The sequence below is a fragment of the Convolutriloba macropyga genome, chromosome 3 (genome assembly GCF_964194025.1).
Source record: "Convolutriloba macropyga chromosome 3, txConMacr16.3, whole genome shotgun sequence".
NCBI lineage: Eukaryota > Metazoa > Xenacoelomorpha > Acoela > Convolutidae > Convolutriloba > Convolutriloba macropyga.
The window spans coordinates 58,512,542-58,577,288 of NC_134470.1; the positions used below are offsets into that span (position 1 = coordinate 58,512,542).

The 64,747-nt window shown below is 36.8% G+C and overlaps 2 protein-coding genes across 2 annotated transcripts in view; both read right to left on the minus strand.

The window, feature by feature from the left end:
• The window catches only part of LOC142336317 (uncharacterized), a 22,162-nt gene extending 18,785 nt beyond the window's left edge, over positions 1-3,377 (minus strand). Inside the window, exons 1-2 of the mRNA XM_075385061.1 lie at positions 2,984-3,377; positions 2,539-2,728 (exon numbers count right to left, since the gene is read on the minus strand). Of these exons, the coding sequence (XP_075241176.1) occupies positions 2,539-2,728; positions 2,984-3,344 (551 nt within the window). The 5' untranslated portion in view covers positions 3,345-3,377. The remainder of the gene's footprint in view (positions 1-2,538; positions 2,729-2,983) is intronic.
• A 7,286-nt stretch (positions 3,378-10,663) lies between these two features.
• LOC142337167 (uncharacterized) lies at positions 10,664-50,619 on the minus strand. Its single transcript, XM_075386274.1, has 5 exons — positions 50,369-50,619; positions 45,071-45,295; positions 31,765-31,952; positions 31,144-31,379; positions 10,664-11,311 (listed from the first exon to the last, which is right to left on the minus strand). Exons 1-5 carry the CDS (start codon positions 50,614-50,616, stop codon positions 10,751-10,753), a joined length of 1,458 nt encoding a protein of 485 aa, XP_075242389.1. The 5' UTR covers positions 50,617-50,619; the 3' UTR covers positions 10,664-10,750.
• Between the last annotated feature and the right edge of the window lie 14,128 nt (positions 50,620-64,747).

Consider the following 64,747-nt stretch of genomic DNA (forward strand, 5'->3'; position numbering starts at 1 on the left):
AAACTATTGATAAAGACGTCGCTCCACCAATAATCCTCTATGAGCTGTAAAAAATACGCCTCAATTCAATTCAAATTCATTGAATTATAGAAAAACCAAGAGAAGACCAACAATAGCCCCAATTATCGCATTGCGGCTATTAAATTAATCCATCACAATTTTCGGCACGGTAGCAATTTAGAGCATTCAGTTCCATACCAATTTGTCTCAAATTCTCAAAAAGAAACAAGGAATGTGATATTTATGATCATGATTAATAATAATATTAATAAATTGTTTACTGGTGTCTTTACAGAATAAAAAGAGCACTTACACACTTGATCAAAAAATTTTAAAACATAGCCGGTAGACTACCGGAATAACTGCGAAAGAACAGACCTGCGTGCCATATAATAGAGATAGAAACAGACAAAGATCTAAATTGAAAAAAGATGACGCCGCTCAAAAAACTAGGTAAAAAACATTCAGCGATAAATTAATAAAGCTTGTTAAAATTCATTCCGCAGAAGCCTCTTATTAGGGACCTTTACTGCACAAATGAGTTCCTTTGACCTTAAACAAATTCAAATTAAACTTAAGTTTTAAAGTGCAAAAGTCATTTTATTGAGTGAGGTAAGTCACGTATGATCAAAATCTAATCACGCAAATAACCTAAAAACTTTTGCTAAAGCGAGTGAGAAATGACGTCACGCGCGCAAATGCCGTTAGTGAGAGGAGGAAGTAATTCAGAAAAATTGACTTTTTCAGCTTTGCTGTGTGAACAAATGTAAAACGAAAAAAGAGCGTCAGACGACGAAACAAAAAACATAGCAGGACAAGTCCTGACGCACAATTCAAAGAATTTTCATTGACTAAACAGAAAACTAGACCTAGAACGGACTATGAATGGATTGGGAAAACCATTTAGAAAAAATTCCGATCCAAAAAATCGAAAAAACAGTAAAAATCAAAGTGAAATTGCCGCATGTGAACAAAAAAACCACTAGCGAGAAAGCGAATTTTTGTTCAAACACCGTTTTCTGACTCTACTTTAAAATTAGAGCGAAAAAATTTCACGCCGCAAAACCACTCGCTTTTTCGCTCCACTTCCTGTTTCGGCGTGACCAAAATCACTACCAAAATCACCACCAAAATCATGAAAATGTGTGAACAGATCTTAAAAAAAAAGACAGCGCCCCAATACAATTCAAATTCTTTGAATTGTAAAAAACCAAGAGGACCGCAATATAGCTTTGCTCAGCTTACAGCTTCGCAGCTATAAACAGAGCACCAGAAAGATCGCCATTAGACCATCAGGTCCGTTTTCAGGCGTCTCATAGTCGGAAGAGAAATATCATATTTATTTCAAAAGTTGTTCAGTGGAGATCAAAATTAGAGTGATAGCTAGAAAAAAACAAGGAAGGTTAGTATTAAGAAGAGTTCAAACCTATGGACCGCTCAAATTATTCACTTGTATTGAATCCAAAAATTAAAATCCATTTTGAGAAAAACGATTAAAAGTTATTGCATTTTTTGATCGACTGTTTTTGGGGGAAAAATGAATTAAGGGGGTCAGCTTTAACTCGTTTTTCACAGTTTTGACAGTTCATTTTGTGTCATGAAGTGATTTATGTATGATAAACTTAAATAAAAAAGATTACTCTTAGTATTCTATTAATTTTTGCATCGATTTTCTGCATCGTAGCTTGACTGGCAGTCCCAAAGATTAGAATTCCGTATTGAACCACTGGTTAAACATAAGTGTTGAATATCTTGATAAATTGGCTGTGATTTAAAATTTTTCTCAATGTATAGAAGAATCCTTAAAATTGTACCAATTTCTTTTCTACGCGTTTCGAGTGTTCTCTAAAATCTAATTCTTTGTCAATCGTTACGCCCAATTAACTAAAAAAATTTAGATTTTCAGGGCTTTCCGTTCACCGTAAAGTCATCACTTCTGTCGTGCTTAGTCTTAAAGGTTATGGTCACTTTTATCCGTGTTCAGTGTAAGTTTAAGCCAGTTTTCTGTTTGGGATAAGATCTGTTGATGCTCGTGACGAGCATTTGCTTTATTTGATTTAGTGTAAACTGCAGTGTCATCGGCCTAGAAAATGAAGTTCGAGTACGGACTGTTCGTTTCGATTCTGGATTAGAAACTAGACAGATCAGTCATCTGACTGCTTGAAGCTGTACACAACATTTGATAAATATATTTTCTAAACTGTAGCTAGTACAGATTAAAAGATTAACAGATCACAAGTACTGCATAAGCCACTTGCAACAATTGTTTAGTAAGGATAGACAGTCAATATATACTTGATATATCACTATTTCCAAGCTTATGCGAATTTCAACTGCTTTTATTTCCGAAACATTAACCGATAGAATTATTGGAAAAACAAAATGTAAAATGATTTTAATGGTAAGTTTTGCTCGTATTGATGTATCAACGGTCGAAAAGTCGACTTACATTGACACTCGATACTAACTGAAGCTAAATAAACAAGGAATAATTCGAAAGCTCAACATTGAAAGATATCAAAAGGTGACTAACCTTACCTTCCGACTTGACCGTAAGCAATACAAGCACGCCATCGCATATCTTCCAGGCCAAATGTCACTTCATTGTCTATTTGGTTCCTACGAGAAACTGCCTCTTCGTAGCACTGAATGACTTCTTCCCATTGCCTGGCCTCGAAAGCAGCCTTCACGTAAAATTGAGTCAGAGTCCGTTTTGAAGCCACATCACCTGTAAAAAGGAGCAAAACCATAAAAAAAGCTCAGATTACATGATTAGAATCATTAAATGGTTCAATACATGCTGTATACAGATAGAAACCAAAATTGAACTTCGCTAACAAGCCAAAAGCATTTAAATTTCAGTGTGAGTGCGATAATTCTGAATGATTCGAGTAGTTTTTTTATGAGCATCTAATGTTGCATTAGTCTATTGATACCCCACATTTCTTAAAAAGCGATTGGAAATAGCTTAAAAATAGCTCACCTTTCATTAGCAGAAACTCGCCGAGGCTTTTTATTGTGCGATACCAATCAATCTGGGGGCTAAAATAGCCACTAATAAACGCCTTTTCCTCATTCGTTTGCAAATCTGTATTTTGCTGAAGAACAAAACGCTCCAATGTTTCCTTCGACGCTGTCAATGATCCTTTGGTCGTCCTAGCTTTATGTCTGTCGGCTTTCAGAAGTTGGAGAACTGCGATTACCGGGAATCTCTCGTTGTAACCTGGCTTCGCTTTCTGGGCAATTTCAATCCAGTCATTGTCCGTAAAAACTTTTCCAACATATCGGGTAGCATACATTGACACATATCGCGTCAAAACACAATTGGCGCAGCGCTTAAACATCAAAAATCTGAAACTTTACTAATATCTTATCTTAGACATTATTGCTGAATCTGTTCCTCAATTAATTGACAATGCTGATGGGGACGGGTTACGGGATTAGACACAACAAAATTTTGTAGCCATTGGGCGAAAACTTCAGGTGAACATAAATTAAAACTCTTGAAGGCAGTACTTTAAAAATCATCTGGCACCATAAAGTAGTCAACTGTCCCAAACAATTGTCCTGGCATTCAAATAAGTTAATCACTCGGGTTGGGGCCTAATTGGATTCCACCGATGAACCGTAGAATAAATTTAGAGATTACAAGTTCATTGACGAATTAGCGAACTTTTATTAAAATTTAATCCCATTTATGATCATCCCTGTTTATCTCAGAGGCCAAAAATTGCAGCGATTGAGCAGTTTAATATCATAGAAAGACTTTTTATTGGCTGATAATATATGGCGATTATTATGCTGTTACACACAAATCATTGCAGAGACAGTGGCAGAAAAATCAAAACGGCCATTAAGGGGGCAAAACTAAGATATCGCTATTTTTGAAAGCGAGTGGTGCCAGAGCGGTTAAAAGCAAAATAGATCAACAGATATGAATTGAAACTGTTAACTGATCCAATTGTGCCTCATCTTGGGGCCCACCAGACCTATTATTAACGAGGCTAAGGCAACATTTAAAAAAGGAGTTTTTCTGGAAACAACTGGTATCAAAGCTGTTAGAAGCTCATTGAAAATATTAAATGTTTCCCTCATGCCTCAATTGAAAGTCAATGAGATCAGTTATAAATTAGACAGAGAACAGATTGAACTAGAAAATTGGGCCAAAACTTAAAAACTCACAAAAATTCTACGAAAACAATTAATATCTAAGCACATAAACCATTGCTTTTCCCATCAGGCAACCGATACAATTCCTTTCCCGTTCTTTTAAAAATTACTTTACCTGAAGTTCAAGCCTAAAAAACTTCCCGATTTTCATTCCTTTTTACTAAATCAGGGTGACAAAAATCACACTATTTTGAATTTTTGTTGACAACAAGTCGAGAATAGTGGAAACAGTTCCTAAAAGATCACATCCGCCACAATAATCTTTGAATTTTACAAAACAAGAGAAGGCGTAAAATCTCTATTAAATAAAATGTACATAAAAACTAAATAAAAGATTAAAAAACGAGAAAAAATTGAGAAAATTGGAACGTCAATTTTCCTTCAAGAAGCGAAAAATTCGAAACAGTCTATTCAATTTTTCAAGAGATTTTCAATGACATTCTTTTTCTATCTCTCCGCAAAAGATGTCAGAAGGCCAAAATTCGCTATACAAGAAGGGCTTGTTAATATCCTAGCCCCCATTTCATTGGGAATTGGCTCAATTATTTTAAGAAAGTCGATAAAGATAACTTGAAAGATTCGAGAATGATTGGGGAACGGTTTCAAAACGAAAAGCCCAAATTGCTCAAAATGTCAGGGAAGAGTTTAACATTGAGAACTTTTGAAACCTCTCTTACTGTGACGGCCATTGTTATGAATACAATTATTTTATATTGTAGACTTGATTTTGACGTAACGGCTTGGCGTTGGTCTAATTTCCACAGAAAGTCTAATTTCACAATGGTCACAGAGATGTTTTCCACGCGAAGATACGTATCAGGTTTCAAATATCTCCACCACGCTTCCACCTCTCTTCACACCGACTGCTATAGCTCTACATAACTCCTATATACTACATAATTTAACCCCGCAAGCATCAGTGCTCAAAAATTCTTTACCAAACCCTTTGCATCTCTAATTTTGAACATTTTCTCACCCGAAAAACTACCTTAACTTCCGGGTTATCCGAAAAACTATCGTACCAGCAAAGCTTACCCTACATTGGGCTTGTTTCTTACCCGAACCCTACGTATTCCTAATTTGGAATAATAACTGCACAATAAAAATCACACCATATTGCAACTTTATAAAAGAACAATGAGGCTCGGTGCGAACGCACAATTTTCCAACCCCGCTCATCCTCCTTTTAGATTAAATAGGACCAAATGAAGAAGAGATAAACTTTCAAAAATCCATACACACTTTTATCAAATGCTGAGATTCTATATTTTGATTCCAGGTCTGTCAAATTTATTGTTACTTCTAATAGCTGCTCTCAATTAACCATCAATTAGAGTGACACACTATCACTCGACCTTCTCTCTTTAAATAAAAGGAAGAAAAGTCAATTTCAAAGTGAGGAAGTCATTTTGAGAGTGAGATAAGTCACGTGCAACCAAAAATTTAATCAAGCGATTCCAAACAAAATTACTCGCTACATAAAGAGTCAAAAATGACGTCAAGCACGCAATTCATACAAAATTGCATGAACGAATGAACAAACAGCAGATTTGAAGTGATTGTGACGTCATATGGTCGGAAGAAAAATCTCTATGACGAAATAAAAAACCAAGAGAAAGCTAATTATAGCCCCAGCTATTGCTGTGGGGCTATTAATAAAGTATTCGATATCTTGAATAATAACACTGAGCAATAAAGTCAAATTAGCATCCGATAAAAAATGACTTCTTCACTAGAAAGCAGACGGGAACTGCCCTAAAGGAGACTTGGTAACAACTCGATAAAAAGAGAATTCAGTTTCTCGAAAAACAACAACTCAAATTCAATAAAATCATCAGTTATCACATAGAAACAACAAAAAAGTGGGACTACAAAAACTAAATACAGAAAAAATTGCGAGAAAACAGTTTCGAAGTCATTAAACTATCGTACCAGCAAAGCTTACCCTACATTGGGATTGTTTCTTACCCGAACCCTACGTATTCCTAATTTGGAATAATAACTGCACAATAAAAATCACACCATATTGCAACTTTATAAAAGAACAATGAGGCTCGGTGCGAACGCACAATTTTCCAACCCCGCTCATCCTCCTTTTAGATTAAATAGGACCAAATGAAGAAGAGATAAACTTTCAAAAATCCATACACACTTTTATCAAATGCTGAGATTCTATATTTTGATTCCAGGTCTGTCAAATTTATTGTTACTTCTAATAGCTGCTCTCAATTAACCATCAATTAGAGTGACACACTATCACTCGACCTTCTCTCTTTAAATAAAAGGAAGAAAAGTCAATTTCAAAGTGAGGAAGTCATTTTGAGAGTGAGATAAGTCACGTGCAACCAAAAATTTAATCAAGTGATTCCAAACAAAATTACTCGCTACATAAAGAGTCAAAAATGACGTCAAGCACGCAATTCATACAAAATTGCATGAACGAATGAACAAACAGCAGATTTGAAGTGATTGTGACGTCATATGGTCGGAAGAAAAATCTCTATGACGAAATAAAAAACCAAGAGAAAGCTAATTATAGCCCCAGCTATTGCTGTGGGGCTATTAATAAAGTATTCGATATCTTGAATAATAACACTGAGCAATTAAGTCAAATTAGCATCCGATAAAAAAATGACTTCTTCACTAGAAAGCAGACGGGAACTGCCCTAAAGGAGACTTGGTAACAACTCGATAAAAAGAGAATTCAGTTTCTCGAAAAACAACAACTCAAATTCAATAAAATCATCAGTTATCACATAGAAACAACAAAAAAGTGGGACTACAAAAACTAAATACAGAAAAAATTGCGAGAAAACAGTTTCGAAGTCATTAAAACTATAAAGTGTCTACTAAAAATAAAATAAATATTCAAATATGCCTCCTTTCAACACCATTGGTACCTGTAATTAATCTGATGGTGATACGACAGATATGGTTAAATGTCCATAATCCCAACAATTTCATGCGAATTCATAGTAAAAAAAGAGAAAAACAATAGTTAAAACGCTAATCAGCTAAACAGGTTCATTTTCTTCTCGAAAAAAGAAGGGACCAAGTATTAATGAGAATCAGCTACAAGTTGACAGAAGTAAGATTAAAACTATGACAAAGTTCGAAAATTCACTGTCAACTATAAGAACAAAATATTCAAAGTCATAAGAACCATTAAGTTAAAATTGAAGGCATTTGATAGTTTCACTTGGACCCTTGAGATTAAGTCAAAGGATATCAAAAAAATTAAAAGCAGGCAAAACTCAAGAAGTCAACAAACGTTTATCAAATCACATGGTCAAAAGCACACAAATCATGAGCTATTCTCTGAAAACATTATGCATGTTCATTGTGCCTCAAATGAAAAGAAATGTGATCTCTCATTAATGTAACCCCTCATTTATTGTATATGAAAATTGACTTGCCTGTAATTGACAAAAAACAATAACTTTTTTAAAGACAGCAATCAAAACTATATGAATCTAAAACCCACGATGAGATTGAAACTAGCATTGCTATCACTACTCATCTATTCAAACACATAATTGTTGCAAATACTAGCGAAATAAAAATGAAAAAATCTTTAACTTAATAAAGCTGAGGCTTAAAATGAAAAAAATGACGTCGAATGTTTACAAAAACTTTAAACCTTCGAAAAAAAATAGAACATAGCTGGCAGATTGGCAAAAAATAACTACCGTAGCTTTGTAGATCTGCAGTTTCAAAAAGAGTAAACAACAGACGGAGCAAAAAAGAACTTTCCTTCTCTTTAATAATTGCTGAGTTGTTATACTTTTAACTTATAGCTGCTTCTACTATCTGGTCTCAAATGACCTCCAAAACACCAATTGACCTGATCGCCTTGAATTACAGAAAAATTATTTTGAAAATGAACAAAAATATTTTTGAGAGTGAGGTAAAATCGCATGAGAGCAGAAACTTCTTCACAAGAATGAAAAAAAAACTCGCTTCACTAAGATACAATATTGAAGTTGAGCACTCAATTCAATCAGAACTCCATAAAAGAATGAACAAAAAACTGATTTGAGGTGATCGTGACGTCACATAGCCTTAATAAAAAATCTTGGCGGTAACACTAAACGTCTAGCCAGATGCTTCTGGCTCGAAGCTTCTGAATTTCCCAAAAAACCGTAATGTCAGCCAAAACCATTGTCTGTTATCTGAAAAACTAATCTTTGCCTCACTAGGGTAACCAGATTAATCGGTAAAAACGCGTTATAACAAGAAATATTTTATTCAGCATTATTAAAATTGACTCAAAGCGAACAACAAAACAATTCAAACTAAAAAATCTGTATTGATTTAATACTTAAGACAAGATTTTGACACAAAAACTCTCACAAAATCTGACAATGTTGAACAACCAAAACCTCTAAGACCGAAAAAAAAATTGCCAAAGCTTTAAAAACTGACAGGGTTAGCAGCTGAAACGAAAGAACTGCTCTCAATTTTTCAGATATCTTCAATTATCTCAGCGACCCAAAATACACATTGAAAAATCATTAGGCAGACAAACATAGGCAAAATCTTAAAAACTTAAAACGATTTATTTAAAAAATTCAAAATACTTCTCTTTGTCGGAGATATTATAAGACAGCGTAAAAATGAAAAGCCAATAATCGTTCCTAAGGAAACCTAGACTCGCAAGAATTGACAGAAAACAAATATCAGTAATTGCAGCTATAAAAAATAGACATTTATAAGCAATTTCAGCTAAATTCCGGAGCCACATTATGTTAGATGAAACCAACTTTAAAATGAAAGTGAAAATTTTTTTAAAACAAAAAGGCAAATAGCAATATAGGTTATGGTAAAGCATCAACATTTGCAACAAATAAATAAGTGCAGAACTCTTAGAAATTGGAGGGTAAATCGAACGCATTGCAAAAAGCAGACAAACAGGCATCTGCATAATTTTGAAAGTTGAAAATTAAAATAAAATTTAAGTAGAAAAGCGAGTGTAAAAATCTTTGTTTAGCATTGAATGCTCGGTAGGTACATATAATCAACCTCCTGTCGAAACACCACAGGGAAAACAGAATTCAAAGATTTCAAAAACAATATTTTGCCCAAATTGGCAAAATATTGTTTAAATCGCATATATGAAACAAATTTTCATTTAATTTTGAAAAACGTAGCTCCAAAAAATTGAATGATCAACAACACGCAATAAAAGTCCCTGACCAAGTACAACAAACCATATTTCAAAAAATCAAGCTAAAAAACAATAAAAACTTTGGACAAAATATTGAACTAAAAAAATGAACAAAAAAACAGCTAAGATTGGTATGTGTACATTATAGTAAAACAAAAACACCTCACGTACAAAAACAGAAACATTCAATGCATCATCGAGACGTCGCTTAATTCTTTGATTGCAAAAAAGGCAAAAATTAAGAATCACAGAAATAAGTCGATTTTACACTTGATTACTCTCAAAAAAGTGTAATATCAAATCCAGAGGTTTAGGTATTGATGTAGCGTCTATCGAAAACTATTTCTACGCAAAAAAGCGAACGACATGTAAAAGTTGAGCCAAATTGACGAAAAAGCGGCTAGAAGCGGTTTTCTATTTCACCATTTCTCAAAAACACCAAATGGACCAAAAAGGGACTAGAAACGGTTACGTTTATCCCCATTTTCTCAAAAACACCTTTCAAACTCAAGAAGTCTCAACTCAGCGCATAAACAAAACACTTCTCTCACTCAGAAAAACATAGCCGGCAGATTGCCGGAAAATAGCCGCAATAGACGCTTGTGGCCTTCCACGGAATTGAAACAACTAAAGAAACAAGATAGACAGATTGACCACCAGTCCTTAAATAGACCAATATACTTTTTGGATTAGATTCGGACTGTCATTTCTACGAGACACGTACGCTCGAATAGGAAAAGCTCTAAAGGAAAAAGCCCTGATAGAATTTTTTCAAAATTAAAAATCGAAATAAAAATTAAGGTTCATTAAGTGAGTTCAGAAGTAATTATTCAAGTGAGTTAAGTCACGCAATTGACCTAAAAGCAGAACTAATGACCGATTTAACTGCAGAGCAGTCGAAGTCACTGAAACTGAAAAGTCAAGGGTCGCAAAAATCATCGATGAAGACGACGAATTAAAAAGAAACCACGATGTCCCCAATAATAGACAATATCGCTTCGCGGCTATTAATTATATAGTTCACGGCAATTTCACTCCTGTACGAGTGGTTAAAAACAAAAAGAAGTCCAATAATAGTCCAGCTATCGATTTGCGACTATTAAAAACTTAAATTAAATATTTTACGCTTGACGGGCTCTCTAATGATGCCACACACAACTCTCTCTACGATATGTCAATAGGTCAAAACTGACCGAATAAGCCAAAATTGACCGAATAAAAAACTCCGTTATGCATATATTTCCTTCCCCTCAAAAGTGAGGTCGGAACAATTAACATCGGGCTGAGATATTAGAGGGGGTGATATAATTGCTGTTAAATAGAAGGTAGGAAACAAAAGTTCAATTTTGTCTATTTTAGATTGCAAACAAGTATACTACACCTTTAATAAAACGTAGAATAAAAAATCAAGAGTCAATCAACACCGCTCATCTCAATTTCGGTTTCCTCTGGCAAGTCTTCTAATTCATCAAACTCTCTCGAACGATCATTTTTACCATCAATTGACAATATTGATCCCTCAACCAACCTTGGATGAGATAAAAACTTCGCCGGCAGTGAAAGTGGATTTAAAGCGGAATAACATTGGCGATCTAACTCGTCTCTCTGATCTTCGGTTCTTAGTTCGGATGCAAGATTTTCAGCTCGGGATCTGCCTTTCTTCCGGGGCGATATCAACTGCACACCTGTTAGCTCATTAATGCAGTCTTTCAACTTATTGAATTCTTTGATGTCAATTAAATCTCCGGTTGTAGAAAGGCTATCTTCACTTGTTACACTCATAGAGTCGCTAGCATTGCAGCCTTTTGATTTTGACTTTCTCCTGCCTTTTTTTCTTCCGGATGTTATGGAGATGTCACCCATGTCGTATAGTTTCACAATCATACCTTCGGCTAATGCTGACTGGTATGCTAGCGACTGGTCGACGTTGAGGGTTTCATTTATGTTTGAATAGCAGCCCGCTCTCAGTTTCACCTGACAAGCACAATTTTCAATCCATTAGAATTACAAATCCGCGAATTAGCGAAAGCAGCAAAAAATTTTAAAATAAAACCAAGTCATTCCCCAGGCGAGACCGGATGATAATTCCCCACGCGAGACCTCCAAGCTTCTGGCAGAAAAACGGTTATCATGCAAGATCTCCCAAAAATAGCTTATTTTGTTGCAAGAATTGCAAAAAGAATGGAAACAAGTTCAAAACAGCGATGTACGAAAGAGTTAATCAAAATCAATGAGAGCTGTGTTTTTGAGAGCTATGTGTTCTCAATAGAATCTAGCAATCAATTTCATCAATTTTTGGTCAATAAACGTTGGCAAAAAAACCTGCAGTCAGAAATTGTTTGTCAAACATTTGCTAAGTTTAAACAATTTCTGACCACAGCTTTTTTGCCAAAGTTTGTTTAATGACCAAATATTGATGAATTGATTGTTAGATTACATTGAGAACATTGAAAACAAAAACATGGGTAAAATGCAAGCAGTTATGAAAATAAACATTTATCAGGTAAAAATGTATCAAATCGGCAGAAGTTACATTAAAAATTTTTTAAAGCCTTTTGAGTATCGATTTTTAGTGCGCCAACCGAAGCACTCACATTTTTCTGAGCGCAAACTTTTAAACACTAGCAAACTAGGAAACCGTAGCAATCAAAACTTGCTATATGTACTTAAAAAATTAATTTCAAAAATATAAGCTTTTTTTCAGGTAGAGAAAATCATCATCTATCCGTTACGACATTGAGAAAAATAAGTTTATTGAAATTCAAAATCATCTTATGCTTGATAATACTACTCTTTTAGTAAGCGGTCTTTCTGTATGTGCCACCAAAATTTCCGTCTTTAATTGAATTTTTTTTGTTTCAGGACCTCGACTAATTGAAAAAAATATTTAATTTTCGGAACAGTTTGTTGTAAACATGGTCAACTTTGATTAAAATTAGCAAAAATCAGGATTCAGAATTGCCGATAATTCTTTTCCACGTTGTTTCCAACACACACATGATAAAAAAAAGGAACTTTCAAGTTTAATTAGAGCACAAAAATAACCGACTAAACGTCGGAAAAATTGCTCTCGAACGCCTAGTGGGAACTCTAATAAATTGCAACCTGCTTCAGTCGGGGGGGGGGGGGGGGGGTCTAATAGCCTGTTTCATTGTAAAAGGAATATTATCCTACTTTGAGGACAAATGAGGATTATGAGATGGGAGCGGTCAAGGAAATTCGAAATGCTAGAGCCGACAGTTAAAGTAAAAAACGGAGATCTTTAGTTTCGCTTTACTGAGAGAAAAGAAAAGATTTTGTTGCAGCTTAATTTTATTCCTCTCCAAGCGCTCTCTGAGAGTTTTAATTTTCTCGCTGTTGATTTTATAATCAAATAAACAAGGCATATGTATATTAGCTTTCCAATACTTCTTTAAAACATACACTCCGGGTATAAATTTATAGTAAATACACTCTAGTAGTTAGTACAGGAAATGTGGTTTACTTTAAGCATTGAGGTTTGTTGATTCGAAAAAGTTTACAACAAATAAAGCCGTATATAGAAAGACAAATATATATACCATATAAAGACATTTTTCCAAGGGAAAATACCCGAATTCATTTAGGGTACTACACTACCCAACTTTTAAAAAAAATTTTGTCAAAAAATTTTACAGAGTATGTGTATAAAATGAAAGATAGTTAGCTACTGAAATATTCGCCAAGGTTTTGAGACAAAATGAATGAGTAAAATAGCCCAATAGATGTGTTATATATTATTTATTGTAGAGTAGTTGGCCCTGCGATTCGTCTGCTCTAGCGGTAACGTCATTGTAGGAGGTGCATCTCGTTGGCATCTCTAACTCCTGATTTTGTTGTGCTCGTTGAATGCTTTTGTTAGACATTGTTCGTCGTGTTGCAAGCATTTGTGTGCCGGGTGCTACTGATGCTGTTGCGAGGTTGGTGAGGTCTGTTTTGGATGGGGATCTTGATGTTTGATTAGTTGACTGATTTTTCTTGTCAATGATGCTCTGCAGATGTAAAAACTTGGGTGTAAGTTTGCGGACTATTGCAAACTTATGGTAGAGGAAAGTAGCCAGCGCATGTAGAATTAAATTTCCGATGAAAACTATCATTGTTAACATTAATGGTAGTTTGATAGGCACATAGGTCTCAAGTTTAGAGACTAGGTTGGGTTTGAGCAGTGTCATTTTGTGTGCTATTGGTTTTGCTATCGTTTGGAGTTTGGTTTCATCGAGAACTGTTACTCCGTTTTTGAGTTTCTTTTAGACTTCTCTTATCAGCTGTATGTTGGCCTCTGTTTTTGTTTCAAAATATGGGAGGTCGTTTAATTCGGGTACAGCGCCAATTAGATGCTCCAAAGGGTCAGATAACTTAACTCCAATGCGCTTAGCTGGAATTTTATCACAACTTTAGAGATCGGGTCAAATTTTGATAAATTTTGAGATCAATTGGGCTCCACATTCTAGAGTAATCAAGCATACTGTGCATCCAGGTTACTCTTTGTTATGCGGCACGTTAGCATTATCAACACTACATTCGCGTAGTGTAAACGCCGGTGACGCTGATGTGAGGAGCCATATGCCGTAACCAAGATTTGTTGATTTCTGTGGTGACGGTAGAAGTATTTTTTGTGTGTCGCAGACTGTTAATGCTGTTATAGCGGAATGAAAGAACAAAGTGGCCAGACAAGAAGACTGTTTCCGGAACAGTCTTCTTGTCTGGCCACTTTTGACCTAAACAGTTTCCGGATTGTTCTGTTGTCATGACTGTCGTCTCCATTGAGTCTTCTGATATAGCAAGGTATTTGCCTTCCGTGAGCCATTGGAGTGCTTCTTCTTGACCTTTTTGTGGCATTGGTATCAAATGTGTTTCGTAGACGTTGAAGGCTGTTTAGCTTGACGCTAACGGGATTGCCAAAGTTAGTAAGAGTCCTTGATCAACTGTCGACACTTCTCGAATCAGCTTAGAGTCGTAATAGGAGAGGAGATCTTGCATCGGTATTGCTAAAGTCAGGCGGTTCGATGCCATCTTCTGTGCGTCGTATACAGAGTCAAGAATAGCAAGAAGCGATTCGTGTGGTACTAGCGACATGGGTAGCCTTTGGTTCAACAGAATTGGTATCGAATTTAAGATGTTGATGTTGTACGCATAAAGCGCTGACCGGTAACTTTTTATGTCTGCATAGAGCACAGATAATAAAGAAGCAATGTTATCAAAGTTAAAGTTTAATTGTTGGTTAGAGAAAAACACTTGATTACAATCGCGGAGAACGTAGAAATTATGCTGAAAGACCTCGAATTGTTCTTCCATGATTTCCCAATTTTTATTTTGTGTTTCTTGCATTGTCTTCTGAATTTTAGAGATTTCAGCTAGCTCGTTGGAAATCATAAAGAATTTTTCGTTGGACTCGCTCTCGACTTCCAGAACGTAGTCTGTTAGGAGTGAAGCGTATTCATTTAAGCGGTCAATATTTTCGGCATTTTTCCGACCGTTTTCTTGACAGAGGCCGAATATGCCTGATAAGACGCATCCATAGCTACCCATCGCTACTCCGCTGCCAAATAAGCCTATTCCGTTAAGTGCAGCTGCTGCTACAACCGGTTCTCCACGACGATCTCGGGCTGATTTATCTGGATTTTCTGCCAAATGTTTTGACGTTGTTGCTCGAAGATTTTTGACAGTCTGTTCTGCTTCGTGCGTTTCGCTTTGAATTTTGTCCTTAGGCCAGTTTACTTTGAATTGGTCAGTTGAGGTATTGAATTGTGAGGAGAAATCAAGTGGGCAGAAAACTGATGGTATGTTCCACATATTCGAAAGTTTGTGCAAAGTTTCTTCGATTGCTTCTTTCGCGGTGAAATTGCAGTGAGGGAATGGTATTAGAAACTCGACATTCACGAATTTTTCTGCTAACAGTATTTTTGCGTTTTCGTGGAAGAGTATCCCTTTTGATAAAAATTCGTCAAAATCTGGCTCCAAAAACAAGATGTGTTCGTAATTAATAGGAGGAGTGTCAGGACGGTAAGTTTTTACAATTTCGAATTGGGCATAAAAGAACGTTCAGTAAACTCTCTGGTGAATCAGTTATAGTGCAAGTGATTATCTGATATTTACTGTAAGCTGTGCTTAGCTTGTCGGCCGGATATTTACTATTTAGTTTGCGTTTTGTACTTATTTTGTTATTGGTTTCGCAAATTTAAATTACCATTGAATACCGTTTTTGGAAGTGCTTTATAAGTTTAGTGAATCATGTTAAATAGTTGTCCTTGGTGGTGTTTGAAGAGGAAGAGGGTTAATCTTTATGCAACATAACTGTTTGTGTTTTCAATGTGTTTATTTACTTTCAGAGATGAATTGTGTTGCGAAAACTTTTTTCAAATTTGTGATTTGGTGTTGTGAAAATGGGAGTTATGTGGAGGGGACTGAAGTGCGGGCCGAGAGGGCGCCGATTTGTGATAATGTGGGAGATGATGAAGATGGTGGTTTCATGATTGACAACTTTGTTCACTGGAGCCTTCTAATGATGATCTGTGTTTGTTTACTGCGTGCCTTTGTTAGTTATTACTTGTTTTGTCGTTGGTCAAGGGAAGAGATGAGAGAAGAAGCCGGAGAGGAGAATGAGGGAAGCGTGGTATTGATTGAAATGGATGAATTCTGAGCATTGTTTTTTAAATTTATAGATGTTGTTCTGTAGTTAATCTTAGTTGTTTAAGATGAGTTTAGTTTTATGTACATGTGCCTTGTTTAGATGTTGATTTGTTTATTTAGCATATTAGTTGTTTGAGTTGAAACTTTACTAACCTGCTTGTTTTAATCTATTTTTCTGGGTGTTAGCATGATAATTTTGCATGGTAGATTGTTATTAGAGCATGAGAGATGTTGAAAATTGGGGACGTTAATTGTGTGTTAATTTATTTGTTAATTGTGGATTTGGATGTGTCGGCGGTGTCGGGTATTTACGGGTTGGGGCGGTGGTTTACGGAGGGGCATATTGAAACGGCGGGGGACGAATCGGTGGCACCTTTGGGTTTTGGGAAGAAGGCGTTCATTTATGCAAAATCGGGTAGGGCGGGGCGGTGGTTAATTCTTTCGGTGAAGTCAGCAAGTTCATTTAGGGATATGGTGCGTAGAGGGCCGCCGAAGGGGTTGGAGGAGAGTTTCTTTGGTTGTGTTGTGACTGGGGAGTTTAATAGTACAACCTAGTCTGTGGGCACATTCAGTTCTAACTTTACAAGGGCCGTCAGTGGTGGCGGGTTGGGAAGGTGCGAAAGAAAGGGACGAGAGGGGGGGGTGCGGGGGGTCGATAGGTATTTCTGTTTTGGGATGGGTAGGGAGGTGACGTTGGTTAGGGACTTGTCTCCGCGAAGACAATCGAGGGCTGTGGAGAAGTTGGGTGGCGAGGCCGGCGATATGCTGAGAAGGGAAGCAAGAAGGGCGTGTGAGGGTCAATTCTGCCGGTAGGGGGATGAAGAGAAGGAAGTTTGACAATCTCCCCAACATCAATATGAGCAAAGAGCAAAAATTGGCAGCTAGGAAAGGTGATCAGTAAATTTCAATTAATTCTAGTTAAAAATTAGCTCATGTTTCTATAAATTTTCGCATGTTGAACATAAATGTGGTTGCTTTTAGAGAAAGCAGAACGTGGCCTCGCTAAGAGGTTGGCGGAGGAGGGCTATGAAGAGCCAGGACCCAGTACTTAATGACGAAAGTGAGTAAATTTATCCATTTTTCATATTTTGTATGTGTAAAAAAAATATGCATGTATTTTTGATGTTTGGGTCCGTTATATGGGGTTTGGCATAGCAGTAGTACTATTTAATGCTACCGGTATAATTTTAGATGCATTTCCAGTCGCTTTGCATGCTAAAAGGTGTTATAATAACTAGTTAGGCACGTATTTGTCAACAAAGGTGGTTTTAAACAAATAACACGCTTATTAGGCAATTTTGTGGTGAATTAAAATAGACTTTAAGTTATTCTATGAGCAAAACTGACCAAATCTCAAATGAGTACTTATATAGTGGGGTAGATTGAAAAGCAAAAAGACGGTCCAAATACCGCTAGCGAGTTGTGCTGAGCTCCTAAGACTCAAAATTCATTTTTGGCAATTTTCAATTTTTTTATTCGAATTTTCTTTGCGTTCGCGCTTTTTGTTTAGGGCACTTAGGGTCAAAAAAGTGGTATCAATCGAAAGATATGATCAATTAGGAAGGCCCTACTTCGAGAAACTTTCGATTTTTTTGAATTCGAGATTTTTGACTTTAAAGTTGGGCTACCAAATTTGATTTTTTGGCGTTCAAATTTTTCGGCCAATACTTTGTGTTTTTTACAAACTGGTGTACTCTGAACCGTGCAAAATGGTCGTAACAGTTTGCCTATACAGTTAGCTTGATTTTAGAGAGGTAAATTTAGGGTTTGTTTATAATGAGATTTTGGGTGGGGGGAGCAAGTTGGCCGAAAAATGGGCATTTTTTGGGGTCTAATTTTCAAAACTTCGAATTTCAATTTTTCGAAAACTATTGGGTAATCGCCAGAATCCTTTGGTAGATCACTTGGAAAGTTCATGGCAATGCTCCATGCAAAGTTTGGGGGCGGTAGGTGGTCTGGGTGGGGCAGAAACTTGTCATTTTTGGATGGTAATTTTGCACCTATTGTAGGCCTATTTTTGGCTGTTTTTGAGGTTTTCTCTGATCTTAACGGCTATTATTGTACCAGGGGTGTAAAAACCTTCTACTAAGTAGTTGTAGAAGCTGGGTTAAGTTTCTATCAGTGTTTAAGAGCCAATATCAGTGATTTTAATGAATTTTATAGCCGAAAACGGGTATTTTGCAGCTTTTTTCTCCGAATTTTTCGATAAACTCCGGAATTTGGGTTTCTTTAGGTTTTAAATGATTCCACTCATCAGCAGAGTCGTTGAGCTACACGTAGGGGTTGTCTTCGTAGTATACGTTTATGGGTAGGTCCGAAAAAACGCTTGCAATTAGTCGTGAAACAGAGCAAGGATTTAACTCATATTAGTTTCTTTCTGGTTTCGGGATGATTATGTCTAAAATTTGATACTCCCAGAGCAAATTTTTTAAATTATGTAGTGCCATGGAAAGTGCGTAATAACTGGGATGATCAGTGATGTAGTTTTTAGTGATGAGTGTGAAGAGAAACTTATTATAATGGTCAAAATGAGAAAGAATTGGGGTGCAGTGATTGGGGTCATTTCCTGCCTTTAAAGTGCCACTAGACAGTTTCATTAGCATCGCTGTGGTTCTTAATGAGGTCGCTAGATGAGCAGTAGGCATATGAGTAAGGTGCATGATAAGGGTCGCCAGGAAACTTGAAAAATTGTGCTTGTGATGCTGGCGTAATTAAATTGATTTTTGTCTTTTTATTTCTGTTTGTGCTTTTAGAAGTGCTTGGTTGCTGTGATATGCTACTAGGGTTCGTTGCCTGATACCTTTTGATACTTGCTGGTACTTGATCTTTCTTTGTTTCTACTGAGAGTCCTTGTCTTTCTTTGTTTTCTCTATAAGTTTTTTATGCTTTTTCGTTTTTCTGGTGTTGACAGTATACTCGGCAAATTTTTTGTTAAAGAGGGTGCTAGGCATTTGCTAGGCGACGGTGTGAACTGTACTGCGTGATCGTCGCAGTACGTATAACGTCGTATTTGTTTTGTTTCACTGAAAGATACGTTTTGCCTGGTTTTTGATCTTGTTACTGGTCCAACTGGTGAGTCTGTTTCTTGTGGTCTTTGTCGTATACTTCTAGTATTGGAGTATCGTTTCGATCTTCAAAGTTGTGTGTCGTGTCCTGTGGCTCTTCCTCGGGGATTTCTTTCATTGGCGATGCCCTCTGTCTCGAATTTTGTGGTTGAATCACTCTAGGTGTTACCGGAAGTGGAACTGGTAAAACTCTTGCTATGGGGGGTTGTGGTAATGCTATCGGTGCAGGCCGAGGTAATACCGGTGGCGCGCCTACTGGAGGTGCAAAGGCAAGTGATAGGCTAACTTCGGCTGGTGGTGTTGGTGCAACTCGAGGTTTCTGTTCATTTTACTCGCTTTCCAACAAATTTGGCACATAGTCATCAAATAACTCGTGCTCGCTTTTGCCGTGTTTTCTTGATGGGTCGGGGGCAAAATTTGATGGATCGATAATCTGGAGATCTTCAACAGCTTCTGATTTCTTTACTGGTCGCAGCCTAAACCTGTGGACACATTGTGTGAAGTTTGTTCCAATTTTGCGGACGATGTAATTTGAATTCGCCAGCACCTTTCCTACGCGGTAAAGTGGTATCCATGTTTGTATAGCCTTCTCAATTGTTTCGCTGTGTGTTGTAAGCTTTGGATTCAGTAGCAGGCAGTAGGAGTGTTAGTCTAGTGGATGCGCTAATGCTTTTTCATCATAATAACTTCGGTAACGGTGGTATGAATCCAAAAGGCGGAGTTTATTTTCTCCGAATTTTGTTTGCATTGCATCTTGTAGTTCTGTTACATAATCTGAGTTGATGCCAATTACGTCTCTTTTAGCTCGCGCAAATCGCAAGTCAATTGGTTTAATTGGTTCGCGGCCATGGAACAGGGTTGATGGTCAGCATCCGATAGAGGTATGATAAGATGTATTGTGGATAAATGTGGCTAGTGGCACATATTTATGCCAATTTGTCCATTGTTCGTTTGTATACAGCCGTAGTATACGCTTCAAGGATCCGTGTGATCTCTCGACTGCCGCTATTGTTTGTGGATGCTTCAAGGTAGCATGTTTAAACTTTACTTCAAATAGTTTGGCTCATTCATTCATCAAGTCCGAAACAAAGGTTGATCCAAGATCCGAGACTATTGTTGTTGGCAGATAACTATGATTGAAGAAAATTCTCACTAATTCTCTTGCAATAGTGTCTGCGCTACCGTTAGTCAGGGGTATTGCGAAGAAGTATTTTGTGAACACGGCAATACCGCTAAGAACATATTTATATATAGGCGAGTTAAATGTTCCAACAAGGTCAATTTGTAACATATCTCCTGGAAAAGACTGTAGTGACGACATCTGCTGTAACGGTGGTTTCAGTGAACTAGCTGGCAGTTTCTTTAACTGGAGACAGGTCAAACAATTTTTAATGAAATCGATAAGATGTTCTGTAAAACCAGGGAAATAAAAACGTCTTCGGAATTCTTGTATTGTTTTACTAATTCCAATGTGTCCTGCTGTTTGAGAATTGTAAATTCGATAGAGTGTTTCCTTCCAGAGATGTTTTAGAGATGTTTTGGCAGGTAATATTGTTTAAATTCTATTTTACCGACGTCATTGTAGAACAGTCGATATAGAATTTCATCTCCAATAACTAAGCGGTTCAGGTGTTTGAAATACTTTTTCAGGCATTTTGAAGAATATCTCATGTTCGCTGGTGCTAGACCTTTTTTCCACTGTATTACTTGTCGAATGTCGTCAACTTTGTTTTGCTCCTCTTTGAGATTAATCGGGTGTTGTTTATTGACAATATTTTCGGGATTTGGGAAAGATATTGCGTTTATCGTTGGGATCGTTAGACTGTAAAGTTCATTTATTTTTGTATGTACTCGTCGTACATGCCTATATTTTGTAGCTGTTCGATAATCTCTGGGGTCAATTCAGCATGGGTTGTTGTTATTCCCGGTAGGATTTCGTTTGTTTCCACGACTGGTGTCAATGCTTTTGTGTCGATTTCTATCTCTTTTATTGGTACTTTGTCTTTCATCTTAAGTGTAAGGCACGCATTTTTGTCAGTTTGAATACGAGAGAGGAAATCAGCGGCATAATTTGCTTTCCCTGGTATATGTGCAATCACAAGATTGAAAGATAATACTCGATCCAGATGGTTCCACAATGTTGGCGGAATTACTTTCGATTGGAAAAATTGCACTTAACATTTGTTGTCAGTTAAAATGAGCAATGGGTGATGTGAACACCATAAGAAGTGAGCGAAGTTTTCTAGTGCATAGTAAAGTCCTAAGAACTCTTTGTAATAGGTAGAAAATTTGAGCTGACTTTTGTTGAATAAGTAGGATCCAAAGGAAACTGGAGCGTAAACTTTTCGACTTTTGTCACTTTTATCAAGGTAATCTTCAACCATTAAGACGAATCCTGCGCCGTAAGTACTTGCATCACATAGTAGGACATACTTCAGTCCAGGTTTTGGTAGTCGTAAAGTTGTTTCAGTTGCTGCTAATAGGTCTGCTTTCAGTTTTTCCAGACTATCATAATGTTCTTTTGTCGGTTCAATTTTGGTGTCCTTTTTTAGTAACCTATAGACCGGAAGCAAAATCAAACCAAGATTTGGAATAAAATTTCGGAAAAATTGTAAAAAATCCGAGTAGTCGTCTGATTTGTTTTAGGGTTCGAGGCATTCTAACTTGTTTGAGGAATTTCTGTATTTTTTCTTTCTCAGGTGAGATTCCTTTTGGTGTTATTACTCTCCCAAGAAACTGCATGCGTTGAGTAGCGATCGAGCATTTACCTGGTGAAAGTCGTAGGCCTGATTTCCGAATGGAGGTGAATATTTGTCGCATTGTCGGTATCAGTTCGTCGAATGTTTTGACTGCACAGCCTATATCGTCCATGAACTGCGTACAGAGATTTGCTGCTAGACATGAGTCGAGGTAGTGCCGAATAAAGGAGCTAAAACCTGTCACGGATTTGCTGAGTCCTTGAGCTAGACATTTATAACCATAGGTGCGTGACGCAAAGTTGAATGCAAGTAACTGCGCTGAGTTGTCGTCGGCCATTTGAATGCAGTGGTACGCTTGCGAACAGTCAAGTTTAGCAAACAATGTTTTCCCCGCAAAATGATTTGTAGCATCTGTCATATTTGAGATGGGGAAATTGGAGTTTTTGTAATCGTTCTTTAAAAGATTATTAATCCGTCTAAGGTCTATTAACATTCTGAGTTTGCCCGATTCCTTTCGATGAGCGAATAAAAGACTACTGTAACGTGACTGAGACAATGTTGTAATTATCCCGTAATAGTGCATTAGAGCGAGTTCCACATGTAGTTTATCCGTTAAGTGAATTGGAGTCGGAGGGCCTAGTGCACAAAGGGGCAAATCAAGCTCGAGATTTAATTTGATTTTTAGTTCTGTGTTGTAGCCAACATCGAATCTATGCTTTGCAAAAATTCTCGTTGTTCAGCTTGTAGGACTGAGTCATGCCATTGAAATTTAGACGAAAACGTTTCTTTATCGGTTGGGTTATTGATGGCATCAATTCTGTCCATTTGTTGGAATTTCAAAATTTCGTCATAAATTTGTCTCTGTTGTGGTGTGAATGTTTCCGGTTCTTCACAAGTTTCGGGAGTTGGAAACCAAAGCTTGTGGTATTCTGGGGGTGGTCTACTTGGCTGCGATTTTCCCCTTCTTGTCTCATCTTCAATCAATTGGTTTATTTCCGCAATTGTTGCGTCTGGGTTTTTAAGTCGCGCTAATGCGATAAGTTGCGGATCAATTTGTATTAGCTTTTCTGCTTGTTCTGGCGTTAGCACTGAGAATATTCCAACTTCTGTCCTTAGCTGTATAGTGATATCATGATCGGTTATGTTGAGTGCTGAGATCATTATGACATTTCCTTTCCCAACTGTACTTAATGAAGATGTAAAGGCAATATCTAGTTCTTGTTCTAGCGTTTCGTTAGGCGTAACCACTCCACTGACTGATTCCAAGTCATTAGTATCATTAGCAATGGTACATTGGATCATAATTTGTTCGCCTGCTGCTATTGTTTTTTTGAGGTATAGATGCAAATTTTTTTGAACCTGACTACTCTTCTTGGCTCATTTTGAGGCTTTATTTCATTAATTGTTATTGACAAATCATCAACTTGCAGTATGTTTTTTGCTGGTCGAATACTAATGTCATGCTTTACGAAGAAAAGATTCCCTAGTATTATTGAATTTGCTGTTTTTAGCATTAGGAACTTTTCTGTAAATGTTTTATGTGCCAAATTAAATTATATTTCAACTTCGTGTTTTACTTGCATTAGTTGACCCACTGCAAGTTTGACTTTAGACCATTTCGGTATTGTTTTAGATTGTTGGATACTTACGTTAGCATCTCTTCCAAGCTCAGCGCATTGGCTTTCAGAAATGACGTTTGCACACGCTCCTGTGTCTATAAGGGCTCTAGGAGATATTACCGGCGAAAAATTCAATTTTACATAAAATAATATTAGGGATAATTTTGGGTTTATATTATTAAGTTCAAGTACATTTAGTTGATTATTTTATGAGGTTATATAATTATTTTTTTTTGGGTTTTGGCGGATTAGTGGCTTATTTAGTTTTTTTGTTGATTTAAAGGAAAGGAAGTTCCTCTCTGTGGTGGTGGACCGCGTCGGGTGCACTGGCCTGCTCTGTGGTTTGGGTATCCACATTTATAGCAAAATATACTACTAGTTTGAGTTACTGGAATATATGGCTCATTAGGTGTACGAGCACTAACTTGTCATTACTTTGCGAATGTAGTTTTGTCCGTTCGGGCAATTTATGTTTCGTTGAAACCTCGGGCGGAAATTTGCAGATGAGTTACTAAATCGTCCTCGATTTTGCCATGGCGATCGATTGAATCCTCGGTAGCTCGAGAACTGGGGTCTGTATTGTGTGAACTTTTGCGGTTCGAGAGGTGATCGACTTTGATGGGGTTGAACGGAATGTGTTAACTGACTGCTTGCAGGATTAGTTTGGTGGCTATCCGTTTTGCTAATCAAGTCATGAAGCCTTTTCTCAATTGACTGTTGCGTTTGTGTTATTTTGCTGAGAGCGTAAACCAAATCTTCACTAACTGTTTCATTTACTTCGTTGAAGCCGTCCTCTGGGTAGTCTTCCTTGCGACACATTTTTCGTATAGCCATTTGTTGTCGTGCGAAAGTACATAAATCATGGACTGGAGTGTTTGCTGGTTGCCCCATGATTTTTGATCGTAGCCATCCGGGCATTGCTTTTACAAATATTCTTTTGATTTGCTCGTTCTTGAAATCTTCAGTAGCCTGCAGTCGTGCATCTCTTGTTGCAGTTTCTCTATCAAATCTTGTTTGTTCGGCAGCAGCTGCTGCTGGATCAAGTCCTGCTATATTTAGTGGAGCTACCTCTGGTAAATTTGGCTCAGGGTCTGCTCTTAAGGCTTTCGATTGTAGATTTACAAGAAAGTTTTCGGGCGTGTCTGTCTTTGGGTCAAAGCGTTTGACTTTCGAGCTTTAAAACTCTTACTTCATGCAAATCTCTATTAGCGAATCGGTCTCTTAGTGCAGTAAAACAGCCATCTAAATTGGCTCGAGTGGCGGGTCCTAGTGTTTGAAAGAATCTAAGAGCTGCATCGCGAAGGTGCAGTTGTAGAAAGTTCGGCTGTTGTGCGTTGTTTATTCCTGAAACTGCTACAAATCCTCGAAAAAGGTTTTCAAATTCATTGAAGTCTTCCTCTTCTGTTCCAGAGTATGGCTTTACTGTGATTTGCGCGTGCGCCATTGCTAACGATTACAGGGCGTCCCTAACTATTACTATGCAGCACAAGGATAGCACTAGATGAAATATAGTAAAATAGCACCGATGATTAAACTTACTGGTTTTAACCAGTTTTAGTTCACCTGTTCTGTTTTTGGGCTTCCCATTTCAAAGTATCACTGTTTTCATCTACTGTTGTTACTCTTCTACTGGTCTCCACTGTCATCTGAAAGTCGCTTGCTCATTTTCTGCCTCTGAGGGTTGTTCTATTAGAATTGAAGTCTCACACTTGAAGGAGTTGTAAAATTGAAAAGAATAACTGTGAAGTTGATTAAAATAAATTTAATAAAAGAATTAACTATTGAATAACAAAATGGAATAGTGTTTTTGTCATGTCAAAATGAGCTTCTCTCTTTATCCACTTAATTGCGGATTCAAGGTTTTTCTGGTTATCAAAGGAATTAGTTGCAATTACTTCTCTTTTTGTAATAGTAAGGCCAAGGAAAATAATAACAAGTTGTTGTTCATCTACAAAAACTTAATGAACTTCTGCGGACCTCTCTAATTTATGTTGATTACCCAAAATGATTAGATCTATTGAAAATTTTATTTCTTGAATTTCTGTTGTGAAAAATAACTTTTCAAGAAATTTTTCAAACATAATAGTGATCAAATTTTCTCAAAGCATTTTGTTCGTAATATAACTGTCGCTGCTCCTGTCACCATCTAATAGCCTGTTTCATTGTAAAAGGAATATCCTACTTTCAGGACAAGTGAGTCTTATGAGATGGGAGGGGTCAAGGAAATTCGAAATGCTAGGGCCGATAGTTACAGTACAAAAAGGAGATCTTTAGTTTCGCTTTACTGAGAGAAAAGAAAAGATTTTGTTGCAGCTTAATTTTATTCGTTTTCAAGCGCTCTCTGAGAGTTTTAATTTTCTCGCTGTTGATTTTATAATCAAATAAACAAGGCATATGTATATTAGCTTTACAACACTTCTTTACAACATACACTCCGGGTATAAATTTGTATAGTAAATACACTCTAGTAGTTAGTACAGGAAATGTGATTTACTTTAAGCATTGAGGTTTGTTGATTAGAAAAAGTTTACAACAAATAAAGCCGTATATAGAAAGACAAATATATATACCATATAAAGACATTTTTCCAAGGGATAATACCCGAATTCATTTAGGGTATTACAGGGGGGGGGGCTACATTGGACAAAGAAGTTCAATAGTGGGCTTCAAATAACCAGATTAGAGGTCAAGGTACCACTATTAAGATTAAAAGTGAAAAATGGTACCAGTTTTGGCAAACTTTTCATTTGACTTTTAGTATTAAATTGAGTTCAGCTGCTTGAAATTCTGATTGAGAGAGAATTTTAGATCACGCTAAACGCAAAAAGTCTGGGTTTATATTATTAAGTTCAAGTACATTTAGTTGATTATTTGATGAGGTTATATAATTAATTTTTTTTTGGGTTTTGGCGGATTAGTGGCTTATTTAGTTTTTTTGTTGATTTAAAGGAAAGGAAGTTCCTCTCTGTGGTGGTGGACCGCGTGGGGTGCACTGGCCTGCTCTGTGGTTTGGGTATCCACATTTATAGCAAAATATACTACTAGTTTGAGTTACTGGAATATATGGCTCATTAGGTGTACGAGCACTAACTTGTCATTAGGTTGCGAATGTAGTTTTGTCCGTTCGGGCAATTTATGTTTTGTTGAAACCTCGGGCGGAAATTTGCAGATGATTTACTAAATCCTCCTCGATTTTGCCATGGCGATCGATTGAATCATCGGTAGCTCGGGTACTGGGGTCTGTATTGTGTGAATTTTTGCGGTTCGAGAGGTGATGGACTTTGTTGGGGTTGAACGGAATGTGTTAACTGACTGCTTGCAGGATTAGTTTGGTGGCTATCCGTTTTGCTAGTCAAGTCATGAAGCCTTTTCTCAATTGACTGTTGCGTTTGTGTTATTTTGCTGAGAGCGTTAACCAAATTTTCACTAACTGTTTCAGTTTACTTCGTTGAAGCCGTCCTCTGGGTAGTCTTCCTTGTGACACATTTTTCGTATAGCCATTTGTTGTCGTGCGAAAGTACATATATCATGGATTGGAGTGTTTGCTGGTTGTCCCATGATTTTTGATCGTAGCCATCCGGGCATTGCTTTTATAAATATTCTCTTGATTTGCTCGTTCTTGAAATCTTCAGCAGCCTGCAGTCGTGCATCTCTTGTTGCAGTTTCTTTATCAAGTCTTGTTTGTTCGGCAGCAGCTGGTGCTGGATCAAGTCCTGCTATATTTAGTGGAGCTACCTCTGGTAAATTTGGCTCAGGGTATGCTCTTAAGGCTTTCGATTGTAGATTTACAAGAAAGTTTTCGGGCGTGTCTGTGATTTACAAGAAAGTTTTCGGGCGGGTCAAAGCGTTTGACTTTCGAGCTTTAAAACTCTTACTTCTTGCAAATCTCTATTAGCGAATCAGTCTCTTAGTGCAATAAAACAGCCATCTAAATTGGCTCGAGTGGCGGGTCCTAGTGTTTGAAAGAATCTAAGAGCTGCATCGCGAAGGTGCAGTTGTAGAAAGGTCGGCTGTTGTGCGTTGTTTATTCCTGAAACTGCTACAAATCCTCGAAAAAGGTTTTCAAATTCATTGAAGTCTTCCTCTTCTGTTCCAGAGTATGGCTTTACTGTGATTTGCGCGTGCGCCATTGCTAACGATTACAGGGCGTCCCTAACTATTACTATGCAGCACAAGGATAGCACTAGATGAAATAAAGTAAAATAACACCGATGATTAAACTTACTGGTTTTAATCAGTTTTAGTTCACCTGTTCTGTTTTAAGGCTTCCCATTTCAAAGTATCACTGTTTTCATCTACTGTTGTTACTCTTCTACTGGTCTCCACTGTCATCTGAAAGTCGCTTGCTCATTTTCTGCCTCTGAGGGTTGTTCTATTAGAATTGAAGTCTCACACTTGAAGGAGTTGTAAAATTGAAAAGAATAACTGTTAAGTTGATTAAAATAAATTTAACAAAAGAATTAACTATTGAATAACAAAATGGAATAGTGTTTTTGTCATGTCAAAATGAGCTTCTCTCTTTATCCATTTAATTGCGGATTCAAGGTTTTTCTGGTTATCAAAAGAATTAGTTGCAATTACTTCTCTTTTTGTAATAGTAAGGCAAAGGAAAATAATAACAAGTTGTTGTTCATCTACAAAAACTTAATGAACTTCTGCGGACCTCTCTAATTTATGTTGATTACCCAAAATGATTAGATCTATTGAAAATTTTATTTCTTGAATTTCTGTTGTGAAAAATAACTTTTCAAGAAATTTTTCAAACATAGTGATCAAATTTTCTCAAAGCATTTTGTTCGTAATATAACTGTCGCTGCTCCTGTCACCATCTAATAGCCTGTTTCATTGTAAAAGGAATATCCTACTTTCAGGACAAGTGAGTCTTATGAGATGTGAGGGGTCAAGGAAATTCGAAATGCTAGGGCCGACAGTTACAGTACAAAAAGGAGATCTTTAGTTTCGCTTTACTGAGAGAAAAGAAAAGATTTTGTTGCAGCTTAATTTTATTCGTTTTCAAGCGCTCTCTGAGAGTTTTAATTTTCTCGCTGTTGATTTTATAATCAAATAAACATGGCATATGTATATTAGCTTTACAACACTTCTTTACAACATACACTCCAGGTATAAATTTGTATAGTAAATACACTCTAGTAGTTAGTACAGGAAATGTGATTTACTTTAAGCATTGAGGTTTGTTGATTAGAAAAAGTTTAAAACAAATAAAGCCGTATATAGAAAGACAAATATATATACCATATAGAGACATTTTTCCAAGGGATAATACCCGAATTCATTTAGGGTATTACAGGGGGGGGGGGGCTACATTGGACGAAGAAGTTCAATAGTGGGCTTCAAATAACCAGATTAGAGGTCAAGGTACCACTATTAAGATTAAAAGTGAAAAATGGTACCAGTTTCGGCGCACTTTTCATTTGACTTTTAGTATTAAATTGAGTTCAGCTGCTTGAAATTCTGATTGAGAGAATTTTAGATCACGCTAAACGCAAAAAGTCAAGGGCGTAAAAGTCACCTGAAAAGTCAAAACCTTCAAGTGAAAATTTTGCATAAAAAAGACACACGTTTACAATAATTGCTATGAACTTTGTTCAAGAACAATTTATAGCAAAATTTTGGGTCGTATGGTCATATCTCAGCAATTTGAATTTGCATTAGTTAAAAGAGAAATGAAGCTCAGTAGAATACTTTATTAATCCTGAACAAACATTTTTTTAATGAACAAAGCATTTGAATTGTTCAGAGTGCACATATTTAACCACTAGCAATTATGGCGGTGTCACTTTTATCATTTCCATTAAAAAGTATCTAAACCGAAATGTTTTAGTTTTCAGAATGAAAATTGATTACCGTGCCACTGCATGAACAGAAAATAGTTTAAAACATACCCGTCAGATTGCCGAAAAATAGCCGCCATTGATTCTCATAACTCTATTGGGATTGAAGGAAAAGAAAATCAACAAAAATTGGTTTTTGTACAAAAACATTTTTAAGTGCGATTTATTTGATGTCATTTCGTAATTGAACATACTCCTGTCTCTCAGTGAGAGGCTACAGGGTCCAGTATCAATACAAATAGGCATTATAGATAGTAAATAAAACTTATGAGAACAAAGTTCAAGTACCGGGCACCTAAAAACGGTCTTTATGGGTTTATCCCGTTTCTGAGCAGCTGCTGTTTAAAAGAACTTTGAGCAGAATGACAGAAGAGTGAAACTAGCCTAGAGAAGTCAAACGGATTTCACACAAAATGTCGAAAAAGCGGCAAAAAGGGTCAAGCGAAAAAAAGTTCGACGAAGTAAAAAAAACATAGCCGGAAGAATTCCGAAAACGACCCGAAGGAGAAAATTGCCCATACTTTTGACTACACAACTAGAACAACTATTGTGAACCTCCACAAACGCCATAAAAAATTTAAGGAAGAATAGAAACGGCATTCAAAAACAAATTGAATAAAAAAACTGGAAAAACTTAATGAGTTTTTTTAATAGTACAAGGAAACAAAAAACCGAGTAACATTTCTTTCCAATAAGGTCAATGGAAAGCTCTCAAAAAAATGGGCAAGTCGTAATAGGCTAAGAAACTTGTCTAAGACTAAGAAAAAAGAAAAACTGCAAAAAAAAAAGAAAAATGGTTTAAAGTTTCTCAATTTTTCGGTCAATTTTCCGAAGAAAAGAATGATTTACACCAAAAAAACTTTAGTCGATTGGTAGCAGAATATTCCTTAAGTAACAAGCTTCTATTCAAATCCCACTTAAAGCATTAATACAAAAAAAAACAGGCAAAAAATCAATAAATTTTGTCTAAAAATCAGCCAACTGATCAAAACCCTCCAAATTAGCATTAAACTCAGAATTAACTACTTGAAACCTTCAATTCCTATCAAAACAAGCCTAAAACTAATACAATATAATAATCAAACCTCATAACCATCAAAAGTTGCAAAAAACTGCTTTTAAAAGCCGCACGTGAACAAAAACTTCACTCGTTTAGAGAAAATTTTTTCACACATCAATTTCTCGCTCTCTCAAAAACAGCGGTATGAACAAAAACCACTCTCTTTTCGCTCCGCTCTTAACTTTTGTTCAGCCCCAAAATCACTTCAAATTTTTTCACGCGTTTGATTTCCCGCATCAAGAATCACTCCAATAAAATCGATTAAAAAAAGGACTTCTCCAATACTTCTCTTCGAGTCGTAATAAAAATAGGAGCGCTATAATAGCCGGCTGAGAAGATGAGGGCGGCTATTAAAAATAACATCGAAAAAAGATCATCGAAGCAACCCAATTTAACGCTTTTTGCTGTAATTAGAGCTGTTAGGTTTTGCCAAAAATTAAGCACTTTGTTTCAAAAAAGTACTTAATGGCCAAAACAATTTCTTTTAAAATATCGCCGATTTCGACCAAATGGTCAATCTTTTAGTTATACAGCAGAACTTTTGACTCAGTTTTTATGCAAATTTTGTATTATAATATATAAAAAAAACAGCGTTATTCGTTATCATATGCTCTCAAACAAAGCGCGTGGCATGCATCTAGGTACTGTTGCCGTTTAAGCATTTTCAAGGTATATCTATCTCTATCTCAGCAGTTTCTCTTTCAGACACCTATTTTTGTTTCTGCTACTTGATTTCGCTCATTCTGAAATTGCAGAGTGCATCTCGATGGACAAGAATTTATTAGAAGGACGTTGATTCGTAGAACAAATTAGATGAAGAAATTGAGGAACTTTATAAGGCTTAAAATCACTAAATTATATACCTCTCCAGTAGTGGAGGTGAGAGCTTCGAACTGTCGCCTTAAATGATTCACACACTCAGGGTTTGATTGGACGGCAGAGCTACCATACACTTCTGATATAGTGTCCCATAGAATACACGCTTCTAGAGGCGACAACTCAGGTAGGTCTTTGTCTACTATTAGGTTGGCCAGATAGTTGTACATCAGAGAGAAGTCCAGTCGCATCTCTGCTACTGACTGGGGCTCGAAAGACGCTACTGAAAATCCAATAATGTTTTATGGGATTAAGGATACCTAATAATGCTAAACCCAACTGCTACTCAGTGATCACATGCTGCTAAATATAACTGGAAATAACTGAGTCGATAGAAAAAGATCCGCAATCAATCACAGATCGACACACCTTTTATTTGCACCCCAAAACCAAACAATAAGAGGCTCTTTTCCAACAAGGCCACACCTAAATGGCGTATTTTTAAACTCCGTCTCAAGTGTTCAAGAATAAGTCACACGGGCAAAAACAGCAAGTCGTATCCATTAGATGGCTGGGAAAACATCGAGGAAAAATATGTGGAATACAGCACAATCTGCCAGCCCTGACGATAGAACACTAGACGAACAAGATCGGAGCAATTGACTAACATTTGAATACCTCGTGTAAGGCCTTGGCAAGCATCTCGTTCGAGTTGTGACTGCAAATGTTCATCCATTGTGAGAGAGGGGATGGTGCAGCCGGCTCTTTGATGTTGAACAGGTCCAGATAGTAATCTTTCCGTTTCATCATGTGTTTCTCTCGGCTTTGAATGTACAACCGCACTTCATCGGCATTCCTGCCAATAGATAATTGAACGTATTATTTCTACCAAATCCCATCCCGATGTAAACAAACCAACGCTCTTTTTCGCCCTAACAAAGATTTATGTAGCCTTAGACAGGACTATCCGTTACAATTAAGCATGTTACAATTTATTACTAATTAAAACTCGCTATTGCAATGTTGAGGCGGAAGAAGTTCCAATTTAATTAATTAACTAATGTTTTGCCCTTTGAACCTAGGTTTTAACCAATTTTAACCATTGATATACAAAGACTATGAATAACATTTTGAGTGAAATTATATGAGAATCTAAATTCCTTGGAAATTGGAGGCCTTTTGATGAAAACTAAAGAAAAAAATTTTAAAACAAAGAAATCAACAGCAGACAAATCACAGTTGCGGAGAATCGTAAAAGTTTCAGCGCACCGACGAAATTTTTTAGCGTGTTGCACCTCGTGCAGGGAGGTCTTGATGAAATGAAGCTGATTCAATCAATGTCCATAAAAACGATAATTCCAGAAAGCCAGACGCATCGCTATTGCTATCTGCAGCAACAACCCCAATCAGGGATGGACTGTAGCATAATAACTTAAAAGTATCATCTTTTTTCAACAACGAAAGATCTCCCTAACATAAAGAGACCAACTTCATGAAACGCCTCTTGAATTGCTTCAACAAGACTTTAAGAATAAATTAAACTCAGAAAAAAGCAGTTTACGTTGTCTTCTCATAATCCATAAACAAACGATAGCCTTGTTTCTACTAAATAAATCGTGTATGTAAAGAATGGTGCTTTATTTTACAATGCAAAAAATGTTGAACGCAATTCTAAGCAATCAGTTGATCTTTCTGGTCATCAATGTGTTTTCCGTTTTGCAACCAATTGACAAAAGTTCCTCTATTCCTGCAAAATCAATTAACTCGATGAACAAAACAAAAAATGACATGACCAGGAAGGTTTTTATTAATTTTCTGCCCTATTGAATCATCAGTATTAAACACTTTGTGACAAAAAGCAGTATTTATTAGTTAATTAGGCTTCCTAAATAGTCACCTTTCACAATTCGAGGATCACAAAAACACGCGTAGCCAGGTGCGCATGCACGTAAATAATACTAATTGAATTTATCTTGAGTACGAATACATACACACATTATCAAAAAAAGCCAAGACGACATCAGCAACACAAGAAAGGACAAACAGGACGCTTTCTAAGGTTTGTGTGATGCTACCCAGTAGAGTCAACACTAATTTAACAAAATTAGCAAAGCTGGCAGAGTGCCAGAAAATAGCAACAATAGCTTCGTAGATCTGCAGTCTCAAAAAAAGGTTAGAAGAAGCAGACCAAAAAGACTTCTTTTTATTAAATGCTGAGATGTTATTTTGATTGAGAATATGTTAAACTTGCTGTTTCTCATAGCTTCTCTCAAATAACCTTCAATTAGAGTGGTACACACTCAATTGACCTTATCTCTTTGAAATAAAGTTAAGAAAAGTCAATTTCAAAGCGAGTAAGTCATTTGTGAGACGGAGGTAAGTCACGCGCGACCAAAACCGTAATAACTCCAATGAACAATCAACTCGCTCCACTAAGAGTGAAAATTGACGTCACACAAGCAATTCAGTTTGCATTGCATGATCAAAGATCAGATTTGAAGAAAACGTGACGTCATAAGGTCGTAACAAAAATATTGACGAGGAAATTAAAAAAGGAGACGCCCAATAATAGCCCCATCTACTACTTCGCAGCTAATAAAATACAAAGAGCGCATTAGGCAATTTTATCTATATTATTTCATTTAGCGGGTGCGTTTGGTTCAGGTTACACCGAATGAGACAGAAAAAATTTGGACACAAGATACCCGTCTTGGCTGACGCTGGCGGATGGATCGTACAAGAAGTTCGTTTTTTTTGTACTTTCACTTACACATGTACACTTTCACTGCAGACTCGTTATCAACATAAATTCACATCTGTCACTCCATCGTACTTAGTTTCCAGGGATCGAAAACACATCTACGGTTCAAAAGCATCCATTATAAGCAAAATTTTTCTTTTATCCGGCTGCTGTTACCAATTGTACAATAGTCGAGAAAGAGGTGCAAAAAAGTTTTGGTCAAATCGGTCTGAACAAGATGCAATCTCTATACAAGACACAATCTCTATACGCATACGTACGTTTCAACAATTTAACCTACGGTGCTTACAAGAAAAGTGTTACATGTGGCTACGCAAAGGCGCAGATTCAGAAAACTATTCTCAGAAGCGCAAATTTTTCAACATTGCTGATCGCAAATTTTCAGTAACAGAATTAAAGAGTTCATATTATTATGAATTTCATAGAAATCTACTGAATCACTGACTGATTATTGATCGTTTTCGAAAGAGCCTTCTTGCAGCCTGTAATGCCTAACTGTTGAGCCATAGAATAAGACACCATACTGAATAGCTGGCCGATGTAGTATGAGAAGTTGCTTAAAAAGTCATTATAATCCTGAACCGATAGACCAGAGTACACAACTTGACTAGTTTAGTTCGTATATATTCAACATGAACTTTAAACTTAAACTTAGAACCAATCCATCTACCTATATATTTCCCACATTCTTATGGATCGAGCTTTTCATCAGAGTACGATCAAAGAAATGCCTTTCGATTTCATAGGTTTAACTGTTAAATTTACAGCTTTCACTCAATTAAAGCACTGGCATCTGCGTTTTCTAAGATCGTTTTCTAAGATTTTATGTTGACGAATTTGCTACTAAACCAAAGTCAATTATGTATCCTAGAACAGGACTGAGCTAACTACAGACTTTTGGGATACACCGAACGTCACTGTCTATCAAAGACTTTTAAAACCTCAACAATACGATTCCGACCCCTCGGGAAACTGCTTATTTAAGCCAGACAACGACCCATAACTCCATGTCAACTCAACCGGTATTTCAAAACTTCAAGGTCCACAGTGAATAATGTATTTTAACGTCAAGCAAAACCAGTAACAGGACTCCTAAGCTTTTCGACGCTCCTTTCCGTATAATTTTTGTTAAACAGCCGCATTTATGGTATTGGATTTAGCTTGGAAACCGAATTGATTGTCACTGACCACAACTTGCAACATTCTAAAAAGTATAGCACTCTCGCATATATATAATCTGGCGCAATCACCTGTGAACATCTCTTCAGCATTGTCATGCTTATGTTGTCAGGTCCAAAGGTTTATTTACAGGCAATTGTTCAATTTTAAAAACTTGATCGGAAAATAAATTATTTTTGATATGTTTTGTATTTCCATTATCCAACTGCTTGCACCAGAAAGTTTTTATTGCATCAACAACTTGATCAATAAAAGTTGATGTCAACTGTTTCACGTGCTCATTAGCAGCTCTCAAAATTAACAGTTCACGTGCTCATTGACAGCTCATTAGCAGCAGCAGAGAGAGAGAGAGAGAGAGAGTGAGAGAGAGAGAGATAGTAAATTTATCCTCGCCCAATTAATACGACAAAAATTTATATAAATACATTTTGAACATCAATCAAACATCATTTAAGACAACGTAATTAAACCAAAAAATCAACAATTTAACATCATAAACATCAATTAATTATAGGACAATGATTGAAAATAAGGCCAGGAAAGGACATGCAACGAGGTCGTCAGACCTGCTTTCCAGCGTGTCCTACATTTTTTTAAAACTGATAAACTTATTAGACAAAAACTCAAAAGAGAGCGAATATGTGAAAACATACTTTTGCCATCAAATAATTCTAATAAAAAACTATTATAACATTTAAGCATAGAAACCAACCTTAGCATCCTCCTACTGCTTAGAGCACTAAATAATGTACTTACTCTATTGCTTCATTTGACAGAGAATGTTCATAATGCTATCTGTTCTATAGTGTCAGTTTCGGAAAGAATAATTGTCAAAAACTAAGTTAATACATGAAAAATCTAAACTTTTGAGTGCAAAAATGAACCGTCTTCGAAGAAGGAACCGCTAAAATTTTTGCGTATAATTCAGCAAAAAAAAAATATGAGATTCAGTATTAGCTTTAGTTCACCTGTAATCATCGAAAAAGATTTTTCGAACAAGCTCATCGTTATCAAGCTCAAGTATGTAAGAATCCTTTAATTGATGGTAAATATAGGAAAACTGCCTCAGGCTTTTGTGTTAATCCCACCTTTTGGGAGAAGACTTTGCATTTTCAGCAAATTAAAAAGAAGAGACACGGTGACGAATTGAGTTTCGCTTCATTTTGGTTTTCGAGTATGGGATTTTTAGTAACCTTAGAGAAGCACGTCTAGTGGACACACCTGATCTTTCCGAATGAAACATATCATTCAGATACTTTTCTGTATGAAGCTCTTTTCACGATTTCAGAAGAAATTTCAAAAGCTCAAATTATTTCAAATTTTGTTACCAATGAACAAATCATTACTATGATCGCGGCGTTTCCGAAAAAAAATCATTTTAAGTATTTTTTTCTGTAGCTGATACACTACAAATCAAGAAGAAAAAGTGCAGCATCCATAAACCAGTATGCCGTGCTGCATAATTGGATTTATTACGCTTTTATAGTATTCAAGTAACTGGTAACATGGAACAAAGTGCATTAGCTTCGAGATTATCCCGCATTGCCTACTCAGTCTTGCAACAACCATTTTTATGTGCGACCGGTAGGAGAATTTTGAACTAACTGTTATAAGAAGATATTTACATTAATTTTTCATAACAACAATCAGATTCAATTTTGAACTGATGACTGGAAGAACTTATTTTGTATTCAATTAAAAGGTTTTGGAGATGTTAAGCTTTAGTTTATTTTCTTTTAGCCACTTCCTTTTCCTTAGAAGGTCGGCCTGGATTTCTTCACTCAATCAGTTCAATGCACATATATTAGTGTCGTCGGTAGAGAGATAAACATCAACTGGAGAGCAAACATTTGGTAGATCATTAATACAAATAGGAAATAAGAGTGGCCGAAGGATGGATCCCTGAGGAACGCCACAGTTTATATTTAGCTAATTTGATGACACACCAGCTATTGTAACTTTTTGTGATCTTTCAGATAAATAGCTTTTAAACCACTTTAAGGCATTATGACGAATACCATATAGTTCCATTTTGTTGAGTAAGATTTGGTGATCTAATGTGTCAAAAGCCTTTTTGAGGTCAAGAAAAAAGTTGACGGTTTCTACTTTACTTCACCTTATTTTTTCCAGTTAATTCCGCCAATGCATCAATTGTTGAACGTTTTCTCCGGAATCCAAACTGCTTAGAATATAGTAGATTAAAATTTTCCATGTACTTAATTATTTTCTTACAACCGGGAACCATCTTTGAATAGAGGAATTACCTTAGCCTTTTTGAGTTCATATGGGAAGCAACAATCATTGAAGGATTGATTTATTAGAAGCTAGATAGCGAGTAATCACAGATCCTTCAGCGTTCACAAATATGTTATTAATGTCATCTTCACCCGCTGATGTTTTCTCCAGAAGAGATTCTAGATTCCTTTTATTTCATTTTCGGATACCGAACTCCATCTGATTGACATTTCAATGTCTTTAGGATAAATTATTGATTCAGCCGGGATACATTGCTTAATGTTTTTTCCAACATTTACAAAAAAATCATTAAATCTTTCCGCAACCTCAAAAGCGGATGGAGTAGAATCACAACTCAAAAAACAGGAATCTAATTTAGGAATCGTAGTATTGATTAGATTCTTTCTATTGAGCTTATTTACACGATTGAATGTTTGTCTTGAGTCTCCGATACAATTTTCGAACTTCTTATAATACGCTTTTTTGCTTTCTTGATGCTCTTTTCGAGTCGTATCCGAATGTCTTTAAATTTGTTTCGCAATGTCATTTCTAGTGCTTCAAATTACGTTGAGTATGTATATTTTTAAGATTGTTATCAAACCATTTTAGGTAGAAAACTTCTTCTAGGATGAATATGCTTTAAAGGCGCAAAGCGATCAGAAATCGAAACGAAAACTTTACGAAACTCGTCCAAAGCCCTGCTTCCACAGAAGAAGGTTCAAGTGAGGGCTTTAGTTAGTTGGTGATTCAAAATGATATTGTATTCATCAATCTTATCGCGGTGATGGAGAAAAGATGTATCTCTTATAAGCTTACTGTTGGTTTCAGTTTTTCCTTGAATATTCCATTTGAACAAGACAGGATAGCGATCGGAAAAACTTTGATGCTCAAGTATAATGCAATCACAGATCAAAATTTGATAAATAAAAAGATCAATCCACGACACCGAACGATCGGTGACCCGAGTTGGTTCGTTCGGTAGAAGCTGAAAACAGTTGCAGTTGATTGTACTTACATAATTTTGTTTGAGTAAATTATCCTCTAAAGTATCATCAATGTTGAAATCACCACAAATTACCGTTTGAAAGTTTTTAAAATTGAAATTGCTGAGCATTTCATCCAAAACTTCTACAAACTCCATTTTATTTGCTCTTGGTTTATTGTAAATTACTACTAAACGAAAAAAATATCCGTCTTTCTCAATTTTAACAGCCAATGACTCTTCTGGCAAGTTTTCGTAGGTTGTTTGGAACGCACATTTATCATTAATTGGTACCATTACACCTCCGATTTTTCAATCACGATTCTTCGATAATATACTTTTATCATTTTCCGACAGCCACGTTTCGGTTAAACAAAGGATGTCTGGCGGAGACTCAAGACTACTTACAAGTGCTTCCCGATCTTCTAGGTGTGTTTTTAGTGAGCGAAAATTTAGGCTTAGAACAGAGAGCGAAGAACTACAAGCAATTGATTTAGGTGAATTCAGTACAAGATGAGGAGGGGAAAATATTACTCCCAGAATGATTGAAGCATTTACTGAACTCAAGTCATAATTCAGATTCCTTGCAGCCTCATACAGCTCAATTATCTTGTACACTCTCTTATTTTCTCTCCAAGCATAGAATATTGTGCCTTCTCGTGTCCAAACCGACTCAATTCTTTGATCCTTTTTCATCATAGAGAAGAATTTGGCACGTGCTGGTGATATGTCTTCAAATACCCTGACGTTCGGGGACAATTTCTTCTTGTTCCGCAACATTTCTGTCTTCATGACCCTTCGTGCAAAACGCACAATAATCGGACGCTCTCCTGTTTTGCCACCAGGAAGTCTATGAGCGGTGGAAATATCTCTCTCGTCGAGAGTGACACCCATAGAGGACGCAACATCGATAAACTTCTCTATTGTTTCGGAATCTTTCTCCCCCACAAGAATCCCTTCATCGTTTTGTCTCGCATTTTCTTTCACACCAAGTAGTCTGATGTTAGCCCTTCTATTATAATTCTCCACAGTTTCAGCTTGCGCCATTGCTATGACCCTGCATCCTTCTTCTTGGTAAAAAGATCGTCTTCAATTTTTTGCATGATTTCTGCCTTTAATTCTTCTTTGATTGCCTCGATGGCCTGTTGAATAGCGTTAGGAATGACAGCTTGAATTTCATTTCTTATTATAGTGATAAGATGGTCCGTGCCGTTTGGCCGAGTTTCATGTTGCTCAATGTTTAGCAATAGCTTATCCAAGTTTGCCTTGACAGACCACGCGCTAATACAAGTCAAGTTGATAAGAAAATGACAAAAGTGCCATGCAAACGGCAAAAAAATTAATTAATATCCAGTGATTCTTCAATAACAAAGCCAGCCTTCGAAATATCAACATTAAGCACTGGATCTGCTGGATTGTCGAGAGAATCGCTAAATTTGTACACTAACTCAGGTTTATTTTTTCTTCGGTCGAGAACTCATTGATTCTTGACTCTGATTAAATGGTCTTTTAGAATTTGAAGTAGACTGCTGTGTTAAAATTCTGTTGTCTCCAGTTTCAATTATGAATTTCTGACCCTGCACTGGCGAAAAGGGAAACCTCCTTGACTGGGACGCTTCTGCTCTCTACGCTCTATTTCTTTGTCAGCACCTTGTTGCTGGACAGTAATGACTTCAGCGTTAACTACATTATGCGTTCACAGCTTTCCATTGCCTCTTTTCACGAATGCTTGCGGAACAGTTGTTTGTATCTCTGTTCAGGCCGAGGCCTTTCATGTGATCTAATACTTACGGGTCCGTGAAATAAAAAAATACTTCCGAACCCGCAACCGATCTTTGATAATAAGATACACAAACTTCACGATGAAAGTACAAACTTTACGACGACGACAGGAGGGGAGCTCAGCTTTTTGATAGGTACTAGTGGTTGACACGCCGTCAATTGACTCGTCAATTTTGAAGTTCATCGCTTTCGGAAAGAAACTGAGGATATCCGCCCAGTAATCTTTGCCATGTATCAGGTGTAAGTCATTTATTATAGTGCAGTCTTTGGATGAATATCTTTCCGACTCAGTGACCTTTTTGAGAGAGGAACTTTCTCTTAAATATGCTTGAGTAAATGAGATAGAAACACTCGCATCGAAGGGTCAATTGCTTCTTCGTGCATAACTTCCAATTTTTGGGTAAGTTGAGACATCTTTTGCCAGAACAGTGCAAAGATAGTTACAGAATCAGGGCCAAATCTGAAACTACTTAATGAGTGACATAAGTATGCTCAACAAAATGGGGTTCAGAAGCGCTCTCCTGGTAAACAATACGCTGCTTCCATAAGTTCGGTGAGCAGTGGGTTTTCAGATTCTACAGAAACCCTAATTCACAAAGGGAGCCAATTCATGCTACAGCTCCTTAAAAATTTGAGAGAAATTGAGAGCAAAGCCTTGAGAAAATTCACGAGCAACTTCGCAGAAATTCTTCTGATGCTATATTCCCCAAATCAGGGAAAGACCTTAGGGAAAAACCACGATTACAATAACTCATTTGAACTAACACAGGGGTGCGGTTTAACACCTGGCCTTTAGTACCCTTTGAAGTCCACCATGAGATAAAAAAAAGATACGTTTGGTACGACTACAGACGATGTCTCAAGAAAAAATGCTTTTTTTCACAATTGCCTAACAGTCATTTTTTACGCATCAGATCAAATTGGAGTCCTTAACTACAAAAAATCATCATCAGCAACTACTTCCAAACTGCTGACCATATCAACTATTCGGAACACCATTCAGCCTTTGACTTACTTCTGAGAAAAAAACGCGTGACCAAACAGGTGTAACATCAATATTACAATCATCAACAATTTCAGGGATGCATTAGATTACCCGCTGCTTAAATTGCTCGACCCAAATCATGGCTCGCATTCCTTTTGACCACCACTAATATATCATTAAAAAGCGGCAATAATTTTTCCGACCCCTCTTGAGGGGGGAGGAACTATATACTCAAACGGGTTTTTTTAGTTCAGACAATTTTCGCCGATCGATATATTCATCGTAGAGAGTTGAGACTGGTATCATTAGAAAGCTCATCCAACGTAGAACATGGAAACATACCCGGCAGATTGCCGGAAAATAGCCGCCGTTGATTCCAATAAGCATGATTGGGATTGAAATAACAGAAGATATTGAAAAAGAAAGATTTTTGTACAAAAACATTTTTTTAAGTCCGATTTATTTTGAAGGCATTTCCTAGTTGAACATACTTCTGTTTCTTAGAGAGAGGCTAAAGGGGCTCCTATCAATAACAATAAGCATTAGAGATGGTAAATAAGACTTATAGGAACGACGTTCAAATAGCGGGCATCTAAAATTGGGCTTTATGGGTTTATCCCGTCTCTATTTCTGACATCCATTTTTGTACTAAATCTGTTCATTTTGAATTGCTTTGCTGAGCAACTGATGTTCAAATTCACTTTTAGCAGAATGAGAGAAGAGAGAAACTAGCCTAGAGAAGTCAAAAAGATTTCACGCAAAATGTTGAAAAGGCGGCAAAATGAGGTAAAGCGAAACATTTTTTTATTCGACGAAGTAAAAAAAAAATAGGAGCGCTATAATAGCCGGCTGAGAAGATGAGGGCGGCTATTAATTAAAAAGATTCTTTTTTCAATTTCGTTTTTTACAGGGAGTTATTGAGGTTTGAACTTCTGAGAAAAGTAGAGTGAATTCGTTGTTTTTATTCACATTTTCCGGAATTTTTGCCTAAGTTTTCGTCAATTTTGCTAAAATTTGTTAAAATTTTAAAAAAAATAGTGTTGTTGATTTTATTTTTAAAGATAAAAAGTGTTGTTCATTAGTTTGATTTATTTTTTTTTTGTCAAAAATTCTGGCTAATTATTTCAAAATTCAGACATCAAAAACAGCACGAAATAAGCTCCTTTAGTCCACTTTGATTAAATATGCCAAAGTACATCCCCAAACAAACACTAATACATTCTTCGTAGACTCAAAAGGGGGCTTTTACTACGTCAACTTCAGTTGAGAGTGCTCTGTAATTAAAACTTTGCCGTTTTCTGCTAACTTAAACCGTTGATTATTAAAAACCCAGAATTTATTTTTGATTTTATAGCTAACAAATTATCTATAACTAAAACAATCGAAAAATTAAGTGTTCCTAATGGACGAACAGCATTAGCAGGGCTAGTTTTGGACCAATCTTGGACTGTTACAATCCAAAAAGAATTCGGATTGTAATCATTCGTTCTTTATTTAAAAATATCTTCCTTACATTAATTAAAGAACAGAACATATCAAATCAAAGCTCAGGGTGATAGGTTCAATTGGCTTCCTAAGCAGCTCCAGGCCAATGCATTTAGTTTTTTACTTGAAAGCTTACGGTCGTTTTGAATTTTGAAAATAATTGATACTTAAATAAATAATGGCTTAATGAACTTTTCCTCTATTTTATTCTTAATTTGGTCAACTTGTAGCTTAGTGTCAGCAAAAAAAGACTGCTTCATCTTTCTACTGATTTATAATTTAATCCTTATTGCGGTTTTAACCCTTACGTTATTGTGTTCTGGCTCTGATACTAGTAGATTTCTAGTATTTAGTTAAATTTTTAGAGGTTTTACCATTTTTCACGTTTTCTAGTTTTGTCACATTATCACATTATTGACAGTTCTCATATCACATTATTGGCGTTCAAAATAAGTCACAGTTGAACATATTAGAATCCTGAAAGGTATAGATTATCGTTTTAACGGCTTCGACACTTATTGAATTCATTTGAAATTTTAATTTTGTATTTAACTGTCGTTTCTACTTTGTCGTTTTAATCGTATGAAATTTCCTCTACAAGGACAGGTTTCATTGGTTTTTCACGGACAAATAGAAGAAGCGATATTCTGATAATAGTATATAGCTGATGGCTTTCATGACTTTGAAAACAGTTGTCTTCCGAAATAAAAAAAAACTAACTTCGCAATTTTGCTCTTTTATTGTCTTTTTGTTAAGTATTCTCGCTAATTACAGGTCAAATATGACATTATTGGCGACAAGGGGAGGTTTCAAAAGGGATTGGTGTCACAAATTCTAATATTTTTAAAGAATTCGTTATGACCTTACTGGCTTCGACAATGGTTTTCACACAAAAAAAAATATTTATTTGATTCTTGTTATATTTGACGTTCTTTTTGTAGACGCAAGACATAATCTGGATAATTTCAGGTCTTAAGGGCTTCCTTTGGACGAATGAACGAACCTATTTAATTATGTCTTTTAGTAATTATTGGCTTTCATGACTTTGGAAGTATTTTTATTTCGAAAAAAACTCAAAAGTATTATTCGATTTTTTCTTTTTTGTCTACCTGTTGCCTAGTCTCATTAATTAAAGGCCGCATACTACATTATTAGTGTTTGAAGAGGGCGCAATTGAACATATTTGAGGGCCAAAATATGGCTTTACGGCTTCGACAGCGTTTTCTGGCAAGTTTTAATTGAATTTTTGTTTGTTGTCTTTTTGTTGTTCTTTTTAGCCGCATAAAAAATTGAATAAGGACAGGTCTTAATGCCCTTCTATAGAAGCATTGGTAATCGTAAGGCTTTGGGGGTATTTTACTTGATTCCTATTAGTTTTCTTCACTTTGAGGTTAATTGAAAAAAATAAGCGAAATTTTCAACTTTACTGTTTTTGTTCTTTTTGTCTAATTGTTAGCAAACCTTATTATTGACTGGTCCCACATCTTTCATGGTGATTTATTAGTTATTTTGTTTAGTTTCAGTTTCATCTGACCGTATGTTGATTTAGTTATTAAAATGGACATGGTTTCTTAAATGGACATAAAGATTTGATGTAATTAATCTTTGTTGCTGTTGTTTGATTTTGCTGTTCTTCTTAACTCGCTTTCTTAATATTGACATATCTCATCAATCTAGTGCATCATTTTTTACTCCACTGAGTTATTTGCTTTGGAGACTATCTTTTCGTTTATACACTATTTTTTTTGAAAAATACTTGTTGTTTGGGTTTTTTTTTGGTTTTTTTGAGCCTCATTACCGAGCCTCCTTGTCAGGTTGAGTTCTGAGAAAGACATTTTTGGTCATTTGACAAAACTGTTTTGTTAAATTTTCATTTGATTGCGCCAAGAGGGCGTCCAAAGGGTGAGCAGACCCCAGAGGACTTAAATTTCAAACATTTTAAATTAAATCATGGCAACCAAACTGACACAATAAAAGCTGTTTGTATTCTTAATGATTTAACAAATAACGTTGAAACAGCTTTTACCATGGCCATTGTTGAATCTAAGTAAATCGATCTTAAAAAGCTATTTAGTTTCGAATGAAGCAACAAAACATTAACACCTGAACATTACTGCTTTAGAACTGAAAATCTATTTGATTTATAATTTCTGGAATAGTCCAGACTTATCGCTGAATGTTTTTGAAGCTTCAATTAATGTTGAAACACGCACGTGCAAATACCAGATTCTACAATTCCCCATGTTCCCAAATGCAGTACCAGATTTCAAAAACTAACGTTTGATTTTCAAACAAGGTTATGTGACTCTGCTGCTAAAGTCAACTCCAAAAACTGACTTACCTTATGAATTCTTATACCAGTCTTGCTAATCAATTAAAAACTCGGATAGCTTATTCTATTTGCCCCCTTAAAAATAATATACTGTAACCGCATGCCATTATGTTAAAAAGGGGTATGTTCATTTTGTTCACGTGGAAGGGTACCGTTTGCGTGCACACAGAGCCATACGGCGCATTGATAAAATTTCTCCGACTTTTTTGTGTTCAGAAATTATTACGACCAACCTAGTGACAATATGACTGGCAACACTTTCGTAATCATCCGGATCTGTCACTGTCTGGAGTGCCTTGAGCAGTTTGGCCTTTTCTTTCAGAGTCCAGTCTCGCGTGTGTCTGCTACCAGAAGGTGCCACATTCTTCGCTATTCTCCTGGCCAGATAAGATCCCTTTCTATTCGTAAGGTTTCTCGGAAGTCTGTTGCGAGATCTCACTGGGTACATCCACGACAGTCTGTTCAACATTAGCAGTATCAACGGATTCAAGGCATGCTCTCAGATTTTTATCAAATAAGGAGACAATTTATTCTTCCTACTTTTGATTTTCATCTTTTGATTCGAGTTCCGAGGTTACTGCTCACAATTGCCAATAATACTGGGCATATAATTAGTATCATTTACTTCATTTTGTTTTTTTTCAAATAAGATTAATCCTTTTCCATTTATTCATTTATTTTATTAGTAAACCAAAAATTATCTCTCAAAACAACTACCAAGGAACATTGAACACTAATTTTAGAAACACATCAAAACATTAAAACAAACAAAGTCGCATGTTAGATATTGACGCACGTTAGAAACTCTCTCAAGCGCCCAAAATTTCTTCCGACACAGTCTTGTAGAAACACATCAAAACATTAAAAGTGTAAAACAAAGTCGCATGTTAGAAATTGACGCACGTTAGAAAATCTCTCTCAAGCGCCCAAAATTTCTTCCGACACAGTTTTGGTGAACCGCTCGGTTTAACAATCCTGTAACGGCTGCTCTCCTATCAACGGCAAGGAAAACTTTATAACTCCCAGTTCGTTTCAGCGGTTTCAAATCTGTCCGGATATTGTGCTTTGCAGTTAACTTTTGTGAACTGTATTATCCGCTATACTGTAGATTACCGTTGCATTACTTGTTGCTCAATTATTCCTGACAACTAATTGCTCAGCTTTGCTGAATAACAAGCTTGTTTCTCTCAGAATAACAAAATAATTCAAATTGAAACAATCAATTTTTTGTTGAGTTTTTGTTAATAACTCAAGTTATAAATCGAATTTCGTTTAAACCTGAATCGAGTTTAAACCTGCTACTGTTAGGAGTTGTTAAACAGGCAGTCTTACAGTATGTAACTGTAACGACAATAATAAATTTCTAACTTCAAAATACCAAGTCTCTCTATTGGTTTCAATAACACCAATGTCAAACTAGAGTAGGCTTCGTTAAAGCCAGTAAGAGCAACCGACTATGTGCTTTGCACAGAGTTCCTCTTACTAAGGAACTTTGTTCCTCAGAAAGAAAGTTTTGAGAATATCAAAGTTAATTCTCTTTTCACAAGTCAAAGTTAAGTTGAAACTGTAAAATCACTAATATGATCTACAGAAACAAGACACGATAACAAGTAATTTACCGCTCAAGAAAGTGTGCTTCAATACGCACTGTATGTCAGTTCACTAACCAAAACTGCGAATTTCAACTGATTTTTGGTAGTTTTTCAAGCTCTATTTATACTGCCGTACATGTCAAATTAGCATCTCTGATTGGTTGTAGATCACTATGTCGTAAGATTCCCTGAAAAAAGAGTTCGTGGTTCGGGATACCCTACACGGTGCCCTGCATTCTCTGAAATGGAAAGAAAACAGCAAAATTTATCGAATCTGACATACCAAAATGGGTATCTCTTACTCCGTCGGAGCTCAATTTGTGTGATTGTGAACACGTGAATCTGTGGCAACAATAGGGTAGTTCGAGTTTGAGTTTCAGTTTAACTTCATGTATGACGATTGCGTACTAATAATAGTTGCTAAATATAAAAGTTGAACAAAGTGAACAAATCCATATGGCTTCGATAGAATGCAGCATTAAATTTTGCTTGTCATACTACTCTAACTTTACTGCTTGAAATGGCCTTGAAGCTCTATTCAAATTGTTGTTCAATAATAAAGCTCAGCCACCACATCGCCGGCCCTGTTTTCCATCGCGAAAACATATTTTCCAGGTAGTACTGGGAAGAGCTTCACTACTGCTCTTGTACACTTCGTCGTTCGTTGAAACTATCGCTGATCGAATCACACCGTTAGACCCATCAATGGTCTCCGTAACTCGACCTAGAATGTAATATCCACGCCTATCGCTGTCTTCGACCAACCAAAAGAGATCGCCTTCCTTAAGGTTATCGTTAGTCGTAGATCGCCATTTCTGCCGTTTATTCAGAGTTGGCAGATACTCATTACGAAATCTGTCTCATATGAGATTCGCTTAGGCTTGAGTTTGTCGAAAGAACTTTCGATGATTACCAAATTCTTCTGCGCATGGTAGGTAGGGTAAGCAAACGTTCTTGTTGCCAAGAAAGAAGTGATTGGGGGCCAAGGCTTCTAAGTCGTCAACAGCTGAACTGACTGGAGTCAACGGTCTTGCGTTCATTGTCTGCTCAACAACACACATCATAATTGAAAGGACGTTCTCTGTGACTGATTTGTTCCCCAACACTGCATACATTGCATTCTTGCAACTTCTCACCAACCGTTCCCATACTTCTTCGACGTGAGGTGCTGCGGGTGGGTTGAACTTCCATCTTTTTCCTCGTTTAATTAGATGTTCTTCGATCCTTTCTTTGTTCCATGCCGTAATGTACTCTGCAAACTCACTTTCAGCTCCAACAAAATGTGTCCCGTTGTCACTGATTATTGTACTCGGTTTGCCTCTTCATGCAATAAATCTCATGGTTGCATTGAGACAACTATCTGTGTCCAACTTGTGTACAACTTCTATATGCACCGCTCTCGTAGTTAGACGTGTGAAAAGACAACACCATCGCTTTTCGTTTCTTCGCCCAATCTTCACGGTGAATGGGCCAAAGTAGCCACCTCCAACATTGGTAAAGGCTGCTGAAGCGTCTAACCGCTCTTCGGGAAGATTGGTCATTACTTGTGCTATCGTTTGTGCTCTGCCTTTTCTGCAGGCAACGCATTTGTTCTTATTGATCTTAAGGCGTTTCGTATACCTAGGATCAACATCTTCTGCTGAACAATGTTTCTTACATGCTAAGTGCCCTCGTATTGATTGTTCTTGTGCTCGTTTCGCAAGAATAATTCAACTACATGTTTCGAATGCAGCAATATTGGACGCTTTGCATTGAAGTCCAATTGACTTTTGCCTATTCTGCCTTTGACGCGAAGTCCTTCTCCATCTAGGAAGGGCGAGGGTTGTAGGATTTTGGTTGTTGAATTAGTAAACTCAGCCACCACAAATCCACTTCCTGTTTTGGCGTCATCAATTAATTTAAAGAAAGAGTTATAACTCTGAAATTTGGGGTGGAACAATAATCTAAAGCTGAGGAAAAATACATCCGCTTATCTATCGTTATCCCAGCCATTAATAACCAACCAATAGCGTAAAAATGATCTCAAACGACAGACGAGGGCTCAATTTTATTGAACCCTGCTTCGGCTAGGGATATTGGGGGTTGAGTCTAAAGTATTCAACTAATAATTATGAACTAATTATGAACTACTATGAGCTTATTATGAACTACTACTAACATTTAAATGGGCAAACTGAAATCATTTTCGATTTTTTCATTCCAATATTTAGTTGACTCACAATTGAGTTCAATTCTTGAGAGTAACTAAATCAGGAAAAAGGCAAAACAACTACCGAAAAGTCTTCGCAGACCTGCAGCCTCAAACAGACAAAAGAAACTAGACCGGAAGGAAATTTCAGATTTTTCAAAACTAAACTTGCTGAGATGTCAGATTGTATTACCTACGTGTTATATCTATTTCCTGCCCTCAAATAACCTTCACTTAAGTTGGACATATACACAGTAGAACTAATCTCCTACAATTAACGCAAGAAAGAAATCAATTTGAGAATGAGGGAAGTCATTTTGGAGAGCGAGGTACGCCCCGAGCGAAGAATTTCTTCACGCGAATGAAGAAAACTCGCTTCAATGAAGAAAATTCGCTCGAAACGAAATAAAATTGGGGTTAGGACTCAATTCAACCAAACCTGCATGAATGAGTAAATAGCAATTTGATGAGAACTAACTTAAAAAGGTCGTAACAAAAATTTTGACGCCAAACAGCCGCGAATTATAATTCAAAGAACTGAACAACCAACTGACCTGGATATCAGTCTCCTTAGAAGAACAACTTTTTGAAAGTAATTAAATCTCTTCTTCAAAAGCCTACACACTATGGCAATTTAGGCAGCAAAAGCCACGTTCGTAGAAAGCCACAGAGACAAAGTAAGGGACAACACAAGACATCGTCTTTGAAAGGAAGTGCCGTCAAAATAGAAAACAAGCATTAAAAATGTGAAATCTAAAATACTATCAAATTATCAACCATTAGAAAGCATATATCAATTTTTATTAAAAAAATGATTAATGGACTGTATAATTAAAGTAACAAATGCACGCAACAATAAAACCCAAAAAATATTTGAAACAAATGTTGTCAAAGCTAATAAAACAACTAGCAAAGAACAAGGCACAGGTACATTAGTTTCACTCAGGCCTCACATTAGAGAGCCATTGAGATCTGTTGATAATGAGACTAAAAGACGGAACAAAAATACTAATAAAAAAAGGGGACAAAAACCCAACAATTCACTCAAAATTTTTGAAAACTAGTAGTGTCAAATTCAGTAAAACCCCTTCAATCATTAAATAAACTTAAATATGCTTCATTAGAGAGCCGATGAGACCTATCATTGAGACTAAGAGACAGTACAACAAAAAGCAAAATTAAAGTCGAAATTATTCCAAAACAAATGGCGTCTATGCCTTAAAAATAATTAGTCACCTTTTGAGGGAAATAAACCACTGCAACTATGCATTATTAGAACACATGTAGACCTTTTCAAAACCATTCGTGAGGAAAATCTAGAAAAAACAATGAAAATTGCTGCACGTGAAAAAAAATCTCTCAATTTCTCAATTAGTTCAATCATGTTTTTCTCACTTTTAAAAGTATTTGAAAAACATCACGCCTTGAAACGACTCTTTTTATTAATCCAGGATTGACTTAAATCACAACTCATTGACAACAAAGAATAGATCTTAACAAAAGATCCACTATAATTCTTTGAATTTTAAAAACCACGAGAAGACCAATAAAAGCTCCGCACCGTAATCCCAATCGCAGCTATTAAAAAACCCTAGCAGAAGAGCAATAATAGCGCCGCTCAGCTATCGCAGTTATTAAGGAGACACGACTACAACCACCATTTACTTCAAAATCGGTTGGCGAGAAACTCAACAGAAAACTTTGATTGATTCGTAGGTTCCGGAAAGGAGCCCTGAATGAACATTTCTGACCTGTGGGCTGCCTTGCGAGAAGAACGGCGCAGAGTCGAGGCCCTAGTTCCAGTCCGAAACCTTGTGGAAGAGCTACTTTCACCTTCAGACTCTTCTTGAGCTACAGCCGCAGAAGCTTCCAAATCAACCCGTTCACTCTCAACGTCAGCTTCAGTCACGTTATCACGAGTATTTTCACACGAGTGAACAGGTATATTAGGCTCTGTCTCATCGTCTTCATCATCATCATACAATGTCATCAAACTCATTCTCTATCTGAAAAAAAGCCAGATCAAACTCACCATTGATAATTTTTAAATTATTCAAGGCAATGCAATATACCCCACAAACAGCAGGCAATAATACCATCGTAAGCACCCATCATTTTCAAGAGAGACAAATTGATAAACAAAAATGAATTTTTCCCATTATAGCCCCCATCATGGTATATTTACCATGATGGGGGGGGGTAGGTTATCTGACCATTAAGCTGGGGGGGGGGGCTATAATGGGAAGGACCCGCAAAAAAGCATCTTAAATAAAAAAAAATGCATTAAGAAACATCTATAGATTGCTTTTTTAGTCTATTAATAAAAGCGTTCAATAAATTAAACCACAGCTGTTCATAAGTTACCCGCAATGTCATTAAACCGAAAAGAAACTAATTTGAAAATGCCGCATTTGAACATCAAAAAATGTCTCTATCAGAGAAAAGGGGGATTGGCACATGATAGAATAATAATATGAAGTCCAATAATAATAAGTACAATAATAATATTAAGTCCAATAATATGGCAGTCATTTATGATCAAAACATGAAGCAATTCATCTAAAACTGACTGGGATTAAAGCAAATGAAGTAAAGCGCATAAAAACAGTTAAGTGCGGTATGAATAAAGTTGCATTTCTAAGGTTTACAAGAGAAAAATTTAATAGAAAAATAATCAGATGACAGAACAATTTATATAGCAGTACAGGTCTGTAATTAAAATCCTAAGAATTGCACGAATAACTTAAAAATTTTTGACCCGAGAAGCAGACGACCTCACCATTACGAACCCCAAGGAAAAAAACAATGGAAAGAATTTAAAGAAAAGCATTCAAAAATCATTTAAATTGAAGATTAATATAACTTAACAGCTAACACACATCTATTTGACACAAAAATCAAGCGGAATAAAAAATCCCCCAGTAATTTTAAAAGCATTATTGTGTCGCCGAAAAGTAAGCAATAACCGAACATAATCTGCTACGGTTGGACGACTTGTTTTCACAGGTGGGAGGAGGGGGGGGGGGGGGGGGGGGGGTCAATCAACGTCAGCTTAAGTGTGTACCTAAAGGGTTTCCAAACGGTTCGCCATTTAGGTTCAGCTGCTCTTACTCTGGAGACTAATTCAACAGTTCAAAAGTTAAAGAGTTTAGATAAAAAAGGGAGTACAGAAAACCGTATTTAAAACGGTTATAAAGCAATTAACATCGTTTGAGAACATTAATCAAAGACATTCGTCCCGCGTATTATTCCCGTTGAAAAAACACAAAAATGTTCAAAACATTTAAAAGAATGGAAAAATTCCTAAAACACTCATTCTTACTGAGTTTCTTCAATAATGGCAAATTTTTCTGAAAAATACAAAACAAAAAAATTGGAGGCAAGCAAAAACGTTGAGGGACGAATAGAAGACAAACAGAACACAACATAAAAATAAAAAAACTAGAACAGTCGTCACTATTCTTGAAGTTATTGCATTTAAAGCAATTTCAAACGGTCTGCGAGCTTTACAGGAGCTCCATAATGAAACGAAGTCAAAAAGTAAAAAAATCTGTCTCTAATATGGCATTAAAATACATAAATCTCATAAAAAGGATGTTGAGATTCTTGATTTCTCTGTTATGAAATGTGGCCGACGTCAACTGAAGACTCACTTCTGAAACTCAAAGAGTGTCAAAACATCACAACGGACCACTTAACCTTTTTAGCTTAAAATCAGGTCTTGACAGCTCCTTCAGCAAACAGCTATTAAAACACTACGGACTATTTTCCAACTAAATTCTCCCTGACTATCAAAAAAGAGCAACAGTAAGAAAAAGAGAATAGGGAAAAACTGGATGAGAATGAAATGACAGAGAAAAAGGAAAAATAAGAGAAAACGAGAGGAAGAAATAGGGTGAAAGAAAAGAGAAAAATACCAAAAGAGAAACACATAGAGAGAGAAAAGGAAGCTTACACATACAAACAAACACATAGAGAGAAGAATTTGTGAAAAACTGGGACACAGAGAGCAATAGTAGGAACGAGGAAAGGAGAGAAAAAACTGATAGACAAAAATAAAGAAAGACAGATAGAGAAAGACATGCCAAAACTCAGACACGTAGAGAAAAGAAGAAAAAATTGACGAAGAAAGAAGAACGGAAGTGAAGGAATTGGAGTAAAAGAAATTGAAAAGAGAAAACGTGAAATAAACCAGAAGTGAAGCAGTTAACAGAGAAAGTGATACAGAAATAAAAGAACGAACTAACGAGAGGGAGGATGAAAGAGGAAGTACAAGAACAGACAAGAAACGAGTGCAAGGGAGAGAGAGAGAGAGAAGAAAGAGGGTAAAAGATTAGGAGAGTGAAAGTGATAGTCAATAAGAGGTGGAAGAGCTGCGAGAAAAAACAGACCTGCACACCTACACAAACATATATATATACACAGAGTGGGAGTGAACGACAGGAAGGGAACGAAAAAAAGGAAAAAACCTAAGGACAGTAAAAGAGAACTAAAGAGAAGAAAATTATAACGAAAACGAGAAACAGCAAAAGGAGGATAGATAGGAGGGAATCAGAGTCGGAAAGATAAGATATCCATCACAATGCCGAAGAACTGCAAAACAGAATTTCTCCCTAAGATTCAAATCTAACGACAAAAATGAAGCTAGATCAGAGTTGCTAATACAATCCAGAGAGTTAAAAAAATCATTCAAAAAAGAATTTCTCATTACATCCCGCTCTGGAAGCGGTATGTAACAAGAAACAGCAGTACCTTATGAGACAACATTAAAAATTTCTCTTTTTGTGACCTGTATGACGATTGGATTAAACTAAAGAGAACTTGAAAAAATTTTGAGGCATTTAGGACATAACGCAATTCAGCTAAAACTCAACGCCGAATGGAGTAGCAAATGACCTTACATATATAAAAACAGCTCATGGGAGTAATTGAAGCGTAAACAAAACCACTCCTTGGAATCAAACGAGCGTCAAACTAGCGGGGGCTAAACTCAAGATTAAAAATCGCCTTTCACGCCTTCAATTTATGTCTCCTCGACAAATTCAACTGATGAAGTATCAAGGGTTAAGTCTACGGGAGCTACTCAGGCAGCTACTATTTTTTGAGCACAGAAAGTAAAAAACGTCAGCCAAATTATCAGTCAAGCAAAAATTATAAAAAGACCAGAGAACTAATATAATTGATATAAACATTGCTTGAGACCCATTGAATACATCTTTTACCCCGGATTACGTCCATACCCGACTAGTGCATCGAAAAGCTAGTCTGCACGTAAATCAATTGAAGCATCTTTGCAGCTGATCAGCCACTTGATGCCCTCCAGACTTCAACTGTTTATCCCGTTGTTGATAATGAAGGTGAAAAGCGTGAGACAAAATATCGGTCAAACAAAAATCGTATAAAAAAGAGCAGCAGGACTTATATAATTACCACAAACTCTATGTGATATCAGTTAACCAGCTCTTAAGTTTTAATCGACTAATACGAATTCCAATTGATCTACTCCTTTAGTTTAAAATTTTATAGTTAAAATACTTAATAATTCACCTTATTAGCAGGACGAAGAAATTTTAAATTTACTGTATGACCCAACCCACGTTTTTGAGCTATTAAAAATCAAGAATTCCGCAATAGCCGTTCTCCGCTTACAGAATCAAAAAGAAGAAAGCAGAGCCAAAATGAAACAGTGAATGAAAGAAATCTGAAAAAGCGAACTAACGAGAATAAATTTAAGAAATATGAGCAGAGTAAACAAGAAAACATGAAGGAGAGAGAGAAAATAACGAAAAGATGAAAGAAGGTAAAATGAGGCTGGGAAGACAAAAAGAGTGAAGAGAAGGAAAAAATAGAAGGACGCAGACAGCGCAACATGGAAAATAGATAAAGTAAGAAAACGAAGGAAAGAGACAAAAAGAGAAAAAGGAGAGTGTGACAGTGAGAGATGAGAAGACAGAGAAACAGAAAAAGTTGTAGCATGTCCTGGCTTCACCATTTCTTCTACTTCATTTGGTTTTCCGATCATTTCTCTCCAACTTTTACGCACATGAACCGCATTTGTTCTCAAAAAGTTTTTTTTAAATGGAAGTAATTGTGTTATGTTCTCCGCTATTTAAAACTATTTTTCTAGACAGGTCTGAGTTCGAAAATAAAACCATGCAGTTCCGGGGTACGTCTCTTTAAACAAAACTACAATAGAAAAATGAGATCTGCTCTACATATTTATTACGCTTTTTGCCTCTCAACCCACAGTCACAGGTTCAAACCTGAATTGAAGAAACGAATCCGATAAAAAAAATAGGAAATCAAATGGCCCAATCAATTTTCGTGAAAACTTATACATAAAATCTATTAAAGCTCTAAGAGCACTGATCCGACAATAAATGACTTTGCGTTTTAAAGTTTTGAGGACAAAAATTCGAAACATCTAACGAAAAACTGATCAAGCGAAAAGTTGGATAAAAAACTATCAGGACCAAATAGTTGATACTAACTTTATTTTATAGCAAGTAAAAACTTGATGAAAACACCAAAGGGAATTGTCTTTTGCAGTTGACGTAAGTGGATGTCCATTCTCGTTATGAAAATCTTTGATTTCGCATCGCCATTCTAGCTGTCATATTTCCTCCTTTTTTAACATTGGAGTTTTATTTCGAAGAGCTTCGAAATTTTCCCTTGCGTTACATTTTTAATCGACAAACTACATAAAATTCCCGTAATTTTGCTATCCTGCAAATAAAGATACTTTTATTGGCAGCACGTTTTAATATAACAAAATTTGGCCACTAAGTAGCAAAACTTGGCAAATTTAAACTCGCCTTCTGATGTGAGCTATTTTTTACTTAACCTTTTGTAAACCACTTACACCTTTCGCACATTGGTTGAAAAACAGAAAACAAATAATTTGAATATCTAAATGATACTTGCACAAGAAAGAAAATGCCAACGAAAGCTACGTCACGTAAATACTCATATTGACTACAAATTTTCAAATTAGACGCTCAAAAATGAAAAACAGAAAGATAAAACTACTAGGCATTTTATTACACATAAACAACTATTCTCAAAATCAGTAAAACAAGAAGAACACGCTTTTAAAACATTTGAATTTCAATCAAAGCTCAATTTAAACTTCACGAAGAACTAAGTTGGACATTTCTGGCACAATGTTTTCATCTGGAGGACACTTTGAGAAAGACAACATCGATGGCTACGGTGAAGATCAAGATCTGCAATTTGCCATCCGAACATTAAGAAATCAAATGAACGAGAGCTTGAGACACCCAAGTCCAGTTGAAAATCTCGAAGCCCTATTTGGAAAAACTGAAGTACTTGGAAGTATGTTCAGCCTTCAATTCCGAGATCAATATGGGTACACGTTGCTAGGAAATGCTATGCAGCTTTCTCTTCTTCCGGTTATCAAATTCTTAGTCGAAAAGAAGAAATTCTTAATCAATGAGGAACTTATAATTGCAGTTGAGCTAGATTTCAAGGAAGCAGTGGAGTATTTAATAACTCAAGAACCAGGCCTCATAAACAGACCTGTTTTGACAGGAACTATTTACAGACCAGGCTTATCTCCAGTTATGGTCGCCTCGCTCAACGAAAATGAATCCATGCTGAAATTCCTTCTAACTCACGGCGCTCATCCCCTTGCGATCCCAAATTACAACCCGCGGGAAGGCAGAAATATCATTCGCTTTGACGCGATCTATCAAACTATTTTGGCTCTGTCGAAGCCTCTGTATCTTTGCATCATGAACGAAGATCCAATCATGGTGGCTCTTAAAATTTCGGAACGTTGCCAGCAAATCGCATCTAGTTTAGATGTTGCTCAGAAAGATCTTTTGGCTGTTAAAAAAGACTGTGAGAAATTTGCAACTGACTTTATTAGCAATGTTTCAACTTTCGATGATCTTCAGCTAATCTTGGACCAAATGACAACAGAAGATGAAAACATAGTAGCTCCAGGAGAACCTTGGGAACGGCTGAAATACGCGATGGCCCACAACCATACTGAGTTTGTTGCTAACGGTAGTGTCCAAAAATATCTTAAAAAGAAATTTTACGAAGGTCCGATAGCTCTGCACGACTTCGAATCAGCGCATTTAGCTATTCAAATTCTTTACATTCTTTCGCTGGTTTTTCTAACCCCCCTGTGGATATTTTTTTACCTTTTTGTACCAGATAGCGATTCATCGACTGGAAAAATGATTCGAAATTGGATGGAAATGCCAATCATGAGGTATGTTGTTCAAATGACTCTGTACATTTGCTTGTTGATAATGGTGTTCTCCTCAACTGTTCACTCTATTGGGTTTCAACTCGGAGAGTTTGAGTCTACAGCACGAGAAAGAGTTTGTTTAGAAGAATTGGAACACGGTCGACCCGCTTGTCTCTCTGAAATACACAGAACCACCGAAGAAAAAGTATCGTACTTGAACGATAGTCAAAATCTGGAAACAGATATTATCGATACCGTTGTTGAAATCTTTGACGCTACAGAAGTCAATGGTACCTACATATACCTCATAGACGCTTATATATTCATGTGGACTATTGGCAATACGTTCAAGGAATTCAGCATAATCTGGTCCGACGGTTTTGTAGCATACAATTCTGATTGGGTGAATTGCCTAAACATGCAACTTAATTTTTATTTCTTCATTTGTCTCCTTGTCAAGTATGCTTTCATAATCCGTGAAGGAGAGTTTAAACCACCACGACTAGGCATTCATGACGAACTACACCCCGTACATGTGTCGGACACCTTCAGAGCTCTCGGCGCTTGCTTCCTCATACTCAAAATGTATAAGACGCTCAGGATAACATCTGCGATAGGAAAACCCCAACACCTGATGAGTGCAGCCTTCAAAGCCAGCTTCAACTTTCTTATTCTTTTCTTTTGTACTCTTGTTGCCTTTTCAGTATCATTTAACGGGCTGATCCATTGGACCTACTTCGCATTTTTAAAACGATGCTATTTATTCCAGGACTCACTGACAAACGTGAACTGTGGATGGCGGCTAACGGATATAAATTTAGATGAAATGGAAACATTTCAAGATTTAGGTAAGTTGTGGATAGGTCATTTCTTTGCAATGTTTCAATCCGACACCCAAATTCAACTCCACTTTCCTGAATATATCAACGCACAAGAATGGATAGCTACTATTCTCAATACAATATATGCTTTTGTGATGATTGTCGTTAGACTTAATATTCTTATTTCCCTCATTATAATTGCCGTTTTACATGCAAGCAAGCGTCAGGTCAACGTTTTCAAGTTTCACAGAGCACAGCTCCAATTCATGTTTATAGCTGGTAGCGAACCAATACCACCACCTTTAAACGTTATTCCGGGGATCAATCGTATAACGTCTTGGCAAAAGAAACGAAAGCAAATGACGAAGAAAATGTTTTCAGAAGATGAGCTGAAAACAGTAACAAAGATGCGCGCACAAATGCAGAGGCTTAAAGGAACATATCTCAGAAACTACAAACTAAACAACATTAACCGTTACGTCACCAAATCAGACATCACGAATCTGAAAAGCGGCATAGTACACCAAGTTGAAGCTTTGACCAAGAATTTCTCTCATGTACAGCATAGGCTCGAAACAATTGTTGCTTTGAATTCAAAGCGGAAGCGTGGCAATGCGGGAGAACTCGAGGAAGCCATAGAAAGCAATAAGTTTCTGCAAAGATACAAAAACAAAGCTGTGACAAAATTCACCCAAAAAGCACAATCATTTGTGAATTTCAAAGCCAAATTTTCTTAAATGCCGTGACACTAACACATTATTCATAAAAAGTATATGCCTAAATACAATTTCTATAGTGGAATAAATCAAAGTAAGAAAACCTGGTTGGGGTCTCATTACCAACTCGAGCGCAAGGCTAAAACGAGAAAAAATAGAAACCGTTCAGTGATGAACCTTCACATCTTATCTCCACATTTCAAACAGGCTTAGTTTTAATTTAGGAAGCGAACCTTTTCCTTTTCGTTCGATGTATAATTTGATCTCTTGTTTAAAAACGATTGTTACAAACGTCAAAACAACATGCATATTGCAAGGAAAGCTCGTAAGATCGAAGCTTTTGTTCAGAAGTTGGACTGAAAAAAAATAGCCCAAGCTTCACTAGAAAAGATTGATTTTCTCACCAAAATTTTCACTAACAGGCAGGCTGACTGTTTTTTTCTACAGCCAAAAATTGAAACTTCAACATAAATTTACAATAATAGGATACCATAATATTAAGGCCCAAAAAATGTGGTTTTGTAATCCAAAATACATATCCCCAGTTTTGGTTTTCTGGCTTGGATTAATTACTTTCAAAAACCAGAGGATTTTTGAATTTGATAGTAAGTACTGTTCTTCTTCAGCGTTCATATTAATATTTAAGACTGCTCTCTGTTATCAGTTCAAAATCGATTGATTTTATTGCTCTACTTAGAATTCTGAAATCTTGTCAACTAATGTAGTAGTAGTAGTAGTAGTAGTAGTAGTAAAGGCTTTAGGATTTAAACATAAATAAATCCAAGGGTTTGTTAGACCCACATGAGTTCAGTCCAAAGGTAATTTTAGTTTAGTCTAGTTTTTTCCAGTTATTGCAGTGGTCACATTTGCAAACAATTCGCCAAGTGCATTTGTCCCTCTTGTCATATTTTCTCAGAAAGTAGTCCCAGTAGATTTTGGAGATGGTGTCTTTATTGAGATATTTTCCGTAGCTGGTGTACACTCTGATAATAATATTGTATAATAATTTTGTACGATGGAAGAAGTTTTCATCGGTTTTGTAGAGTCGATTCGTTCCGATCGTCAGTTCTCCTCTTGTATGCTGTCGAGTTTTATCTTCGGTGACTCTAAGTAGATCAACAACAACGTCGTAATCGTTTCTATCCAATGATATCAGAAGCAGGAGATTGAGCATTTCGACATATAAGCTGAGAAGCAGCAGCTTTAGCTGTAGAAGTCGATCTTTGTATTCAAAACTTGCATTCAGTATCCACTTGGTAGCAATTTCCTGCACCCTTTCAAACTTCGCAAGATTCGACTTGTTCGGCTGCCATGCTTGAGAGCAGTAGGTCAGGACTGGCACAACGTAACCAACGTAAGAATTTAGCTTACTGTTTCGCGTGCTGTTTGTAGACAGGTTTCGTTTCAGTTGGAACAGTGCACTTAATCCCTTCTTCGTTCTCGTGGTACAGTTATCGTTCCACGTGAGATTTGAGGTGATCCATAGTCCTAGGTCGCGCTGAAGATTCGTCGGTTCAATTTCAAGGTTGTCTATTGCTGCTGTCAAAGTGCCTTTTATGTTGAGGAGCTTGCATTTAGAGGTGTTCAGTTGCATTTTGTTTTCGGAGCACCAATTCTGTATAGTCATGGCACCAATCGTGAGTTGGCTCTGAGTCAGTGCAATTATCTTGAAATCATCGGCATATCCAAAACTTTCACAATTTGACACTGAAGCTGGTAGATCATTTATGAACAGCAGAAAGAGCAGTGGTCCGAGAATGGAGCCTTGTGGAACTCCACTGCTGACACTTACTGGAGTGGATGTTTCCGCATTTATTTTAACATATTGCTCCCTGTCGCTCAAGTAGGAGCTTATGAGTTGCAACAATTTTCCGCCAATGTCAAAGGACTGGAGTTTCAGTATAAGCAAGTCATGCGGTACTTTATCGAAGGCCTTAGCAAAGTCGAGATACAGAATTGTCAGGTTGTCTACTGTGGGGTCATCGTACTTTTGGTAAATTGAATCAAGGTAGACCAACAATTGTACCACTGCTGACCTATTTTTTTGGAATCCATATTGGTTTTCGTGTAGGCGGTGTTGGCAAAACTTGTATAGTGTGTTGAAGATGAGACGCTCAAGGACTTTTGACACACAGCAGAGTAAACTAATCGGTCGATAACAAGTAGTGTCTGATTTGTTTCCCCCTTTGAACACTGGCGTAACTTGACTGATTTTCCAGTATCTGGGGAAGATTCCTTTATTCGAGATTGTTTGGAATAGGAGGAGGAGTGACTTGCTGAGTGAGAAGGCGCACTTTTTCAAAACAATGTTTCCGATGTTGTCAGGTCCCGTAGACTTGTTCAGAGTTAAGTGTTCCAATATGTGCTGGATTTCGGTTTCGGAGAAAAGGAGACTATTGAGGCCTCTGTTCTCAAAAGTTATGCAGTGATGTTGCTTCTCGTTGAAAACACTTTGGAAAAACTGATTGAATAATTTGGCCTTTTCTTGGTCAGTTTCGGCTTTTTGAGTGGACAGAGTGACGACAGGAGGAATGTTTGGTGACTTGCGAACACAACGTAGGTACTTCTGGATGTTGCTGAACTGTCGACTTTGAAAGATTTCGGTTTCAAACATTTTCAAATCTTCATTTGTGGCTTCTTTTATTTGACGCTCCATTTTCCTCAACTTCAGTAGTTTTGACAAGACCGGAGAGACCCATTGCTTCTTTTTTGTAGCTAACTTCTTCATCAGGTGTGAGGTACGGCTGGATACCCAAGGTGGAAGCGTTGACCTGTGTCTTGTAACTTTCGGAATGAAATGATCGATGAGGCTAAAGATCCATTCGTACCATTTTTTGACAAGGAAATTGAGATTACTGAAACAGTAAGGGTTGAAAGGACTGTCTACTATAGCCTTATTCAATTCGTCCCAATCCGCTTTCTTAAAGGCATATTTGACTTGATGAGGAATGTATAGTTCGCTATGGAATGCGTTTACTGTAACACTGACCGGTAGATGATCAGCACATGGCTTGCCGTTTAGTGCGTAACAGTTGTAAAGATTGGTGTCAAGATCAGTTTTGACAATCTGGTCAGGGTTGTTGGCCAGAATGACGTCTAACTGAAGATTTGAGTAGTTCAGGAAATTGTATTCCGAAAGAGCATCCAGAACAGCGTTTTCACACTCGGAATTGGAGCTCATGTTGTTCCAGTCTGTTTTGGAGAAGTTGATGTCTCCACAAATGAACACGCCTTGGTAGCCTATTCTTTTAGCATGATTTGATATTTTGGAGAGCAGAATTTCTAACTGTTGCGGCGACCAGGTGTAGTCGCTGTCTGATGGGGGACTGTACAAACAGCATATGAGAGTCGGCTGTGGTTTTGTTTGTACACTAATCACCACAAAATCCTCAAGATTTAGGTCAATCAAAATTTGTTCGTGCATAATAGTCGATCTGATTGCTATAAGTACGCCACCGTGTTTCGTTTCGTGTTCGCATGGTATTCTGTCATTTCGGTAGATCGTGTATGCAGGTAGGAAGAGCGAATAGTTTTGAACATCAGGAGTCAGCCATGTTTCAGTGAGGCATAAAATGTCATAGCTTCGCGTTGACAAGCAGTCTGAGAACTTCAGGCGACGCTCAAATTTCATCAGACTCCTTACATTGAACGAAAGCATTTCGAGTGTGTATAGTCACCAGTTGATACCAGTATTCTCTTTTTGTGCGTTTTCAAAGACAACCCAGTTGTCTCCAACTTTATGCTCCACCTTGAGATTTCTAATACGAACTTGCCTGCTATTGTAATTATGATTGTCAATGAGATCACGGCGAATGCGCAGACATTCATTTTCTTTTTTCGCGTCCGTTGCAGACAGCTCAGGACTTATGAAGATTGGTTGTTCGTAGGCCTTTAGCAGGTGAGCTGATTTCAGAATCAGGTCTTTACTTATGATGTTTTCCATGCAAACAAGTATAGTGCGTGCCCCTTTTTTGTCAGGGTCAAATTTACCGAGACGATGAATTTTGCTCATGCGTTTGTCTTTGATTTTCAAGAAGTCTAGGATTTGCTCAACCGATTCGATGTCGGAATGCATACGCTCGTCTGGTGTTTTGGTTCTACTCTCAGGTATACCTCTTATTCGAATTCCCAGACCAGGAATGTTGTTTGCATTTGACACGTCGCGAATTGTGCTACCAGGCAGTTTTCCAACAGCTTGTGCATAACTCTTGGGAGCAGTTGACTTTAATTCGGTCAAGTCTTTCTTTACATTTTCGATCATTGCATTTGAGTTTTCAATGATTTGCTGGAACTTTTTCATTTGTTCTCGGAGGTCTGTTAGATCGTCTTCCAATTTCGACTGTTCAGCAGGTTTTAAGATGGACTTATGTGTCTTATTTTCACTGCATTCGTTACAGATGTGAAGCAGATTTGCTTCTAACTTGACAAGGACTTCAATACTGGACTGTTCGAAGCCTGTGCAGTCGGGTGTCATGTGCATTGCTTTGCTGCAGTAGGCACATGAGAATTTTGCTTCCTTCTTTGCAATCTTGTGATTGCAAGATTGGCACGTGATAACTCTTGAGGACATTTTGGCTAGCACATGCAAAAGATTTTGATTTGTCTTAACGGATTGTTGATGAATAACTTAATAGGCAGTGTCGGTAACACACACTCACTTAAGAGGCGGTCACGTGAAACTGAAAACTTAACTCTGAAAAATATAGCTTTTCTGACAACTCAAACTCACTTAAGAGACGGTCACATGAAAAGTTTAATTTTCAGAGAACAGACGCAGGACAGAATTCACGAACTCACTTAAGAGACGGTCACGTGAAAAACTGCTCAAAAAGAAAAGAAAAGCCTTTCGGTAACACGAACTCACTTAAGAGACGGTCACGTGAAAGACTAAGCAGCTAAAACTTTTCAGGGGTTTTGAATAGTGATTGTGAGTCCACTGTTTTCGGGCGATTGTTGTCTCTGTCTTGTAATCCGTCGTCTCAGTGACAGGTTGTTCCTCCTCCTGTTTCGGCGGGGACGAAGATCCTGGAGTTGTCGAAGATGGGCTAAGACTTTTCCAGAGAGTCTCTGTTCCAAGAAACGGCCAATGTGCAGTTGTCGGTACTGCCGAGTCAAGATGGGGTGGGGCTTAAGTATCTTGAGATCGGCAATGAGCTCAGCAGTGGTGAGGGGGTGATAGTTGTTGCTGGAATGCGGGGATATTGAGTTGTTGATCGTATCGTGCCAAATAACAGCTTTTTCTTTTCGAAAAACGTTTAATTGCCAGATATTTTGAACAACTTTCTTCTGATTGTTTGCTCTGATATTGAGACTCAGGCCAGGCTTCGTGAATACCCAACGTCTGAGCTTCTTTCGGGTGTCTTTTGGTGTCGCTACAATAAGTTGATGCAGTGAACTTGCTCCAAATATGATCATCAGAAAAGTCAGGGGGCCACCACGGCTGCCCCGTATATCATATTTAAACTGAAACTGAGTCTCGACGGTTTTCTAGTTACCACAGCCTAACATTATTATTGTTACTAACGCTTTTTGACAGAGAACATTTGTTACTTAAATAAATTGACCAAAAATTAAATCCAGACAGCATTTGCTGACTTGATGTCGATTATTAAGGGTTAATTTGCTCCTAAAGGCTGCCTATTTGAATTTGCTAATGATTTTGATATTTGATTTTGAAAGGTAAAATGAAACAAAACTTTCGACATTCGAAAAAACAAAATAGAACACGCCCCCACTAACAGCTCAAAAATTTTGTTTGTTAAAAGTTTTCGAAAAACGACTTGTGTAGGAATGGACGTCGAAAACCGTTTGAAAGAAAAAAACTGCCAAAAATAGTGAAAACTAAGAATCAAATCGCCGATTAACAACCAAAAACAGACAACTTTCACCCTGCACCGACTCTGAAGGTAGAGTACCGCACGTTAATTTTTCTAATCCGCTACTGATCCTTGTCTTGGTCATTTTATACTCTATTTTTCTTTGAGCAATCAATATTCTGTAAATTAGCAAGCTACATATCAATTTTAATGTCAAAGAGTCATGTTTTTGGAGTTTTTCGTGAGCTTACAACCGCCGCATTCTTTGGCTTTGCGCAATTTTTACGAATTCTGCACTTGGAACAGAATTGACGAAAGACTCAAATACAAAATCAGTGGCCAAATCAACAATCAAACACTCATTTGATTTAATTGATTTCATCAATATAATTACCAAAATATTTAAAACACCCGAACAATGTTGCACGAATTGCGACAGTGGGTTTCGGATTTTATATAAGTTGTTGTTGTTGTTGTGGATTCCCAGTTAGCCTGGAGGGGCCTGTACCCACGCTGTCTGTTCAGAAATTTGTCCAGTTCTTTCAGCAAATCCCAC

Excerpts from the sequence above, each read along its gene's own strand:
- LOC142337167 (XM_075386274.1), bottom strand. The coding sequence starts at position 50,616 with ATGAGTTTGATGACATTGTATGATGATGATGAAGACGATGAGACAGAG. Across the intron at positions 45,296-50,368 it reads TCTCGCAAGGCAGCCCACAG|ACTGTCGTGGATGTACCCAG; the intron begins GTCAGAAATGTT and ends AATGTTGAACAG. Across the intron at positions 11,312-31,143 it reads TCACCTCCACTACTGGAGAG|GTGAAACTGAGAGCGGGCTG; the intron begins GTATATAATTTA and ends TGTGCTTGTCAG.